At 33.9% G+C, this 72,089-nt stretch overlaps 1 protein-coding gene, 4 long non-coding RNA genes and 2 pseudogenes across 9 annotated transcripts; 4 read left to right on the top strand and 3 right to left on the bottom strand.

The window, feature by feature from the left end:
- Positions 1-12,115: 12,115 nt before the first annotated feature.
- On the top strand, positions 12,116-13,601 carry LOC136222010 (agmatine coumaroyltransferase-2-like). The gene has a single exon (XM_066009486.1). The coding sequence runs from the start codon at positions 12,176-12,178 to the stop codon at positions 13,466-13,468; it is 1,293 nt and encodes a 430-aa protein (XP_065865558.1). The 5' UTR covers positions 12,116-12,175; the 3' UTR covers positions 13,469-13,601.
- Positions 13,602-14,914: 1,313 nt separating this feature from the next.
- Positions 14,915-23,409, bottom strand: LOC136223484 (uncharacterized). The gene is made up of 2 exons (XR_010685978.1): positions 23,011-23,409; positions 14,915-15,697 (listed from the first exon to the last, which is right to left on the bottom strand). It is a non-coding gene; the product is annotated as an uncharacterized lncRNA (long non-coding RNA).
- Positions 23,410-34,865: 11,456 nt separating this feature from the next.
- On the top strand, positions 34,866-37,005 carry LOC136221581 (uncharacterized). 2 transcript variants are annotated; one of them, XR_010685185.1, is made up of 5 exons: positions 34,866-35,416; positions 35,488-35,579; positions 36,284-36,542; positions 36,646-36,747; positions 36,876-37,005. It is a non-coding gene; the product is annotated as an uncharacterized lncRNA (long non-coding RNA). The 2 variants fall into 2 exon arrangements; XR_010685184.1 differs by having other exon boundaries at positions 36,646-36,940.
- A 1,403-nt stretch (positions 37,006-38,408) lies between these two features.
- On the top strand, positions 38,409-39,567 carry LOC136224125 (agmatine hydroxycinnamoyltransferase 1-like; annotated as a pseudogene).
- Positions 39,568-50,834: 11,267 nt separating this feature from the next.
- Positions 50,835-53,365, bottom strand: LOC136222075 (large ribosomal subunit protein uL1y-like; annotated as a pseudogene).
- A 6,740-nt stretch (positions 53,366-60,105) lies between these two features.
- On the bottom strand, positions 60,106-60,952 carry LOC136222079 (uncharacterized). Its single transcript, XR_010685492.1, has 3 exons — positions 60,751-60,952; positions 60,591-60,668; positions 60,106-60,359 (listed from the first exon to the last, which is right to left on the bottom strand). It is a non-coding gene; the product is annotated as an uncharacterized lncRNA (long non-coding RNA).
- A 6,518-nt stretch (positions 60,953-67,470) lies between these two features.
- On the top strand, positions 67,471-70,668 carry LOC136222078 (uncharacterized). 4 transcript variants are annotated; one of them, XR_010685491.1, is made up of 9 exons: positions 67,471-67,701; positions 67,805-68,022; positions 68,479-68,532; positions 68,643-68,736; positions 68,816-68,925; positions 69,213-69,437; positions 70,077-70,244; positions 70,396-70,427; positions 70,523-70,668. It is a non-coding gene; the product is annotated as an uncharacterized lncRNA (long non-coding RNA). The 4 variants fall into 4 exon arrangements; XR_010685488.1 differs by having other exon boundaries at positions 70,350-70,427; XR_010685490.1 differs by having other exon boundaries at positions 70,074-70,244; positions 70,350-70,427.
- Positions 70,669-72,089: the final 1,421 nt, after the last annotated feature.

Raw genomic sequence — 72,089 nt, 5'->3', positions numbered from 1 at the left:
TAACCTCATGCTGAATAGACATAAACATTGCGTGGTTATACTGCGTAGATACAAATGTTGAGTAAATATCCTATGCTGAGTAGATAGACATATTGAGTCTTCATCTTATGCTGAGTAGATGCACATACTAAGTGCTCAAACGTATGCTGAGTTATTTAGAGATAGACAAAACATGGGCACTCAACATCACGAATGCTTCGAATTCTAGAAAAATTAAAAAGAAACCCACTCGCGTAAAATGAACCTACACGTGTAAACTCTGGCACCTTGGAAAGACGCACATTAATGGCAAATCCCATGCGCCGAAGATGTCATAAATGACAGAATCTTTGTCGGTTGAACGTCCCTAGGTAAAACGGCTAGTTAATGAATAAGGGCCGCCGTAAATCTATATAAAAAGTGGATGAATCCCCACTCTTCACTCTTTACGCTTGTAATCTCCTGCAATCGAACTTCTCTCTCTCCTTAAAACCTCAAAACCTTCAACAATGGCTTCCGGCAAAGACAAAACCCCTAAAACTCAAACCTCAAACAAACCCACTTAGGCTGACCACGTGGGTCCTTCGACGCAAATAGAAAGGAAAATGATCAAAGTACACAAAAAGGTCAACAATCTGGAGGTTCTAAAATGCAGATGGTTCTCTCCAGGATTCGTCACCTCTGAGAAGTCCTTTTGTGATTGGATCGAGAAGAACAAGTGGACTGGTCTCTTCTCTCTCTCGGGAACAACCTACCCTAGGTTAGTACGGGAATTCTACTCAAATCTATATGTTGATGAAGATGACTCTGATTATTTGGAGACCACGGTTAAAGGTCAGAAAATCATTGTCACCCCTGCATATCTAGCCACCTTACTAGATTTACCAGACGAAGGAATTGAGTTTAGAACAACAAAGGAGAAAGTGCCAAAAGACACGGCTGAGAAGCTCAAGGGGTTCTGTAAACCCAAGGATCATAAGGGTGAAATACCCAGCACCTATATGGGTAAAGAACAAAAGATGGTCCACTACATGCTGACCAACTTTATCTTCCCCAAACTCAGCTCAGCTTCATTCGCCTCCAACTTCGAGCAGTGCTTCATCTGGCACATGCTGAGCTACACTCCACTCAACCTTCCCGTCTTCCTAGTTGGAGCTCTTCAACGAGGTGGTAAGAAACTCCGCTTGGGATCTCTAATCATAAAAATTCTCGAAGACAAGCAGATCGAGACGAAAAATGAAACAAGTAGCTTGGGGAGTGAAATCACTGCAGTTCTGCTGGATGGACTGTTATACAATCAACCCTTGAAAGGATATGAAGGAGCTGGAGATGCTGAGGAAGATGAAGAAGCTGAGCAACCAGATGCTGAGCTTGAACATGAACCTGAAAAAGAAGTGGAGACTCATACTGAGTCCCCCAAGATAGCTCAGCCTGAGCAGAAGAAGAAGAAGAGGAAGGATCTTGAAACCTGCTCTAAAGACATCCATGCTGTCCCCAAAAAGGTGAGACTTGTGTCTCAGGAAAAAGCTAAAGCTGACAAGGCTAACAAGCAAGCCGAGTTAGCAGAGAAAAGAAAAAGGCAAGAAGAGCCTGAGGATGAAGAGGAAACTCCTGAATCCCCTTTAATGAAAAGGAAGAAGGGTAATTCCTTAAAACCAGTTGAAGCTGATCCGATAGATTGGATTGTATCCGCCCAAGGTCATGGAACTGACCTAGAAAAGGACACTGAGAAAGAAACTAAGCAAAGGGCTGAACAAGAGCAGGAAGCTGAGAAAGGAACTGAGCAACAAGTTGCAGATAAAACTCATGCTGAGGAAGAATTTAATACTGAGCAGGAAGAACCTACCAATGTTGAGAAATCTCAGGATGATGCTGAGCAGGGAGAAAGAGAAAGTGATGCTGTTGAGGGTCAAGTTGAGCAACTTGTAGAAGAGGAGACAGTTGCTACTGAGTCCAGTGAAGGTATTCAAGCTGATCCTTCACCGCCAAGAGCTGAGACACGGCGAAGACTCAAAAAGAAGGCACAAAAACAAATTGATCTCATGGACGACTTTCCTATTGATGACCTTGAAACTGACCTCCCTACAATCTAGTTCCAGTACTTCTCTAATGAGACTGAGTCACCACCGGAAAATCCTGTAGAAAAACAAGCCTCTGTTACTCAGGATGAGGAACAAGCCAAAAACCCTGACGATCCAATCCAAGCTACTCAAGGTGGCACACCCTCTGTTTCAACTTCACCTCCCCAAGCTGAGCAGACTAACTTGTCTAATCAAACTCCACCTCCAACACAACATCTTGATGACTCAGCTCATCCAATCAATCAAAGTCTAGGTACCAATCAAGGTACTCAATCTGGCAGAGAGCCAACTCCTCCACCACCATCAAACTCAGTACCAGCCTCTGAGTCTAATGCTGCTAAATTTGCATACTTGAATACTACTGAATCTGGCCGACGTGTCATTGCTTCTGCTCAGTCCTTGCTTCAAGATTTCAATACTACTCAAGCTGATGCACACCAATCCACTCAAGCTGAGTCTTCTCAACTTTCAGGTATTACTCAGCTTCTAAATGAACTCCGAGGCCTTAAGGATCTGGTCAGTATTATTACTACGGTTCAAACTCAGCAACCCAATCAAGGCCAGATAGCCAAACTGACTGAACTGATGCTGACAATGGCAACCCATATGAATTCGCTTGAAGGCAAAATTCACCAACTGTCAGAAGTCAATCCAGGGTATGCCACTTCCACTGAGCTTCAAAGCTATTTTACCAAGTTAACTGAAGAACTGACCAAGACGAGTGCACCTGGAAATGCTGAGTTTGCCACCTCTGCCGAACTTCAACAATGCTTTACCAAGCTGAATGCTGAGCTGACCAATACACGTGAATTGGTATCTTCTACTTCTCAGTGCACCATCGACCAATTAAGTGAAGCTGTGAGTCTCCTCAATGTCAACAAAGTCCAGATGGATGTTGATCCAGTTTCCAACAGTGAACTTCTGAGCTTTTCACAGGCCATTATGAAAGCCATGCGCATCAACAATGCCCAGCGGATGTTCTATGATTCTGCCTTGCTCAAAATGTACCATCAATCGTTTGGTCAGATCACCGCCTCGCTTACCTGGCTAAGCAAATCCCATGAATGCCTACTCAGCATGATCAGCAGCTCCCTCAGGGTTCCTCGGCATGTCCAGGATGATAGTGTTCCTGTAATTGATGGTTTGGGTGAAAGTACTAAACGACTTCAGCGCTATTCTCACTACCTCTCCAATGCCGCTCGCAATGAAACTTTTCTCTACAAACCCGATGATGGCAAAACGGGGGAGAACATTCAAGAGGGAACTCAGCCTACAGTTGGTGCGTCTGGGAGCAAAGATAAAGGGAAGGGAGTATATCAACCTGACCATCAAGCTCAGGTCAAGTTGAAGAAAAAGAAGTAGAACTAGCTTCGTCACTATCTAGGACTTAGCTTTATATCCTGTCTTTGAATGTATGTGTTTTAAAAGGTCAATATATGATAAGCATTAATTTTCTTCCTGACCTGACTAATAAAATTTGAACAAACAAATCAAGAAGTTAAACACACTCAGTATGCATTAACACCAAAACAACTTATGCAATAAACTGAAAGACAACATACTTCTAATATTGTTGAAAAACTGACTTAAATCTAAACAAGCTCAAATCTAAAACTAAGTCAGTATACACAAATGTCTTAAGACTAATTCAATTAGATCTTGGAAGGTTTAGAATTAAGTTAAGACAATATGTGCAACCCTTACGGGGGAGTAATGTTAAAAATAAATCAATCATGGGGCAACTTATAACTGAGTTCCGTAATTATGTATTTTGCCAACATCAAAATGGGGGAGTTTGTTGAAACACCTTTCCACAAGATTTTGATTTGACAAAATCATCCATGATTAAGAGGCAATTAAATTTAAATGCCTTGATTTAATTATACTAATGTGTTTGTTCAATATTGAGTGCAAAATATATATAAAGTAAAGACAGGACAAAAGTCAGCACAAGCAAAGCTGAGTGGAACGGAAGCAAAGCTGAGTGGAACAGAACTCAGCATGAAAGAATGGAAGCCGAACGGAGTAGAAATCTGTATCAGAAGTTTTAGTCCAAGATGCCAGAACGAAGCTGACTAAAACAAAAGACGTCTTCAGAAGCTGTTAAACAGAACGGAGCTGACCAAGAAGGAACTCAGCTCAGAAGTTGAACATCCAAAGATAAAGCTGAGTGACAGTCAGGACAGCATGAAGGATCCGTTCACTAAAGGACAAAGTCTGCCAATCTTCTGCACCAATAATTGGAACCTCGAAGATACACAAAAGACTAATTCCAAGAGACATGGGTCATTGGATTATTGGTAAAAGACAACTGGCACAAAAAGACAAGCCAGACGCAAGAAGACAAACCTGACGCCTGAAGAAAACAGAGAAAGGGAATGGCGGAGCAGTCTGAAGCTGACCAGAAATTGTTCCCCAAAAGAGCCGTTTTGGTGTTAACGGTAACAACAATTCAAACGATCCAAATCTACAATCTCCTTCTATAAAAGGACAATGAAGAACCTTGGATCAAAAACTGAAGCATCAAGAGAAAAATACAAAGAGAGAAAATCTTGAAAGCACTCAAATACAAAAAGATCTTACACCAATTTTTCTATTCTCTGTGTAAATGCTAGATTGATTGTTGTGTACTCATCTAAAGTGTTCTTTAGCATAAAAAGAACAAGTTTGTGATCAATAGGAATATTGAGAGTGTTAAGCTGAGTGCTTGGTTGTAAGCATTCAGTGGTAGAGAAATCTAGGTGCTGGGTTGTAGCACTTAGTAGGAGTTGAGTAGACGAATAGAGGAAAGTACTCTTGCATATTCAACTGCCTTGTAATTGGTTTGTGCTCTACCGTTAAAGAGCTCAATATTGGATTCAAAAAGCCCGGAGGACTCTGGGGACTGGACGTAGGCAGAGAGGCCGAACCAGGATAAGTGATACTGAGTAATATCTGAACTCTCTCTTATATTGCATGTGTTGTTTGCTATATTTACTCAGTATATATATATTGCCTAAGCTGACATTGAGTAAATAAGTGTTGCTGAGTTAGAATCTGACCTCCAAGAGTGTCAAATTTCAACTCACAAGAAAACAACTTTAGTCAACATCTGACTAAAGCTGTCTTGAAACATATCTCACCAAGCTGACCAAAAGCTGAGTTAATAAACTCTCAAAATAATTTCCAGTCAACTTAATTAAAACACGAAAAAGTTATATTAGTTCCTAACCCCCCCTTGGAACTAATTACCAGGGACCAACAACCCAGACCTTTAACATTTGATCCTTTGTCAAATGAGGAATCCCTAGCCGATGCCAACGACTGTCTAGAGGAAGATAGTCTCAATGCACTCCTCACAATCATGACATATAAATAACTAGTGTCATGATACCATAATAAAAGGATTTGACCGTGAAAATTTAGCATCGGTGCCTTAGTACTGTGGGACGCCATGACATCCCAACCACCACTGGCTAAAAGGAAACTCGGGCAAAATTGGGAAGGGCCATATAGTGTTATCGTGGACCTACATAATGGGGCTTACAAGCTGTCTTACCTCACTGGCAAACAACTCAATAATTCATGAAATGTACAAATCGGTAGGAAATATTATCAATAATATTTTTTTGCCTAACAAAGGCTTTACTTTTTGTCATTTCGCACAATGCCTCAATGTAGTTTCTCACAAATTCATAATAGGTAGCCACATCATTATCCCTATGAGAAAGCGGCGGCCAAGTCCCCGCAAGCCTAGCAGTACGCACTACCAAAGGATAGCGCACCCATAGGAAATTTAAGCCTAAAGTTTCCTAAAACGGAAACTCCAAAACAACCACCATTCACTCAAAGCCTCTCAATGGGTAAAAAAATATCGAACACACATCATAATATTGCTAAACGCATATCATAATATTATTAAACGCACATCATCATATTACAATAGCATCTCATTCAACGACGTAATTACAAAAATCATTTCGATAATAATTCCACATTATACAAAATCTGGATAGGGAATCACCTCATCATCCATCAGAAGCTTATACATATCTCTCCAATACTTATATTTGTCGGTGTTATGTCCATTCTGTCCATGGTACAAGCAAGCCTTGCCTTCATGAGTAACGACATGATTAATGTTAGATGGGATACAACCAATAAGCCCACGATAATAGAATTCCTTGAAAACAACACTTCGCAAGATCTTCCGATCAATGAACCATGGCCCATCAGGTTTACTTGGAGAGGCATGTCGTCCATTTTGATGACCTGACAACGTCAAGCCTTTAGGAATCTTAGCGAAGCGAGTTTCCTCGTGGAGACCCAACACGTCCATACTTACATGTGACATGCACGACCCTGAGGTTTTTTCGGTCGAGGACCATCCGCTAGCGACTCCTTCATAAGAACCCGTACAAGAATCCCCACCTCGTATAACAACATGAGCTCCCCTAGCAACTTGATTCCTCAGTGCATCTGTGCCCCCAAACCTCTTTGCAAAACACTCCTTAACAACTTGCACACATGATCTCTCTAGAGAGGTTGCAATGTGGTACACATAAGGGTGCGACATCTCAAAGATAGCCTTTAGAACCTTAAGTACCTTGGCGGGCTTTAGTATATCTCTCAACAATAATCTCACAAGAGCCTAAATTATCACATAATCAGAAAATAGGCAAAGTCATATAAGCAACAATACTCAAACAAGCTAAAACGAACATTGATTTATACTCAACAAAACAATCACCATCAACACACAAAAAATAATCATAAGTCAAATTGATCATCATTGTCGGTTGAAGAAATCCAATAAAAGATTCTGATAGAATATAATCATGAAGATGAAGTACAGACAAAATCCTAACTGAAGATGAAGAAGTACGCTTAGGCACCTATTACAACCTACAGCCTAACAAAGGCATCAATTAGCAAACATATATACAACAAATCAAGGCAAGTTCTTTACGAATGCCACTGCCTTTCTATGGGCTTCAACATTATACACATCCAGTCCCAACAAGCACCAACAAAAATTCAACAAAAAAGGTCATTGTGATACTTACCACTCCGTGCACGGTAGTTGAGTCTTTCAGAGTTGAACCAATTTTCAATAATGATTAATGGAGCACTCACGCACTAGTCATGAATCTCATTATTTTCACTCCACATTTGCGTTATGTTATCACTCATCAGTAGAAGATTAAATAAATATATACACACGTGAAAAAAATTAATTTTTATTATCACGTGTTATGCACCAGATCAAAAATACATGTATATATTTTTTTGAAGTTATTTTTTTTTTTGCACACGTGTACACATGTCATTGAGGTGGTAACATGATGCATGTGTGAAGTGAAAATAATGAGATTCTAGACTACATATAGTATAATTGTAATTATGGATAAAAGTGATTCAACGTACAAATGTTATAATTGTACCATTATAACGTTATGGATAAATTAGTTTCTAATAAGGACGACTCTTGGTCTAGCTTTTATACTCTATTTCTTATAAGTTATATATAAATTTAAATTTAATAAATATAAAATTTTAATTAATTTTTACTAGATAGGAACCAAATAAAGATCAAAACTTTTGGACAATTTGTAAAGAATGAAATAATTAGCAATTATATTATTGTTAAGGTAAAGCATAAAAAACTCTGTGATTTGACCTTTTTGCAAATGCAATCTTGTAGTTTAGAATCTGCAAAATATGGGGAAATGCAGTTTGTAAACTCAGACATATTAAAAATTGCTATTCTAAACTATTTCACCGAAAGAAAACGATTTGGAGAAATTAAAAAGTCTGAATTTACAACCCCATATATAAGGCCTGAGTTTACAAATCAACTAAACGATAAGTTTTTTTTTTACTGAAAAATTGACTCCAAGATCTTTTAACTGCCCAAACCATAGACATCTGTTTGTAAGTGTTTAAATTGCGAGACTAGTTTATTTTTATATATATTTCACCCTTATTGTTAGGACTTAAAAGAGAAGTTGTAAAATAAATTTTGGAAAGGCCTAATACACCACCAACTCCCCGAACTTGTCCATAATAGTAGATTGGCTTCCTGAACTTTGCAAGTGTCTCACCAGCTCCTTAAACTTGCTTATTTCATATCACCAACTCCCTAAACTTGCTTATTTCATATCACCAACTCCCTAAACTTGTCCATCAAAATTTATTAGCTCTCTGAACTTTGCAAATGTCTCACCAACTCCCTAAACTTGCTTATTCCATAACAACTAAATACAAAAATCATAATACTAATTTGGATTAAGGTGCAAAAATACCTCTAACGTTTTGGGTCAGGAGTAATTTACCACTAACGTCTAAAATGGTGTAATTTTACCCCTAACATTAGTAGCCAAGAGCACATTTATAAATTTGGTGAATTTTTTGAATTTTTTTTTGTCCAATTCGTACAAAAGCCAGTATTTTTTTTTTCACATCCCAACATATGTTTGGAATTTGTTACTGATAAAATGACGCATGTGTGAAGTGTAGATGACAAGATTCATGACCGAGAAGACAGTTTGATGAATTATTTTTCAAATTAACCCAATTTATCAATGTTAGGGGTAAAATTGCTCTTGACTTCCAACGTTAGGTGTAAAATTGCACCATTTTAGACGTTAGGGGTAAAATTACTCCTGATCCAAAACGTTAGGGGTATTTTTGCACTTTAATTCGAGTTGGTATTATGGTTTTTGTATTTAGTTGTTACAGAATAAGCAAGTTTAGGGAGTTGGTGAGACACTTGCAAAGTTCAGGGAGCTAATCAATTTTTATGGACAAGTTTAGGGAGCTGGTGATATGAAAGAAGCAAGTTTAGAGAGCCGATGAGAAACTTGCAAAGTTCAGGGAGCCAATCTACTATTATAGACAAGTTCAAGGAGCTAATGATGTATTAAGCCTTTTGAAAACGCTCTAGTGTGCTATTATTGTCTAATTAGGGAACGAACTACAGTGATCCGGGCAGCCTTCGGGGGTTCTCGTAGCCTTCGGATATCGTCTCTGCGCGGGGAGCGGTCCCTGTGAACACTCCGACGATCAAGACAGTTAGATGTTCGATATGATTACTAAAGGAAATAATCGAAGAGCTTAGAGGTATCCGATTGAATAGTGAGTGAGAATGTGTCTTTACCTTTCCTATGTTGGGGGTATTTATAGTGAGTTGTGGTGGTCTTATGGGCCTCCTTAGGCTTTGCTTCTAATGGGCCTAGGTCCAATAGGCATTGTGATGATATTCCGAATCATTGTCTATTTCCGATTCTATTTAAACATGTTACATACTAAGTTTCTATGTAATTACTGTTAAATTGAAATAATAAATAATTGTTATTTATAAATAAAAAATTTAATAATTAAGATATCAATAATTATTTTAATTAAAATAAATGAGACTTTTTTCTCCAAATATGAGGCCTCTTTCATTGGAGGCCCTAAGCCGGCTCCAAAAAAGCTTTTAATATTGAATGTATTTTCTACACCTTATTCCATAAAACCTTTTTAACTTAAAAAAAATTGCCAACGTTTTTTTAAGTTAATTTTTAAAATATTCCAACAAATTATAAAAAATATCGTCAAGTAGCAATAAAAGGAGATACAAATACAAAAATATGGTTAAATTTTAAAATACGAAAACATGTGTTAAAAGGTCTCACTAGAAAATATTGTAATAGATTACCTTTTTTGCACTATTGCCTCGAAAGCTCGACAACTAGATTTGATCTCAAAAAAAGCTAATGAAGGGATGTCAACTAATAAAATATAGCACGTGGGACGTCAACCAATAAATTATAAAGTGTTATTATTACATATAGTTATAACGCGTGGGATGCCAACCAACAAAATATTAACACTATTATAATTAATTAATTATATATTTTTTACTTATAACTGCTAAACTGAATTTTTTTAAGTGTTTTATCATAAAATTTTAAAACTCCATTTAAAAATTTAATAGAGTTTTCTGATGACCAGTGGATGTTCCAACCACCCGACTTCATCTGGATATATCCCAGCCAACATTAGTTGTTGCGAAAAATCAAGTACCGACCTCACTCCTAAAAAAGGATGAGCATGTCCATGGAAACAACAACGATAAATATGTTTTAATTGCTTACAATAAACAAGTGGGACTTGTAAATATAATAACAAGTTGTAAAATAATGACGTATCATATTATAAGGACTCGTTTGGTTTATTTGTTGTTTGCTGTTGGAAAAGCAAAGATTTCATGTTTTTGGAAAAGCTACTTTTCATGTATAAAAGACAAACCATAGTTTTTCAACCAAACACCTAAAACTCTGAATTTTAATATAAAAAAGCAAATAGGATGTGAAAATAAAGTAAATAAACACCCTTTAATATTATCATAATATTCTTATTGGATCGTAAGTGTAAATTGACACTATCGAATAATTAATAATAATAATAATAATAATGACGACAATGATAAGAATTATTATTATTGTATGTTTACTATTATTATTATCAAATTGAATTAATATAACCTGTAAAATGCGGTTGTGGTTTTTTATAAGTGATGTGGAAAATTATAAATATATTACGGCAGGGAATGAAAGATTATAATATACATCTGTTCCACCATATCATTTACACGCCATATCAATATAGTTGAATGTCAAAAAATAAGATATTAATACTGTGTAATTAATTAATTATATATGTTTTAGTTTTTTTTACAAGTGCTCAACTGAATTGGTCAAGTGTTTTATCCTAAAAATTTAAAATTTTATATAAAAATTTAATAGAATTTTTCGATGACAAGTGGATGTTTGAACCACCCGACTTTATCTAGATCCATCCAAGCCAACATTAAAAACACGTCTTGCAAAAAACTCAAGTACCAATCCAACTCCTAAAAAAGGATGAGTCTGTCAACAATGAAAAATCATGGAAATATATTATATCAATAATGGGAATACTTTTTCAACAAAAATGCAATAATTTTAATAATATCAACCACTTTCTAAAAGAAGAAAAATACTACGATTTCAAATCGCTACATTTTAATAATACCAACCACTTTCCAAAAGAACAAAAATGCTTGTTTCTAATTATTAATTTTTTAAATGAATTTTTTTAGAGATTTAGTGTTGTAAAAATTTTTAATCAGAAGAGAAACCATTTAAAGAATCTTTGACGACTCCACATCAAGTAACAAGATAAATTATATAAAAAATAGACCAAAGAAGTTAAAATGTTTTTTCCCATATATAATATTGAGAAAATTAAAACAAAAAGCCTTATAGTTTCTCCCTTTGACCTTCTAAGGATTATGATTTTTTTTTATGATAAAATCACAGGTTTAGTTTTATTGTTGAAGTCATGAATTTTTTTTGTATCACTTTTGAAATTAATAATATGGCGAAAGAGATTTTTGTCTGATCAATCTTTTTTAATGTAATTCAATAAACATTTTCATATAATATTAGGGTTAATTCCAAATGAAACCCCATGTATTTACTATGTTTTGCAGATGGAAGAATGCGTTCTTTTTTTTTTGTCAAAACGAGGACTATGTTTATCGACATTTGCAAATCGAGGACTTTTGAGTTGACATTGCCAAATTTGGCCGTTAACGATCTCAAAATTAAAATTTTCAAGAATTAAAGTTGTTTAGTATCACATTTACTATGGAACCACATTTTTTATTTTTCAAAACCATCATTTTTAAGTTTTTTCTCTTTAAACATTAACGTTCTCTTTTCTCATCAAACAACACATAAATGACATCAAAACTAAAAAGTTGAAGAATTAAAGTTGCTTAAAATATCATTAAATTCTTAAAAATTTTCATTTTGAGATCATCAACGGTCAAATTTGGCAATGTGACCCTGAAAGTCCTCGATTTACAAATGTTGATAAGCACAATCCTCGTTTTGAAAATTAAAATATCATGAACCTCTATCTGCACACAAAAAAAAAGTAACCACATAGATTTCTTTTAGAATTAACCCTATAATATATTAATAAAAAATGTATAATATATATATGGACATATGCCTAGAGTATTTTATCTTCTAAAGAATATATGCCTAGAGTATTTTATCTTCTAAAGAATATTTGCTTTACAAAGCTCTTTCTTTATAAAAATGAAGGTTAGAATCAATAGCATAAGAAGCATCAAGCCAATTTACAAAGGCATTACTCCTTCAACTTCACAATCTATTCCTTTAAGTGTCTTTGATAAAGTCACTTACAATACTCAAATAGCAGTAATTTATGCCTATTGTTCTCCCACTCCACCCAATAAAGCCATTGAGATTGGCCTCCAAAGAGCTTTGTCTGAATATAGAGAATTAGCTGGAAGATTAGGAGAAAATGAGAAAGGAGATCTTCACATTCTTCTCAATGATAAAGGGATGAAATTCGTCGAAGCAACGCTCGATAGCACGCTGGATGAAGTCATGCCATTGGAGGCATCTCCGGCCTTGCTTAACTTTCACCCGAGTTTGAAAGACGTGGAAGAGTTTATTCAAGTTCAGCTCACAAGGTTCACTTGTGGTTCATTGGCAATTGGTTTCACGTTTCATCATTTAGTTGTTGATGGTCATTCTATTAGTAATTTTTTGATTAATTGGGGTAAAGCGAGTCGCGGACTCAATATTGATCCACTTCTGATTCATGATCGTACCGTTTTTAAACCTCGAACGCCTCCGAGTTTCGATTTTCAGCATAGAGGAGTAGAGTTTAAGAGCGAAATACCGACCAAACATGGGATTGATTTAATATTTGAAGATGATATTATTGTTCATAAAGTTCACTTTACATTTGAGTTTATTTCCAAACTGAAAGCAAGAGCTTCGGTATCATTATTAGAGAACAAATCATATAGCACATTTGAAAGCTTAGTTGCTCATCTATGGCGAACGATAACGAAGGCTCGTGGACTTTGCGAGTTCGAGAAAACTCATGTGAGAATTTCGGTGAATGGTAGGATGAGAATGAATCCGAAAATACCTAATGAATACTTTGGGAATTTGGTGCTTTGGGCCTTTCCTACGGCTAAGGTTAAAGATCTTGTGCACAAACCGGTGTCATATGCAGCTAAGTTAATTCATGATGCGATTGTAAATGTGAACGATAGTTATTTCAAATCGTTCATTGACTTTGCTACTCATAAGGAAAATCTTGTGCCTACCGCGGAGATGAACAAGTCGGTTTTATGCCCTAATTTGGAAGTTGATAGTTGGTTAAGGTTTCCATTTTACGATGCAGATTTTGGAGAAGGAAGTCCGGTTTTGTTTATGCCATCTTATTTTCCGACAGAGGGAATGATGTTCCTTCTTCCTTCGTCCTTTAGAGATAAAAGCATCGACGTTTTCGTTCCTCTTTTTCGTGACAATTTAGATGTTTTCAAACAAATTATATATTCACTTAATTAAGATTAACTTATCATAAATATTTATCTAATTAAACTAGTTAATCATAATGATATTACTAGATATAAGTGTTTTCCAAGCTTGTTTTGTAATGTCAGTTTTCATATGAGAAATAAAATTATTATCCTTGTTTACAGTTGTTGCATCATATGAGTGGCCACCGGTGTTAAAAAGTGTAAAGTTTAGTGGTCATACCGTTAAGAATTGAAGTTCAGTAGCCACAATGTTAAAATGGGTAAAGTTCAGTGGCCATGAGTGTAATTTACCCATCTTACCTTACTAGCGAATAACTCAATAATTCGTGGAATGTACAAACTGTTAGGAAATATTATCAATAATATTTTTTTGCTTAACAAAGGCTTTACTTTTTGTCATTTCGCAAGCATCCGCAACGCCTCAATGTAGTTTCTCCGAAACTCACAATCGATAGCCACATCATCCTCCCCATGAGAAAGCGACGACCAAGTCCCCGTAAGTCTAGGAGTGCGCACCACCAAAGGATAGTGCACCGATAGGAAATTTAAGCTTGGAGTTCCCTAAAATAGAGACTCCAAAACCACCATTCACTCAAAACCTCTCAATAAGTAAAAGAATATCGAACACACATCATAATATTGTTAAACGCATATCATAATATTGTTAAACGCACAACATCATATTACAGCAGTGTCTCTTTCGATGACGCAATTAGTAAAATCATTTCGATAATAATTCCATATTATACAAAACATATCTCTCCAATACTTACATTTGTTGGTGGTATGTCCATTCTGTCCATAGTACAAGCAAGCCTTGCCCTCATGAGTAACGACATGATCAATGTCAGGTGGGATACTACCAATAAGCCCGTGGTGATAGAATTTCTTGAAAACAACACTCCGCAACCTCTTTTGATCAATGAACCTTGGCCCATCAGGTTTATTCGTCTCATAGGAGTTTCTTCACCCAGGTTGGATGTTATTGCATTACACTTCCCACGTGGAGACCCAACATGTCCATACTTACATATGACATGCACGACCCCGAGTCTTTCTCGGTCGAAGACCATCCGCTAGCGACTCCTTCATAAGAACCCGTACAAGAATCCCCACCTCGTAGTACAACATGAGCTCCCCTAGCAACTTGATTCCTCAGTCCATTTGAGCCCCCAAACCTCTTTACAAAACACTCCTTAACAATTTGTACACATGGTCTCCCCAGAGAGCTCACAATACGGTACACATAAGGGTGCGACATTGCAAAGATAGCCTTTAAACCTTAAGTACCTTGGTGGACTCCAGTATATCTCTCAACGACAATCTCACAAGAGCCTAAATTATCAGAAAATAGGCAAAGGCATATAAGCAACAATATTCAAACAAGCTAAAACGAACATCTTTTTATACTCAACAAAACAATCATCATCAACACACAAAAATAATCACAAGTCAAATTGATCATCATTATCAATTGAAGAAATCCAATAAAAGATTCAGCATAGAATATAATCATAAAGATTCGTACATCACATCAAAATACAGACAAAATCCTGACTAAAGCTGAAGAAGTACGCTTAGGCACCTATTACAACCTACGACCTAACAAAGGCATCAATTAGCAAACATATATACAACAAATCAAGGCAAGTTCTTTATGAACGCCACTGCCTTTCTACGGGCTTCAACATCATACACATCCAGTCCCAACACAAGATGCTTGGGCATAACGAACCCTAAACGGTGCATCTAATATCAGCACCTGATCTAATCAGATTAGCTTCGACTCTCGTTCAACAATGATTGTCTTCGGGTCATCACTCTTTTTTTTGCTGCCTTGCAAGCCTGGTGAACAATCTCCAATTCCTTCTCCTTTTCTTCCATCTTCGAGTGGACCTTAGCCATAACGTTTCCCATGATCATCTTCTCATAATTGGCCGGAGCATTTAGCTGCACATACTCCTTAAACCTGAATTTCTTCTCTTTTTAGGCCTGCAGGAAAGTGAACCACAAAGATCCATCCATCTGCAGCAGGTCCTCCCCCATTGCCCCCAACTTTGCAGCATTGTCCTCCACTTCTTGGCGAAGGGTTTTCTCTGTAGCATGTGCAACATCCAACTCAACCGCTCTTTTCTAAGCCTCTTCATGCAGCCGGTGTATCTCCACTGCCATCTTGGTATTTTTATGATCATAGAGTCTCCGACTCTTGCATTTCCCCGCGATACAAGGCGTACGCCCGATTGATGTCTGCAATAAGCTGCAAGAATTCACAAGTATAAACCAACAAGCACCAACAAAAATTCAACAAAAGGTCATTATGATACTTACCACTCCGTGCACGGTAGTTGAGTCTTTCAGAGTTGAACCAATTTTCAATAATTATTAATGGAGCACTCACGCACTAGTCATGAATCTCGTTATTTTCACTCCACATTTGCGTTATGTTATCACTCATCAGTAGAAGATTAAATAAATGTATACACACTTGAAAAAAATTAATTTTTTTTATCTCGTGTTATGCACCAGATAAAAAATACATGTATATATTTTTGGGAAAAATATAAAAATAAACCTTGTGGCTACACATGTTTTCGATCGGCACCCTTGTAGTTTAAAAGTTTACAAAATGGTACATTGAGGTTCATTCCGTTAGCAAACACATACCAAATTGACTAACTGTGTTAAAAGTTAAAGGAAAAATAGTTAATTTGGTCCTTATATTTATTTATTTTATAAATTAACCCACTTATTATTTAATTATCACAAAAACCCTAAAATAAAAAATAAAAATCAATTATACCATCTTTTTCATCTCTTTAATTTCTCACTTTTTTCTTCTTTCTCTCTCTTCTCTCTATAATCAATTGAACATAAGAAAACGTACTGTTTAATCAAATCTTGTCAATGGATTATTTGCACACATGTCTGTGAAGGAACAAGTGCGAGCTATTCAAGAGGCATCGGTTATTATTGGTGCTTATGGTGCAGGTCTAACTCACATAGTATCTGCAACTCCAAAAACTATAATTTTAGAGGTCGTTAGCAGCTTCTTTAGGCGTCCGCATTTTCGATTCATTGCTGAGTGGAAAGAGTTGAATTATCATGCTATTTATCTTGATGGATCATACACTAATCCAGCAGTTGTGATTGAAAAGCTTAACAAGATAATGAAAAGCCTAAGTGACAGAATCTTCCCTGCCACAATCAACTTGGGGGTCTGCTTGTTTTTGCTCTATCAGTTCATCTCATCTCAAATTTATATCATGCTACTGGTCAGGTGCTTTTTCTTTTTGGATGCCAGATTGTTCTTAGCATGAAATTTGATGCAAATATAGATTTTAGAGAGAGAAAATTTAAGAGAGACAGAGAGAAAAAGAAGAAAAAAAAGGGTAATTAATTTATTTGTTCCTATATTTTGATAAAACACACTGTTTAGTTCTATATTTTCAAAAACACACGGTAAAGTCCCTAACTTTTTCTCAGTGAACTGTTTAGTCCGTAACGTTTTTCTCAATGAACTGTTTAGTCCCTGCCGTTAGACTCTCATGAAGATTCTGTTAGTCAATTTGGATTTGCGTTCTTTTTTTCCTTTATTTTTCCTTTCCTTTAAACTCTAATGCATCTGAAATCAATTTTGAGTGTTCTTCTTCTTGATTTTCTTCTTAATCGTTCAAATTCGTAATCATTGGGTCTGTTCTTTTTCTTGTTCTCCATACAAATAGCTTCTTCTTCTAAATTGGATTTCCTCTTCTGAAGTTTGAAGGTAAATAGTAAAGAGTAATTTCGTCATTTCCGAAGTCATAAACGGTAAAAAATCTAACAAACAAATGGAAGGACTAAACAGTTCACTGAGAAAAAGGTTAGGGACCTTACCATGTGTTTTTGAAAATACAGGGACTAAACAGTGTGTTTTATCAAAATATAAGGACTAATAAATTAATTACCCAAAAAAAAAGAAACCAAAGAGATGAGGAAGATGATATAATTGATTTTTATTTTTTATTTTGAAGTTTTTTTGGTGATAATTAGATAATAAGGGGGGTTAATTTATAAAATAAATAAATATAAGGACCAAATTAACTCTTTTCCTTCTGACTTTTAATACTGTTAGTCAATTTGATACGTGTTTGCTAACGGAATGAACCTCAAGGTACCATTTTGTAAACTTTTAAACCACAAGGGTGCCAATCGAAAACAGGTGTAACTACAATGTTTATTTTTGTACTTTTCCCTATATTTTTTTTTGACGTTATTTATTCTTTTTGCACGTGGATACACATGTCATTGATGTGATATTGATGAGTGATAACATGATGCATGTGTGAAGTGAAAATAACGAGATTATGGACTACATAGAGTATAATTGTAATTATGGATAAAAGTGGTTCAACTTCCAAATGTTTATAATTGTACCATTATAACGTTATGGATAAAATTTCTCTAGCTTCTAATAGAGACGACTCCAGTATTATAAAGGCTTTTGGCCTAGCTTTTATACTCTATTTCTTATAAGTTATATATAAATATAAATTTAAATTTAATAAATATAAAATTTTAATTAAATTGTACTGGATCCAGAAGAATAAAATAAATATCAGAACTTTTGGACAATTTGTAGAGAACGAAGTAAATAACAGTTATATTATTGTTAAGGTAAAGTATAAAAAAAACCATGTGGTTTGACTTTTTTACAAATGCAATTTCGTGGTTTAGAACCTGCAAATATGGGGCAATGGAATTTGTGCAGTTTGTAAACTCAAACATTGATAAGTCCGAAATTTACTTGTTTTGAGTATGCATTTTACTTTGATTGTTCGTTTGTTTTGTGTGTTTTATTGTTGTTTTTGGTAAGATTTTACTTCTATGTTCTATGTTTTATGTTTTCGTGTTAGGAGTTGATACTTGGTGATTCGGGATGATAGGAGCACATTCGGATGAAAAACATACGGAAAACCAGCTTTGGAATAGTTTTAGACAGAATCTCGGGCGAGACAATGACAGTCTCGGGTGTGAATTTCTCCCCAAGATTTCCAGACAGAATCTCCGGTGAGATGAAACAGTCTTGGGCGCGACCTGCCTTATTTCTTCAGCTTTTGGCGAAACAACGCAACCTTTCACCGAACCAACACACCATTCCTCTTATGGACGTGTCACACCCGACCCTAGACGACCTCAATCGGCATCGGGCATGAAATAGAAAGATCATAATTAATACTTAAGAGTCTCCAAACTATCCAACACCATTATATTACAATTGAACTATCAAAATTTTAACCATAATTCTCACAATAAGCAGCCAACTTCCAACCCGCCTAAACGGTCGGTAACCTTTTCTATATCCTGTACTTTCTCACCTAAAAACATTAAAACATTTAAAAACGTGAGACAAAAATCTCAGTAAGAAACTATCAGCTATAAAAACCAACTTTATTTAACATAGCTACATATATACCTTTATAAAGGGATTTAATCAAAACCTTATAAAATATACTCAAAACGTAAGTTCATAATATAGTCAAAGTAGTAAACCAAAACCATAAAAATATATAATCTTGTATCCATTCTTGAGTTCAAAACCTTATAAACTATTGTAATCAAATAAGTGTTTTATCAAACCAACTCGTATTTAATCAAACGTAAAACCTTATATCAAAATCAATTATAACTGAAAACATAATTCAAATGAACTTAAAACATTGTATCCATCCTCGAGTTTCTCCCCTTAAGTATCAACCCATAACCACATATATAATCGAGACGTCTCTTAACATTGCCTATCCCATATGGTCTTACCCAACACTTCTTTGCCATACCCAATAGGTCTTCAGACTGTGTACACATGCCATATCCCTCACTAAACATGGTCTTCAAATATAAAACCACCGATCCGGATAACTCTCGATGGATATAAAATCATAAAATCGTAACGTATTCAAATTTCCTTTCACAATCAAATTCCAAACTATTTCATAACCATAAATCATGTGGCTTCAATTAGCCCTTTTGTATCATAAAAATCATATTTGGACTTCAATCCAAAATAATAACAACAATAACCGCAACATATTTCTCAATCCAAAAACAATTCGTAAGAAATCATCAAATTCATTTTGTTTAATATAGATATATTTTGAAACCAAAACATATATGTATATATGTAAATCAAACAAATTAAGCCTTAAATCAACATAATCAAGTAAAATCTGAAATTCACATAGAAGCATAATCATTAGCTTCATTTGAACCGTAATTTCACAATAAAAAGCAAAATCAGGAAAAACCCAAATTTTACAAAATTTCTGCATAACCTTAAAATATCAATTTCTGAAAATTCTTTGATTATATATATATATATATATATATATATATATATATATATATATAAAACTCAAAATATAGTGGATAGTTACTTACCTTGATCACTAATTGAACAAAATACACCCGATCGATAAGCCGCTAAATTCTGTCTAAGACGTTTCCCTCCAAACACCGCCGAAACTCAAAAACTCTTCGATTAGGACTTAGATCTATACATAAGGATGCTATGTTTCTAATTTCGAGTGATTCGGACGGTCGAATCTCCGTAAATCGAAGAAACGGTGGAGAAACGGTTCAGAGAAAACTGATGAATTTATCAGGAATAGAAAAAGAAAAAAAGAAACCCAGAGATGATTGTCGAATTCTGTAGAATTTGGAATATATATACAAATTTGTCAAATATCACATTTGATCCTTCATCTTTTTATAATCTTTTAAAAATTATCATAAACTTTTAATTTACACATAAAACCATCGAATTAACTCCAAAATTTTCCTATAGCACCAAATTAACTTCACACACCCAATAATTATAATATATACTAATATCAAAATATAAATTTTAGAAATTTAGACACGGATGTGACAGGACGTGTCTATTTGCTTGAAGCCTATAAATAGAGTGATTCTCCAGCATTTAAAGATATGTAGAGAGAATCAAAAAGAGAAATTATCTCAGTTCATGTAATGCATCAAAGTTGATCGAAAGACAACTTATCACAAAGAAACAATGAGAAGTACAAATCGAAGTTGCCCCGAGGATTGACAACCCTTTCGAATGAGAGTAAAAGGATTCACAACCCCGAACCCTTCTTTGTTGAAGTTATTCGATTATATCGTTCTTGTTAAACTCATTTATCCAAGTATCTTATTTGAACCATTTGATTAATATAGTTCCTATTTTTCTTACATGACTTCTATTTAAAGTTTATTCTAGCGAAAGCCTTTAAGTTTATTTTCATGGTGTTTATCTTATTCAATTAACGTAAAGAAATTTAGTGATTGAAGAAGATAAACTTTGATAATCAACTTACACAAATTCAGTTTCAATTCCGATCATTACGATAGTTCGAATAGTTGGATTTGATATTGTTCTTGGTTAAGTTTCTTAATTTTAAATTGAGAGACTGGATTAGGATCGATTATTGTTTTAAGAAATTGATTAATTAGATCGATTATTATTTAACTTAGATGACAAGTTTAAAGTTGTAAGTTTGTTGATGCATGAAAATGTAACTAGATAATAAGTTTAATATTAGAGTAACTTAGATTTATATTTATTTTACAAAACCAAAATTCATCATTCGATTTTACTATAGACTTAAGAGAAAACGAATCTTTAATAAAAACAAGTTTTATATATCAACAACTAAGCAAGTTCATCGTGGGATCGATATCTTTTATTACTACAAGCGAAACCGTGCACTTGCGGAATTCGCCTAACAAACATTTCGTTAAAAATTGTTATTCTAAACTATTTCAAACCGAAAGAAAATGATTTGGAGAAATTGTCACACCCGAACCTAAAATACATCGGATAAGATGGCGAGACAAATAACAGGGACTTGTGAGTCTAAAGTACGATTCTAATTTCTAAGAACACAATCCTTAACTTTTAAAATGAACGATTATCAAATTTATCACCATTAAAATTACCTAATAATTCATTAGGGTGAGACATGTACCTCAGGTATAACGATCTATAACTAATTTCATTCTCTTTGATCTATATTTACCAATCTACTCTTGAAAGCAAATGCATTCATCAATAACATTAAATCTATATTTCTATCACTTAATTTCTACACTACACAAACAAATGACTTTAAAATTCTAATTAACTCTTGACACGAAATTTAATCTAACCATTTAATTTAATTTACCTAATTGGCTTGGACTTGATAATTTTATCAAGCTTCCTACGTATCCCGAATCATCTCTTAATTTTTAATTCAGGAATCAAAGCCACGTAGTTCTATCGAGTTTTAAATAATCTAATATGCTAGGTTTCTTATATTCAACTTAGTTTCATTATTACATCAATAAAATATTTTAATTCATGGTAGAAGTAGAAAACTATTTCTAGTAGGATCATCCTCTCATTCAACACATTCCCATCTATCTTGAGATAAGCAACCTATTAGTTCTAGCTTATTTCTATTTTCTTCGAGTAATGTAAACTTGATGACTTTCAATTTATATTTATCAATTCTTAAACGGTACAGAAATGGCTCTACTTCTCATTCCTTTTGTTCACAAATTTTAACTTTTAGAATTCTCATAATTGGCACTGGATACCTTATGTCAACTCCTTTAAGTATAAGCATTTTCCCAAGCTTATTTCTCCAAGTTCTCTAAAGCTTCCTTCTCATACCAGTTTCAGCTTTTCCAGATTTTCAATTAACAGTTATGTCTACGACCTACTTCTGTCGTATTGAAATATCTCTGTGACGTATTTAAACAAGCTTCTATTTTCATCAAATTATATAGTATGATTATCTTGTGGTATTACGTTTATTTTATTCATATTATTTATTTATGAATTTCATGAATTAGCCAAACTTATTTTACCAGACAAAACAAACTAACACGTTTAAAACGTCTTTTTTTGCCAAATCAATCCAACTCAAGGTCTAAAACAACCTCTTCACCAAAGAATCTAACTTAAACATCTAAGAAGACTCTTTTTACCAAATGAATCACTGAAGCCTAATATGATTTTTTTTTATCAAATGGACTAATATGATTTTTTATCAAAAATAAGTCAAATCTGATATGATTTTTATCAAGTTCTGTCATACGGAAAAACTCAAATCTAAAACGAGTTTTACCAAACGGAATAACTCACTTCTAAACCGATTTTTACCAAGTTTTATCATATAGAATAACTCAAATCTAAAATGATTTCTATCAAATGAAACCAAGTTAAACGACATATACGGTAACAAATCATTTTTATCAATTTTAACTAAAGGAAGAAAACAACCATTGGAAAACAATAGAATCCACATCTATCTCTAATTTGCAGATAAAATCTCAACTAGCTCAAATCTGAAGAATAAATTTTAAAAAAAACCACTTTAGGAGGTCATCTTCCTCCTTCCTATTTTAATCTGAACCCCAAACTGAACAGCCACAAACCTGCTCTCTTAACTCAAGAATTCAGAATAATAACATATTATGCAACTGTAAGCAAAGATCTTAGAAAAGAAGAAATCATATATAGAAACACACAAACAGAGACGATTTTACCTTTGAAAATCATATTGCATTTTCAAATTGGACCATTAGGGGCTCCAAGAAAAACCAACCGTCACCAGATACTAGTGAAAGAACTCGGACCTCCACCAACCACCACCAACAACACAGATCGGAACAGGTGGTTCCACTTTCCAAAAGAGCCGCCAAATGACCTTAAACTCTTCTTCTGCTATTTGATGAGTCGGAAGATCGCAACCCCACTTCAGAAACCTTTTCCTTCTCCATCTTAAATATCAATTCTCCCTGAATTCATCTATTTCTAATCAAATAATAGAGAAAGAGCGAGAGAATAGAGATGAGTGAGGAAGCAGTATCGATGAGAGAGAGAGAGAGCGAGGCGAGGAAGAAGAGGAAAATCGATCCTTCTAGAGAGAATGCTCTCTTTCTGTATATATACCTAGACTACTTTTTAAGTTATTCCCTAATTTGCTAAAGGGTGTTGTTAAACATAGTCTCCATTTCCCACCTCTAGCCTCGTGAAAGGATAAAAATACCCTTAGAGCTTTTGGGGTGGGAAATGGAGGATTTTTTCCTCTCCCGGCACGCGGGCGTGAGGTAATCACGCCTCACCATAAGGTGAGGCGTGAGGCTATCATGCCTCACCATAGGTGCAGACGTGATAGCTTCACGCCCGCGTGGCTGGGTATTAAAAATTGTGGAATTTAAGGGTGTTGTTATTAACTCGGATTAACCTTTTACAAATACAAATTACGGAATTTAACTCGGATTAACCTTTTACAAATAAAAATTAACAACATAAATATTAAAACTGTCACACCCGACCCTAGACGACCTTAATCGGCATCGGACGTGAAATAGAAAGATCATGATCAACATTTAATAGTCTTCAAACATCATAAATATCACTTTTCTAGATATTCCTCTTAAATGTATATTAATTTCATATTCCTATTACATTAAAACCTCAACATATTTACCAACTTCATCATATTACAATTAAATACTGAAGTTCTAACCATAAATCTAACAATAAGTAGCCAACTTCCAAACCTCGCCTAATCGGTCGGTAACCTTCTCTATATTCTGTACTTTCTCACCTAAAAACATTAAAACATTTAAAAACGTGAGACAAAAATCTCAGTAAGGAATTATCAACTATAAAAACCAACTTTACTTAACATAGCTACATATATACATTTATAAAGGGATTTAATCAAAACCTTATAAAATATACTCAAAACTTAAGTTTATAATATAATCATCAAAACCTTATAAAACATTCTCAAAGACACGGACATGACAAAAACAAATTAATAAACATAAAATAGTATATATAATCTCAAAAGTGTTAAAATGTGAGGCTATATAATAAGTTCTAGTAGATAAAAATATATATCAGTTCGCCCGGTGTCACGCTTCCATAAACTCATCCATCTCGCTCCTAATAAGTGGAGCCTCCTCACCAGTTCGGCCGGCAGCCGATCGCTGGGTGATACGCCACATCCAGCTAACCCACTACAAATAAATAAATAAATATTAAAAAACAAACACATGTAAACTAATATTAAATAATAATAAACTTACATATTCGTTGTTGGAACGAGCAAGCTGGACCGGTCCATCCTGTGGGGCATGAAGGAGATGAGGATGTGAATATCGCATGTACCAGTCCATGTAAGCAGCATCACAAGCAGTGGGATCGTATCCAACTGGTCGGCATCTCCTCCGATCAATGCCCCGAGCCGATGGAAATCTCCGCCATGTATTGTCAACTGTGACAGAGGAATGCGTGAGCCTGTATGATAAAGACTTCCATGGTCGTATTGCTCTATCATGTCTAATACGCTCAGCCGGGATAGGCTGAGTATATCCGACCTGACGTAAGGCTCGATCCGGCATATACGGCTCGACCTGACGTAAGGCTCGATCCTGAACATGGTGGATGTGAGGTGAGACAACCCAGTCCTCTCGACCATATCCCACAACTGTAAAATGATACATATACAATTAACAAATTTTTTTGAGGTTTAGGGTTAAAAATAATAATTAAAATAATTTTGACAAACTAATTATTCTTGTCACGTCCGTATCTAAAAATTATTCGATATAGATTTTGGAGTATTAATTAATTATGATTTGAAATATACTATTGGATTTAATTTAATGTATTTAAGTGTAAATTAAAAGTTATAGGTAAATTTTATAAAATAAATAAACTAAAAGGACCAAAATCATTATTCTTTCAACTAGACATCATACATATAATTTATTATATATGAAAACTTTGTATTTGAACATTGAATTTCATGTGATGTAAAAAAATAAAAATAAAAATAAATAAATAAACAAAACGTGGCATGAAATTAATGTATATTAAAACCACATGTCATTAATTTAGTTAGTCTATGTACATATGTCAACATTAAAATATAGGCCACATTTATTTAGTTTTTTTCAAAAAAAAAAAAAAAAAAAATATATAAAACATCCTATCTATCTATCTATATATATATATATATATATATATTAGATAGGAAGATGTTTTAATTGTTTTAATAGTTTTTACAAATTTTGGGTTAAGGAGTTATTGAGGAAAAATGTTTTTTTGGCTCACAACGGAGTACACCGATTAATTTTCGGTGACTGATGATGACGTTTAGGATCATCAGTAAACGGATCACATCGATTAATTTTTGGTGACCCACAAACGACATTTCGGTAACTGTATTTTAGATTTAATTATTTTAAAATGTTATAAGTATGATTTTGAGTAAGTTAGATTCCGTTTCGTTAAAGTATAACATGTTTACGAGTAGTGATTTATCAAGTCTATATTTTACTTATAAAAATATAAAATTTAGAAAGATGTCCTTTAGATTTATCGAAGTGAAAGTTCGATCGGTATTAAGGCTTTTAGCAGCGCCACGAGTTTAGAAATATATCGGTCCAAATTAACAACGTCGGTTTAAATTACTATCTTAGATATAGACCAATAAAAATAGTTGATTATTTTATATTGTATTAATATAAAATTTGTACAAGCGTTATTAATATAAAATTTGTATAGATAGATTCTTAGCAGTATCACGAGTCTAACTGAACCTTAAGTCGGAATTAACGATAGTCTAACTGAACCTTAAGTCGGAATTAACGATACCGTTTAGTGTTACGCGTTACAATTTTGGTGACAAACATAAATAGTCTCACATGGTGACAAACATAAATAGTTTCATAAAAGTGTGTGGTTTAAAATTTAGTTTTATATAATAATTAAGTGAGTGTAATTTGTCGAATTAAAATAAGAAGGACTAATACCGATATTTGTCAATTAGAGTCAGTATAAAGTTAAATATAAAATTAGTACAATAATTTGAATATAAAGTTAGTTCAAACAGATTTAAGACAATATAATGAGTCTAACAATATATTCGGTCTAAATTAACTATACCGGTTTAGTATTACATGAACTATTCCGGTGATAATGGCAAATAAAAATAGTCCGATAAAAATGTATGAAAATAGCCCGATAAAGTGTTGGTATAAGTTTTATTTAAGTCTATTTTTATAATATTTGAGTGATTTTAATTCTCGAAATTGATGCAATCGTCAACTTATGATTTTTATGAAAATATATGATTTAAATTATTTACTTTTGATTTTAATTGTAAAATGATTAAATTGAAATATAATTTTATACTCGTGGTATTTATCTGAAAATCGGATTGAGAAAACCGTTGCGGTTGTTATTGTTATTATTTATGTGATTTGGATTGAAGTCCAAATATGATTTTTATGTTGCGATATTTTGAAAGATAGAAAAATGGTTTTGTCCATCTAGGATTGTCCGAGGTAGGAGTTGTATTTGTAAGACCATACCTAAGGGCGATATGGCCAGAGTGCACGGCTGGTAGTCCTAACGTTAGGCAAGGCGAGATATGAATGAGATATCTTGATTATTGATATGATAAGCTACACGAGTGGAATTAGAGGATGGACACACACGCAAATTTTGTATTACGTTTTGATAATGTTTGATGATTTGAATTATAATGTTTTACGTTTGTTTGATTACGAGTTGATTTGTTAAAGCGATTTATTTGATTACGAGTTGGTTTGTAAACGATTTATTTGATTATGAGTTGGGTTGTTAAAGCGGTTTATTCGATTTGATTCGTTTTGATAAAACGTTGTTCGATTTGATTCGTTTTGATAAAACGTTGTTCGATTTGGTTCGTTTTGATAAAACGTTATTCGATTTAATTCGTTTTGATAAAGTGATTTATATATATTAAATTATATAATAATAAAATGAAATATACAATTAAGTTATTAGCGAATCAATCAACATGTCAATAAGTTAAAATGAGTTCATAAGTTAAGACAACTACCTAATTAAGGGAACTACCTAAAATAGGTAGAACTACGTGGCTTTGATTCCCGATTTAAAAGATTAAAAGATGGTCGGGATACGTAGGAAGCTCGATAGAATTATCGAGTCCAAGCCAAATAAATAAATAAAACTTTAGGTAGTCTAAATAAATTTTTATCTAATAGAAAATCGGTTCGACTTTCAGGCTGTTAGGCGTTTGTTATCCTATTTTCTTTTCATGCCCGATGCCGTTTTGGGTCGGGTGTGACAATTCTTACCTTAGGTGTCGCACCACGTAACCACACTCCCAAATTCTGGCATGCTAATGATCTGTTGCAGCATGTTAGAAACGATCGAAGCTCCCCTCCCAGCATCCGTGAGGCAACATGTCCTAGAAAACTAGGAATCACGGAACCATCAATGGGGCCACCATCCACCGGCCTAGAAACAATCCAGCTGTGGTCCTCACTAGCTTTGGAACGTTTGCCGGTCCCTGAAATTTTAAATAATACTAAAATTAAAAATACTATACTCAAATTAAAAATACTATACTAACAATTAAAAATACTACACTAAAATTATAAATACTATACTAAAAATTATAATAATACTAAAATTAAAAACACTATACTCAAATTAAAAATACTATACTCAAATTAAAAATATTATACTAAAAATTATAATAATACTAAAATTAAAAATACTATACTAAAATTAAAAATACTATACTAAAAATTAAAAGTACATGTACTCGCAAAGCGACCACCTCTGCGTTGTCTGCCCTGGGTCGACTGCTCATCGCCATCCTCACCCTCACGATCACCACCAGATACCGGTCGTCGCTATACTTCGGCTACCTCCTAGAAATACTCATCCACAACATCAACATCAGGATCTCGGTCATCAGAATAATCCGCCGCCGCCTCCGCTCCCCGAATCTCGGGCTGATCCAATACAGCCTGCTCAATCGAACCCCTCCGTACCTGCTGCGTCGCAGTCCCTCTCCGCCTATGACCTGATACATCAATACCACGCTATCTCGTATGTCGTGGTGTATCCTCCTCCTCGTCCATATCTAAACGACGAGCTGATGACGGAATAGATTTTCCCGCGATAGTAGACCGCTCCGTCTACACATAAAAATTTAAACAAAATTAAATTAAAAACAAATATGATTTACAACAACTACATTTACCTATACAATTTACAACAATTAAATTAGAAAAGAATATAATTTACAACATAAACATTTAACTAAAATTAAGTTGAACAAAATTAAATTTACAACAACTAAATTTAACTATAATTAAACAAAATAAAATTTACATATATACAAATTAAATTAACAATTATTAAAATAACAATTATAACATATAAATTATAATCAAATTAATGGAAACAAATAATAAACAATTAAATTCAATTATATTTATTTAAAAAATAAAAAAGCCTCAAATTGCACTCGGGCGTATGAACATCACGCCCGACCTATGGTGCGGGCGTTTGAACATCACGCCGCACCTATGGTGCGAGCATGATGCTATCACGCCCGCACCATAGGTCGGGCGTGATGTTCAAACGCCCGCACCATAGGTCGGGCGTGATGTTCATACGCCCGAGTGCGATTCCGGCAATTTCTCAAAAACCCTCACAAATTTAAAAATGAAGCACAAATCAACAAAATAAAGCCGTAAATCGTACCATTTTTGCTTTCTCTTTACCGCTCCTGTCACGATCCATGGTTTGGTTGAGAAATTAGTCCGGATTTGATCCAATAGAGTTTAGGATGTTTGAGAGGTTTTTTTTTGAAAATTTATCTAAAGGGTATTTCTGTCTATTCACATGGCTATAGATAGGAAATGGTGGCTTGGTTTAGTAATTCACTTTACTAAAATATGCACTTGGATCCCTAGTGTTATAATTCCTCCCTTAATTTCCTTTAACATTTCAATTTAACTCCAATCTTTTAATTTTTTTTATAGTAATTCCAATCTTCTAATTCGAGTAATTTTTCTTTAATTCACTCCTTTATTTTCGTCCTTATTTTCATTTTATTAAAAACCCAAAAATTAAGCGATTAATTGTTCAATATTCATCGATGAACCGAAAATTCATCAAACTCAGATAATTAATCGGTTTCCAAATTGGACTTTTATTTATTAATTTGATCACATAAATTTCTCATTTAACAAAAATCTCGATTTTTGTTACAATTGCATGTAAAATTATAAGCTAATTAAACCAAAGGTGTTATCTCGGGTCTATAATAAAAATAATTTCAAATAATGAATTCAAAATGTTATAACCTAATATCAAATGATAACAAATAGGAAATTTTGGATATGAACGTGACAGAAATTAAAAATTCTGAATTTACAACCCCATATATAAGGTCTGAGTTTACAAATCAACTAAACGACAAGTTTTTTTTGGATCAAAACATTGACTCCAAAATCTTTTAACTGCCCAAACCATAGATATCTGTTTGTATTGTGAGACTGTGTTTGTAAATCGGGTACCACAAGTTTTTTTTTTTATATATTTCATCTTTATTGTTAGGACTTAAAAAGAGAAGTTGTGAAATAAATTTTGAAAACTCTCTGGTGTGCTATTATGGTCTATTTCCTTAAACATGTTACATGCTAAGTTTCTATGCGATTACTATTAAATTGAAATAGGAAATAATAATTATTTATAGATAAAAAATTTAATAATTAAGATATTTATAATTATTTTAATTAAAATAAATGGGACTTTTTTTTAATAAGAAGTCTCTCTAAATATGAGGCCTCTTTCATTGAAGGCTGCTTCAAAGAGTGCCAAAATTTAACACATTATTCTAAAATATAATATTTTATTAATTTAATAATCCACATCACTCCTGACAACTTTTATTTCAAAATGCTTCATAGTAAGCAACTTTAAAAGTTGTCACAATGACCCCATAAACCATTACTTAATATATAATTTATTTAAGGGTAATTAATTTATTAGTCCCTATATTTTGACAAAACAAACTGTTTAGTCCCTGTATTTTCAAAAATAAATGGTAAGGTCCCTAACCTTTTTCTCAGTGAACTGTTTAGTCCTTCCGTCTGTTTGTTAGATTTTTTTACCGTTTATGACTTCAAAAATGACTAAATTACCCTTTACTATTTACATTCAAATTTCAGAAGAGGAAATTCAATTTAGAAGAAGAAGTTATTTATATGGAGAACAAGAAAAAGAACAGACACAATGCTTACGAATTTGAACGATTAAGAAGAAAATCAACAAAAAGAACACTCAAAGTTGATTTCAGATGCTTTAGAGTTTAAAGGAAAAGAAAATAAAGGAAAAGAAGAACGCAAATCCAAATTGGCTAACAGAATCTTCATGAGAGTCTGACGGCAAGGACTAAACAGTTCACCGAGAAAAACGTTAGGGACTAAACAGTTCACCGAGAAAAACGTTAGGGACTTTACCGTGTGTTTTTAAAAATACAGGGACTAAACAATGTGTTTTGTCAAAATATAAGGACTAATAAATTAATTACCCTTTATTTAATTATAAATAGGGTAAATAAATTATTAGTCCCCTAATTTTTACCTAACACACTGTTTAGTCCCCCTATTTTGAAAAACATATTTTAAGGTCCGTATCTTTTACCAATATTAACCTTGTGGTCCTTTTATCTATTTTTTTGTATATTATTAACCGAATATATCTCAACTTTTAGGACAACCACAGTACAATACAAGTTGACCATGTTACTCTGTTATTTTATATATGTCTATTTATGCTAAAATATAACGGTTACAAGTAAAAAACTAGACAAAATGACCAAAGGGTTAATATTGGCAAAAGATAGAGACCTTAAAATGCGTTTTTCAAAATAGTAGGACTAAACAGTGTGTTAGGTAAAAACTAGGGGACTAATAAATTATTTATCCTTATAAATATTGTCAATCAATAGTGAAATGAGAGAGAGCCATAAAAAGTGCACCAATGTATTCAAGTAAACTATTTTTTTATATTAAAAAAAGTTTGGCAACCTTCATTGGCACCCACCATCACTCCAATAGTAGACACCTTTTAAAAGTTGTCAAACCCAATACCACATCAGCTGACGCTCTTTTAGGCACCCTCTATTGGAGATGCTCTAAGCGGGCTCTCCAAAAGCCTCTAGTAGTGAATGTATTTTCTACACCTTATTCCATAAACCCTTTTTAACTTTAAAAAAAATGCCAATGTTTTTTTTAAATGGTAGCTAATTTTAAAATATTCCAACAAATAGAAAAATATCGTCAAGTAGCAATAAAAGCCGATACAAATACAAAAATGTGGTTAAATTTTAAAATATAAAAGCACATGTTAAAAGGTATCACTAAAAAGTATCGTAATATACCACTTTTTTGCACTATAGCTTCGAAAGCTCGACAACTAGATTTGATCTTAAAGAAAGCTAATGAAAGATATGTGAACTAATAAAATATAGCACGTGGGACGTCAACCAATAAATTATATAGTGTTAATATTATATATAATTATAACGCGTGCCAACAAAATATTAACACTATTATAATTAATTAATTATATATTTACTTAATTATAACTGCTAAACTGAATTTTTTTAAGTGTTTTATCATAAAATTTTAAAACTCCATATAAAAATTTAATAGAGTTTTCTGATGACCAATGGATGTTCCTGTCAGAGATAAATATAAGATATATGATTAGACCTTAACTATAAGTTCGAGCTTTTAGTTCAATCGGCTCCATGACATGGTATCAGAGCCAGTGTGACCAAGTGGTCCTGGGTTCGATTCCTGGCAGCCCTATTTGTTGAGTTATTTCCAGGATATGGTAATATGGACCTGTGTTGTCACGCTTCAAGCCCAAGTGTGCTTTCGCGTGTGGGGGTGTGTCAGCTATTAATATGAAGTTGACCTTTAACTATCAGCTCGAGCTTTTGGTTCAAACGGTTCCATGACATGGTATCAGAGCCTCTAGGAGCAAACGGTCGAGGGTTCGAGTCCTGGCAACCTCATTAATCTGTGGAATTAAAACACATGGCGGGATGGGCATGTGTTGTGCACGCTGCAAGCCCAATGGGCATTTGCGTGTGGGAGTGTGTCAGAGATAAATATAAGATATATGATTGGACCTTAACTATAAATTCGAGCTTTTAGTTCAATCGGTTCCATGACAGTTCCAACCACCCGACTTCATCTAGTTGCTGCGAAAACTGCGAAAAATCAAGTACCGATCTCACTCCTAAAAAAGGATGAGCATGTCCATGGAAACAATAACGATAAATATGTTTTAAAATAATGACGTATCATATTATAAGGACTCGTTTGGTTTATCTGTTGTTTGCTGTTGAAAAAGCAAAGAGTCCATGCTTTTGGAATATGTATAAAAGGCAAACTGTAGTTTGTTATCCAAACACCTAAAACTTTGAATTTTAATATGAAAAAGCAAATAGAATATAAAAATAGAGTAAATAAACATCTCTTAATATTATCATAATATTCTTATTGGATCTTAAGTGTAAATTGACACTATCGAATAATTAATAATAATTATTATTTTATAAAAGATAATAATAATAATAATAATAATAATGATAAGAATTATTATTATTGTATGATTACTATTATTATTATTATCAAGTTGAATATAATACATTATTTGTTCCTGTAAAATGCGGTTGCGGTTTTTTTTATAAGTGATGTGGAAAATTATAAATATATTATGACAAGGAATGAGAGATTATACTATACGTTTGTCGCAAAATGTCATCTGTACGCTAGCCCAATAATTCAATAGCACGTGGAACATCAACTACAAAAATATTAACACTGTGTGATTAATTAATTATATATTTTTTAGTCAATTATAAGTGCTCAACTAAATTTGTTAAGTGTTTTATCCTAAAAATTTAAAACTCCATATAAAAATCTAATAAAGTTCTTCGGTGATCAGTGGATGTTCAAACCACACGACTTCATTTATATCCGTCCTAAAACACGTCCTGCAAAAAATGAAGTACTGATCCAAGTCCTTAAAAAGGATGAGCATGTTGATAGAAATAATGATAAGAAAAATGTTTTACTTGCTCGCAATAAACAAGTGGAACGTGTAAATATGATGATGTGTCATATTATTAATATTATCACAATACTCTTATTGAATTGAAACACTATCAAATCATTAACAATAATTATTTTCCTACAGAAAAAGATAATAATAATAATAAGTATTATTATTATTATTATCATTATATTATTACTATTATTATTGTTATTATCAAATAAAATATAATACATTATTTTTTTCAAGTAAAATGCGGTTGCATTTTTGTAAAAGTGATATGGAAAATTATAGGTATATTAGTAGGGAATGATAGATTGTACTATATATACGGTGCCCATATACATACGGTGTCCATATCATCTGTATGTTGGACTAATAATTTAATAGCACATGAGGCGTCAACCAATAAGATATTAACATTGAGTTAATTAATTAATTATATATTTTTTAGTTAATTATTTATATAAAATTCTTGATTCTAAAATATAAACCCTAGATTTTAAAAAATAAATCTTAGACTCTAATTTATAAATCTTAAATGGTAAAATATATGACGTGACATCAAATTATTAGTTCCGTGCACAGTCACTACAAGAAAAACTGCTATCACCGACACAATCCGCCGACAAATGTTTTTGTGTAGGAATCACCGACGGAACACCGATAAAATATATGTGTCGGAATTCACCTACACAATGACCTACACATCCTTAGAATGTGTAGGTAATTTTTGGGAGAATTTGTCCGGATCCATTTACCAACACTTTTAGTAGGTGATTCTTATTATCGATGATGTCACCGACATATTAAATTAGTCACCGACAATTAAATTTGTAGGAGCCTAAATTATGTGATAAATATATATATATATATATATATATATATATATATATATATATATATATATATATATATATATTTAACATGAATAAAAATAAAAAAAATAATAGTATATATAGTGGCTTTTACTCTTAACCCTAATTCCCTCGTCTCCATCGATTACAACAGATACCCAAATCTCCCCATACCTAAATCTCTTCTCTACTTCACCAACGCCGATTCTCCTAGACGAAGTTCCTCTTGCTCGCTTCACACCTGTCTATTGCGATGGAGATCCCTACCAAGAGATCCACCTCCATAGCCATCTTTCTTGCTGCTTTTGGTGCTTTCTCATATAGGATGTATGATGTATCAAGTGGGTAAGGGAAACCAGATCTGCAGGTACCATTTCATCATTTTTAATTTTTTAGGATTGTGCCCTGCAGTATGTTCTTTTCTCCATTTTATTGGTTTATCTTGATGGTTTTAGCATTTGGATTTCGATTAAGCTTTGAATCGTTCTTTATCTAATTTGCCTTTGGTTTTCGGACACATATTCTCGCTTGCTGTTATTATTGTTTTTGTTGTGGAGGTAATTTGCTTTTTATTTAGTCTGCGTTTTTTTACTGTCCTTAAATTTGTTTGAATTACTTTGTTGTGAACTGTTTTTGTTAGGATGTGTGATTTTGCTTTTGAATTTCTGTTTGTATGTGATTGTGTTTTATTAGTGTTTTGCTTGATTTCAGGAAAAGCTATATTCTTATTTTGGACAACTCCATGGCAATGTAGATAAGCCCTCTTCATAATCTTCTGGCTACTTCAGAGATTCATGATAAGAGTAAAAAAATTAGTACAATGGAGGAATTGAAATCTCTCAATTCTTATTTGGGAAAACCCAATCAGATTAGAAATTAATCATGTCTTATATACTTAATCATCTCACTTGTAACTTAAGTTTGATGTGGAATTTTCTTGTGTCTTCAGGTGCAAACTCAAAAAATTATGACTCTTATAATTTGGATGACCAGCTGAAGAAGAAAATTCAGCTTCAATGTATAATGATCCTCCAGTGAAAAGTTTCATCAAGTTGAAAAAACAGAATGTAAATGGCAGCTCAAGTAGTTCACAAACCTTAGACCAAAACGACGAAACATCTCTACTTAATATGTGGTAATCTTATTTTTAACGATGAATTCTGAAATGAAGTTGTGCAACTCTGGATGTCTGAATTTTGGTTGCAGAGGTCTTTTGGTAGATAAACGATTTGATCCTTGTTGGAGAATGGTGGATATATTAGTGACACCCCTGTTTCTGGTACAAGATTCAAAATTGGGTTTGTCATACTATCCTTTAATCTAATTTTTTCATCATTTGAACAATAGAAGCATTGGTTTTCTACATTCATATTACTTGTATAATCATAATCTCCTTTGTGCATTCAATCAAAGTTTATTCTAAATATGCATTATTCAAACTTGTTATCTATTTAATTAGCATGAATACCTTGAAAATATTATGCAGCACTCAGGAGTATTTAATGTGGTTTAGGATGTTGGTAACTTGTGACATTTGGGTAATCCTTTGATTCAAACGAGAAGCAAATGCTTTTTAAAATACTCTGGATTGATATATATACTACTTAGGAGAATATGTAAAATATGTAGCTCTCAAGATATGTTCTGTCAATATGAATATGTAATTTCTCATAGAGAATAAAATACTATGATAAGATAATTATATCGTTGTTGATCAACTTATTGATCCTGACTTCGAAACTGTAAGCATTATGCTGTTTTAGGACTAACATAGATTTATTGAAGCGAAGGCTATTATAGAGAATGTTTATAGGATACACATTGTCTCCTATAAGGTAATTTTCCGTTTCTAGCATAGTTGTGTGATAATCTTGCTTAGTTCGAGTTCATGTAGTAAATTTCTGCTCTTATTGTTGCAAAGGCTTCCCTACAATTTGCATCAGCAAATTTTCGAACTTTGGGCTGTTAATTGATTTCTATGTGCACATTTGTTGCATTGCAGGAATGAACAAGTGTAGCTTCGAGGCAAGAAGTCCGGTAAGCGTTCAGTCCTTGTCAGAATGTGAGCAAAAATTCATAGTGACCCCAAATTCAGTAACAGATGGAGCGTCACAAAGTCCTCTCGCTTGTACAATGGAAAATAACAGATTGGTAAAACCTATAGTCACGAATGGAGCTATATAGATGGTGAAGAATATGCTGGAAGATATACCATGCCTTTCAACAAAGGGAGATGGCAAAAATTATGAATCAGTTTAGAGGTAAAGGAAAAAGCTGGTCTTTCTTTGAATGCTTATTCATTAATGCAGGAACTGCTGCAAAAATTATGGACTAAAAAAGAAAACTTATTTTTTTTTCGAATAGCAATTAGGACCTTGGTTGAGCAATGTTGACAGCTTCAACGATGATGTGAAGCTTCAACGATTATACGAAGCATATCGGGTTCATGGGATGGATTTAGAGAAGGTAAATTGAGGAGTTTCGATAAGATATCACTCCTTGGGGTGCTATATCATAAAGTTTTATATTGAACTTATTCTAAACGAAGTTAACTTTTATTAACCATCTGATTTCTATTTCTCATTGATTTTCAGATTGCTGCTAAAGTGCCTAATGGATATATAGTTAATTATTCTATTGATCTTTTTTTTATTAGCTTATAGCATATATATGAAGTTCTACCAGATTTAATGCTATTTGTTTTTTATAGTTCATGAAAGCTTAGTTATTTGAATGAAGCCACTAAGGCAATTTCTTTTTGCATTAACTATTTTCAACGTGGGTAGTGGTAATGTAGCGCTTAAATTACTCCGGTTCCTGCACTTTTTGTGCATACGGGTTGCGAAGAAAAAAGGCAGCAAATCATATTTATAATTATTTAGTTATTTAAATAAATTTATCGCAAGTATGGTTTTAGTGTTGTAATTGCATTTCGTGCGGATACAGTTGCTTTTCCTATAACATTTTTTTTTATTTGTATCAAATTATTGGTTTTTGTATTTTTTTTGTAATATATATATACGAGTTTCCTTCAATCCAAATAAATAAATTAAAAAAAAATATAAAAATGATTAGAATATAATTTATAATTTCCGACCCAATTTCCGACCGATGTCTGTCGGTAAATTATTTTAAATTAATATTTAAAAAAAGAGATCACCGACATATATAGGTCGGTGATATTCTCGGAATTTCCGACACAAGTCACCTACTAAAAGCAGTCGGTATTTCCGACACAAATCACCGATTGAATAATGTGTCGGTGATTTTTTATGTCGGTAAAAAATCATCGGAACTGCTTACCTAGGAGGTCAACGCCAACACATCAATATCCGTCGGTCTTCCGTCGGTGATCCTGATCACCGACGCAAATTAGATAATCACCGACGGATATTTGCATCGGTGATAGCATTTTTTCTTGTAGTGAGTGACGTGTTGTGCCAAACGTATAGTATAATTTTTCAGAGAGAAGTCAAACTAAATGAAAAATTATGGAAATATATTATACCAATAATGGAAATACTTTTTCAACAAAATGATGCAACAATTTTAATAATACCAACCATTTTCCAAAAAAAGAAAAATACTAAGATTTCAAATAGCTACATTAAATATTTAATGTTGGTTTCTAACTATTAATTATTTTTTTGTAATGAAAACAGGTTCGAAGATCAAGGAAAGGTTATCTGAAATCAACTAGGTTGGTACTAGTTAAGAACCCCCCAGCCGAATGAAAGATTTTAGGCTTTTCAGAACTTCCCCGCAATCCTCAAACAACAAGTGTTGCAAAAAAAACTTTAATTAGGAGATGAACCACCTAAAGGATGTCTAACGAGTTTCGAACCAAGTAATCAGATAAATTATAAAATGATAGATCAAAGAAGTTAAAATGCTTTTTTCCATATATATAATGTCAACCTAAAAGTCCTCAATTTGCAAATGTCGACAAATACAGTCCTCGTTTTGATAAAAGAAAATATATCACAGTCCTTCATCTGCCAAAAAAAAAAAAAAGTGTAACCTCATGAGCTTCTTTTAAAATTAACCCTATAATATATTGATAAAAAAATTTATAATATATATATATATGGACATATGCCTTTGGCTTTTATATTGTGAAGTACAAAGATTTTTATCTTCTAAGGAATATTTGCTAACAAAGCTCTTTCAAATAAAAATGAAGGTTAGAATAGGTAGCATAAGAACCGTCAAGCCAATTTACAAAGGCATTACTCCTTCAACTTCACAATCTATTCCTTTAAATGTCTTTGATAAGGTCACTTACAACACTCAAATGGCAGTCATTTATGCCTATTGTTCTCCCACTCCACCTAATGAAGCCATTGAGCTTGGCCTCCAAAGAGCTTTGTCTCAATATATAGCATTAGCCGGAAGATTAGGAGAAAATGAGAAAGGAGATCTTCATATTCTTCTCAATGATAAAGGGGTGAAATTCGTTGAAGCAACGCTAGATAGCACGCTGAATGAAGTCATGCCATTGAAGCCATCTCCGGCCTTACTTAACCTTCACCCGAGCTTGAAAGATATGGAAGAGCTTAGTCAAGTTCAGCTCACAAGGTTCACTTGTGGTTCATTGGTGATTGGTTTCACACGTCATCATTTTGTTGCTGATGCTAATTCTAATTGCAATTTCTTGGTTGCTTAGGGAAGTGCTAGCCGCGGGTTGGACATTGATCCTCTTCCAATTTTTGATCGAACCATTTTTAGTCCTCGAAACCCTCCGGATTTCAAGTTTGAGCATAAAGGAGTAGAGTTTAAGAGCAAAACACCAATCAAAGATCATCTTAATTATATTGATGATCATATCAATGTGGATGATATCATTGTTCATAAATTTCACTTTACTTTGGACTTTATTTCCAAGTTGAAAGCAAAAGCTTCGGTGTTGTTAGAGAACAAATCATATAGCACGTTTGAAAGCTTAGTTGCTCATCTATGGCGAACGATAACGAAAGCTCGTGAACTTGGCGGGTTTGAGAAAACTCATGGGAAAATTTCGGTGAACGGTAGGATGAGAATGGATCCAAAAACACCTAATGAATACTTTAGAAATTTGGTGCTTTGGGCATTTCCAACGACTAAGGTTAAAGATCTTGTGTCTGAACCAATCTCGTATGTAGCTAAGGTAATTCATGATGCAAATTGTAAATATGAATGATAGTTATTTCAAATCTTTCATTGACTTTGCTTCCTATAAGGCAGAGAAGGAAGATCTTGCTCCTACTGCAAACGAGAATGAGTTAATTTTGTGCCCTAATCTAGAAGTTAATAGTTGGTTGAAGTTTCCATTTTACGACGTGGATTTCGGGGGAGGAAAGCCTTATTTATTTATGCCATCTTTTTTACCAATAGAGGGAGTGATATTTCTTCTTCCTTCATTTATTGGAGATGGAAGCATTGCTGTTTTTGTTCCTCTTTTCCATGATAATTTAGTTGCTTTCAAGCAAATTGTCTATTCATTGGATTAAGATATTTAGAGGAAGTTATAACTTCTCCCTTTGTAATGTCATTAAAATTATATGTGATTTGGTCAAATATAACAAATGATATGGAACAAATGGAAAAATAATTATAAGTAAGTCGTATTTTGCAAATAAAGTCATGTCTTTTTTTTTCCTCTTATTTTATGAGAAGAATTGTTAAAGTAGTGATTATAATGATGATAATTGTTGAAGTATTGATTTCTTTTAGAGATTTTATGATCTATTTTTTAAAATAGAGAAATTATTTAATGTAATATGTGCAACTCATTAAATTATTTATTCTTTTACTATTATTATATAATTTTTTTTTTTATAATACTAGTTCCTATATAGGATAGGAGATGGGTAGGTTCCAACTTGAGTCTAACTAAATATATCTTAAAATAAAAAAAATTACCTCGTATTTATAAATAATCGATTACTTTTATAACTAGTCAATATAATAAACAATAATTTTCATCTGGTCAGTGACTGACCAAATGAATTTGGTCAGCTACCATTAGATTAATAGTAGCTGACCAAATTCACTTGACCAATAATTGACCAGGTGAAAACCACTGTATAATAAAATACTTGATACATTTACATCACGTCTAATATTGGATCTCTGGAGCATGAAGTTTACTGAATATCTATTGATGATTGAATAATAGATGATCGGTATCAAATTAGAAAGCTTTTATATCACGTCTAATATTGGATCTCTGGAGCATGAAGTATCATCTTACATTTACATATTAGTACAAAACCACGTGCAATACATGACATCTCTTATAATTTTTTTAGTTTTTTTAATAGTATTTGCAAACTAAACTAAAGAAATATAAATAATTTAATGATATAATTATTTTATTTTTAAAAAAACTTTACTTTCAATCAGAATTGTCAATCTCGTCTTACTCTTAATTTTAGAGACTGCCGAATGTAATTGACTATAACATAAAATTGAACTTGAAAAAATATAAATCGTTAGTTTTTCTTAGACCAAGAAGCTTGAGATCATTAGTTGTAATGCTTATCCACATTTAAATTGAAAAATGAGAAAATTACAAAAATAAACCTTGTGATTTAAATCATTTTCAAACATAAACTATGCGGTTTAAAAGTTTACAAACTGCTACTTTGTGGTACATTCTGTTAGCAAATGCAGTCCAAATTGACTAACGGTGTTAAAAAAAAGTCAAAAGGTAAAGAGTTATTTTGATATGTATGTTTATTAATTTTATAAATTAACTCTCTAATTATCTACTTATCACAAACAAACCCCAAAACAAAAATAAAATATTATATTCGCCATCTTCTCCTTCTATCACATCTCTATTTAATTTATTTTCATTCTCTCTAAACACACTCACTCTCCCTCTCTATTTTCTCACTCCAAAAATACCTTTAAAAATAGAAATTGAGTTCAAAACTTGCTAGTACGTTTATGTTTTGAATTTAGATGGCTTTGAAGTTTTATCCTTTGGCACAATTACTGTGAGCAATCCATTCTCCACTTTAACCTTTATCTGATCCTAGAAGATAAGTACAGTGTAGATTCCATCTCCATTCCCGATTTGGATCGACAACGCACAATTCCAGATGGATATTTTGACATCATCATGGCGAATAGTTTCAATTCAGCCGAAGAATTCATTGATCGAACCCTTAAAAATGGGGGAATTGTGGCTTTTAATCTAAGGGAGAACAATTAATTGTTATTGAAGACGTCGGATAATTACAAGATAGTGTACTTGAGAAAATTCTACTGTCCTTATATAACGATGAAGAAAATACGAGGGAATTCAGAAGAAAGAGTGAGAGTGAGAGTGAGAGTGAGAGAAAGGAAGCTTCTAGGTTGGAAAAGTGAGGCAAGAAAGGCCGCTCTTGAAAAATTGGAAAATTATGTGGAAGATTATGTGGTGATGAAGGCGGAAGTAGAAATGGTGAAAGAGTAAAGCAATAAGAATGGTGGATGAACTATTTATGGAATGCAAGCCAAGAGGACATGGATATAGTCATGGTGAATTTCTTTATTTTGTCTTTATAACATCATAGTATTTCTAGAGAGAGAAAATAGAGAGAGGGAGTGAATGTGTTCAGAGAGAATGAAAATAAATTAAAGAGAGATGTGAGAGAAGGAGGAGATGGTGAATTTAATATTTTGCTTTTGTTTTGGGGTTTGTTTATGATAAATAGATAATAATGAGATTAATTTATAAAATACAATGAGAATCATTCCCCAAATTGCAAAACCCCCAATTGAGTGTTAGGGATTTTCTTCAATTTAGACTCTTGTGCAACGGTCCTTTCTCTCTCTTTTCCTTTTTGTTTCGAGAAGCTTCATGTCCTATGCAATACATTCACAATACATCATACCTCAGCACATTATTTCTTAATTTTTCCTTACCACCATTGGTGACTTAGCTTTCACAATCATTAGCAGTCACCTACACATTTACATTCTCTGTGCTGTAACCGTTTTCTTTTCTTTTCTTCTTTATAAGGATGTAATCTTTGCCATTTATGAATATTGAAAATCCTTGAAGTTTCAGGATATTTTCTTTCATTTATCTTTTGATCGTATCAGAGCATAATAAGCTCCGCTAAAGTTCATTTGAGCATCAATGGCTACTAACATGGCAGTTGGCAGTCCCTATAGTTGAAACACATTTCCACATGATTTTGATTTGATAAAATTATTTAAAGTATATTTAAATTTCCCATGATAAAATATTCCAACACATTAAAATTAAATGCTTTGATTTATTAATACTAATGTGTTTGTTCAATGTTGAGTTAATTGATTTATAAGAACCAAAATATTTAAAGTTCAAAGCCCAAAAGCCCACAAGAGAAAGTCAAAACCCAAGTCAACAGTCGAAAGCCACGCGGCCCATCAGAACAAATCCAAGCCTAGCAGCAAGAAGGATCGAGAAGCCTTCTCAACTGCTTCATTCCGAAGCTGCTGAGTCAAGCGACAAGCTAGTCAGGTCAGCAGCTGGCTTGAACAACTTGGAGACAAAGTATTTCCACTTAAGGAAATGTTCAAATGGAACAGAAAGCTGTCTGGAAGACTTTTCCCAAAATGTGGAGACACTCTGACGGGCCTGAGCAAAAGCAACTGATCCTGACGAAGACCGAAGATGCAACGTTCTTATTGGCTGAAGACGCTGAGCACCGACCGAGCAAAAGTGACAGGAAGTCGTTTCCCTCCAACGGTTATTTCGAAATTTGAAATGACCGGTGCCTCAGATGTCTCTATAAATAGGCCTCTCAAATACTTCACTCGACGCAGATCTTCATCAAGTCGAAATGCTGACCAAATATCAACTCGAAGTTCTGTCTTGAAAAGCAAAGCATATTCTTACACCAATTCCTATTTTTGTGTAAAAGTCTAGAGTGATTCATTCATCTAAAGTGTTCTTCATTTTGTTAGAACAAACACTTTATCATTTCTATAGATTAGAAAGGAGAAGCTGAGTTGCTCGGTTATAGCACTCAGCAGTAGATATAGTATTGAGTAGAAGAATAGAGGAAGGTACTCTTGTATACTCAGTGGTTATTGTAAACGGTTTGTGTTCTACCTTAAAAGAGCTCAGTAGAGGATTCTAAAAGCTCAGAAGGATTCCAGGGACTGGACGTAGATAAGGAGGCCGAACCAGGATAAGTCTGCTGAGTAACATATTTCTAACCCTTTACTCCTTTACATATTGCTTGATGTGTACTGCCTAGTAAAACGCTAAAAAGAACATACACTGAGTTGAGTGATCTGAGAGCTGAGTTCAGGAATAGACTTAAGTGCTATCTCCTCACTCATGATAGAAGCAGTTTTAGTCAGCAGTTGACTAAGCTTGCCTCTAACCTTACTCAGTATCGTTGTGCTAAAAGACTTAGTAAAAGTCTTTATTAAAAATATAAGTCAGCCTTACATGAACATTTTAAATAGTTCCTAACCCCCCCCCCTTGGAACTAACTTTGTCACGTTACACGGGACCAACACCTATCACCTCTCTGATACAGAAACACCAGCTCTTTCCTTAGTTTCTCATATACTAACAGGCCCAAACTACCATCAATGTTCACACACAGTGAAGGTGGCCTTAATGGCCAAAAAGAAGTTTTGTTTCGTGGATGGAACGACGTCGGCTTTCGATGATAACCTCCACTCCAACTGGGAAAGATGCAACACCATGGTAATATCATCGATCTTACATGTTGTTTCACAAACTATCGCATAGATTTTCATATGGTTAGACAAGGCATCAGACATTTGGCAAGATCTATATAACCGGTTCTCTCAAGGATATTCGTTAAGAATTTCAGAACTAAAGAGAGAACTACACAACCTTAAATAGGGAGGAGACAGAGTGAAAACCTGAAGATCTTGCATGATGAGCTTTCCAATTTAAGGTCTATGCCCAAGTGCAGCTGCAAGCCTGCCTGCAAATATGACGCCTTCAAGAACCTGAGAAACTAGCAAGACGCGGATCGGGTGATAACCTTTTTACAAGGATTAAATGACAGCTACTCTACAGTGTGTTCACAGATCCTTCTCATTGAGCCATTACCATCACTCAATCGAGTCTTTGCTTTATCCATTTAACATGAGAGACAACAAGGTCTGTCATAAAAAAACAACAACGAGCCAGAACCAGGAAGGTTTACCCTTTGCAAGTTTTATCAACACACAAGGCAAAAATCAAAGCAACAAAGGCAGTAGCAGAAACCATAACAACTTTCGCATGACCAACAACACAAGGAACCAGTTAGTATGCACTTTTTGTGGAGGCACAGGCCACATAGAAGAGATTTGCTACAAAAAAACACGGATATCCACCCAACTATGGAAATCGTGGCACGAACAACTACAAGAATTTCCAACCTAAAGCAAACTCCACAACAACTCAAAATCAATAAAGATGAGAAGTAGAATTTGGAGAAGAAGATAACACAGCTTACTATCATGGAAACACGGATCAATTCACACTCTCCAGGGACCAATATCAGAGGTTGATATCATTACTTCCTCAAGAACTTGGTTCCAATGCCTCCACATCAAAAAGCAGTGCAAATACTTTCATCACCAATGAAAACTCTAGTATAATTCTAAGCCCCTCTTTATAAATAAACCTGCAAAGTCATACTCGATAGTTGACACGGGTGTAACAAACCATATTGTGTGTGACAAGAGGTATTACAAGTCCTATACTGAGATTGAGAAGTGTAGTGTAAGTCTGCCTAATGGGGACATGGTAAATGTGTCGTAGATTGGTACAATTGAAATTAAGCTCAAGACTTGTTTTGCATAAAGTCTTATGTGTGCCTCAGTTCGAATATAATTTAATTTCAGGAAGTAAACTATTAGCCACGAGTCAAATATGCATGGTAGTAACGAGTCATTGTGCATACTACATGATCTTACAAAATGGGAGAAGATTGGCTTGGCTAGAGAGCATGGAGGGCTATACTATTTGGAGAAACCACTGCCTAGTTTTACTACTGTTTTATCTATTTCAAATAAGTCAAATATTTGGCATCTTAGATTTGGACACCCCTCTTCAAAGAGATTATCAAGTTTAGGTTTATTTTGTAATACTCCAGTTCCAATCAATGAAAAACCCTACGATGTTTGTCAAAGGGCCAAACAAAATAAGAAACCATTTGCATTAAGTGATAGCATAGCAAAACAGACATTTGAATTATTACACGTTGATATATGGGGGCCTATTAAGGAGTCTTTTATAGGAAAACACTATTTCCTAACTATATTGGATGCACCTGAGTAACATTAATGGATACTAAAGCAGAAGCAAGGCCAATGCTACAACAGTTTTGTAACTATGTGTTTAGGCGGTTTGATAAGAAAGTCAAAACCATTAGGCCGGACAATGGTCCAGAGTTCATTATGAGGGATTTTTATGCACAATTAGGGATAGTTCACCAGATCTCTTGCCCTAAAACTCCCTAGTAGAATGGTAGAGTAGAACAAAAACACCAAGACATAATGAACACCACAAGAGCTATCATGCTACAAAGTTCACTCCCTAAAGTTTTCTGGTCTGAGGCAGTGCTTCATTCATTATACTTACTTAATAGATTGCCATCCACTTCAATACAAAATAAGACACCCTATGGACAGTTGTATGGGAAAAAACCTGACTTGCAAAATTTGAGGGTGTTTGGCTGCCTCGTATATGCCTCAACACTTAATAGAAAGAAGAACAAGTTTACTGATAGGGTTGTCTGATGTATGTTCTTGGGTTACAAGACTGGGGTGAAAGGGTATAAATTACTAAATCTGGCAACTAACGCAATTTTCTTTTTCAGGCATGTTCATTTCTTTGAAGAGAGTTATCCGTATGCAGACATACAACATTCTACAGGCACACCTTTCTGTAGTGAAAGTGACCTAGATGCATTTTATGATGCATTACCAGCAGATGAAAGTGAACATCAGGAGGGTGTAGACATTCTGTAGGATCCACCTACTGTGATACCACATCATGATGTTGATATTGACTCAATTCAGCTTGACATAGGCCCACCCGACCACACACAAGACCATACCCTACACACAGAACAAGCACAACCTCCACCAACACGAAGACCAAACAGACACACCCATGCACCAACATATTTAAAGGACTACCATATAGCCCTCATCCAGGGCATCACTCCCCCAACACCACAAAATTCACCACATTCAATAACCAAGCACATATCTTACTCAAAATTGTCAGCCAACAAACAAGTTTTTTCAATTAATATCACATGCCACACAGAGCCCACCACATACAAACAAGCACAACAAGATGAAAATTAGAGGCAAGCTATGCATGAGGAGTTATTGGCCCTAGAATCAAATAAGACATGAGAGATAGTTGCATTACCAGCAGGGAAACAGGCCATTGGATGCAGGTGGGTGTACAAGTTGAAACATAAGGCATATGGCAGCATTACCAGGTTCAAGGCTCGATTGGTGGCAAAAGGCTTCACCCAACAAGAGGGAGTTCATTTTACTGCAACATTTGCACTTGTGGCCAAGTTTACAACCATTAGGGCTTTACTGGCTATTGCCACAATCAAACAATGGCACATACACCAATTGGATATCGACAATGCATACCTCCATGGATATTTAATTAAGGAGGTTTACATGTCTTTACCTCTAGGAACACAGGGCACTACTGCTCCTAATCAAGTTTGCCGACTTCACAAATCCTTGTATGGCCTGCGACAGGCGGGGAGGCAATGGAACTTGAAGCTGACCTATGTCATTAAAGCAATGGGTTTCACACAGTCTTCAGTTGATCCCTCTCTATTTACCAAACACATATCCCACAATTTCACTTCTCTCCTTATCTACATTGATGACATCATTGTAGCTGGTAATGACATAGCCTCAATTGCCTCGACCAAACAGCGTCTTGACGATTTGTTTAGCATCAAAGACCTTGGTGCTCTCCACTACTTCCTCGGTTCCAAGTTTGCTCGCAGCCACAAAAGCCTCTATATATCTCAGTGGAAGTATGTCCTTGAGCTCTTGAATGATACCAAATTCCTTGATTGTAAGCCAGTCTCTTCCCCTGCCTTACCTAATTTCAAACCCAACCCACAAGCCACGCCCCTCACCGATATAACCTCACATAGACAGTTGATTGGAAAACTGCTATACATCACTCACACTCGCCCAGAACTGTCATACATCATTAACTAATTATCCTAACATCGTAGCAATCCAACCACTGATGAACTTTTTCGAGCTCATCGTGTCCTCCGATACCTCAAAGGCACCATTGGTCTTGGTCTTCTCTTCCATGCGATAGGCAATCTACAATTACATGCCTTCTCTGATTCTGATTGTTTATCTTGCCCAAAAATCTTGACGCTCCTTGACTGGTTATGTGGTGTTTTTAGGCTCTTCCCTTATCTCTTGGCGCTCGAAGAAACAAAACACCGTTTCTCGATCTTGTTTTGAGGCTGAATATAGAGCCATGGCGTCTACATCCTTTGAACTGCATTGGCTTGTCAATCTTCTTCGTGATCTCACTGTACAGAACCAGTCTCCTGCTTTGCTCTTTTGTGATAACACTTCCGCCATGCACATTGCTCAGAACCCAGTGTTCCACGAATGAATAAAGCACATCGATATCGACTATCATGTCATTCTCGAACGAATTCAATCTGGCCTGATTCGTCTCATGCATATCTCCTCTGCTCTTCAGCTTGCTGAACTGTTCACCAAAGCTCATCACTCTCCTCAGCTGCACTTTTTGCTGTCCAAACTTGGCTTGATGAATCAATACCAAGTCCAATTTGAGAGTGGCTAACGAGAATCAATCCCCAAATTGCAAAACCCGTGCAACTGTCCTTTCTCTCTCTTTTCCTTTTTGTTTCCAAAAGCTTCATGTCATGTACAACACATTCACAATACGTCATACCTCATCAGATTATTCCTTAATTTGTCCTTACTACCATTAGTGACTCAGCCTTCCCAATCATTAGCAACCACCTACACATTTACATTCTCTGTGTTGTAACCGTTTTCTTTTCTTTTCTTCTTTATAAGGATGTAATCTCTACTATTTATGAATATTGAAAATCCTTAAAGTTTCAGGAAATTTTCCTTCGTTATAAAGATCAAAATAGTTATTTACCATTTGACTTTTGACTTTTTTTAACACCGTTAATCAGTTTGGTCTGCCTTTGCCAACGGAATGAACCAAAATGTACCACTTTGCAAACTTTTAAACCACATAGTTTATATTTGAAAATGACCCAAACCACAATGTTTATTTTTGTACTTTTCCCTTAAAAAAAATATAAAAAAACCCATATTTATTTAAATGTGGCAATTTCATCAACATCACCGGTATGTAAAAAGTCTAGTCTCATAAAGGATACCAAATATTTTTACACCATCTAGGAATAAACTTATTTAATCAGGTTTCTAAATGTGTATATAAAAACATATTTAATGCAAAAAATGATAAGAAAAATAAAAAATATATATAAAAATAAAGTCATTAGTAATAAGAGATGTAAAAAATACTGAATTGCTCTATGTTTCTAAAATTAGTGATTTATCAAAGCTCAATGAGAATTAACATTATCTTGATCATTTAATTTTTATATAAATTAATAAAATTAATAATTGACTTTTATTTTTAATCAATAAAAAAAGTAGAAAGCATCACCTCAATTTTACCACAGTTTTATCGTGTTACTATTTTAATATATAGAGAAAGAGCTTCCTAGAATTAATACGATAAGAAAATTGAGAATTTGAAATACAATTAGAGAGATTTTAGGAGATATTTAAAGGATTATTAAAGGATATTTATAAACGACATTTTAAGTATCCGTTTCTTATTAATTCCAGTCGAACTTACCATGAGTTCCAATGATTCAGTATGTCGAATGTTGCTTTTGGCTAAAGGGAAAGAATGTAATGAAACTACCGATTTGTGTTATGGTTATGTTGCACGGAAACTCCTAACCTTATTAGGAGTGTTTCCAAGTTTTGTATCTTTCAGAAATAGAAACATCCGCAATCCATTACGATATGTTACCAAATGTGTTTCTAATTTATAAAACCATGAGTTGCCATAATGCAAAGAGTACTAATTTCAGTTGATAATTCTGATCAAAGAATTTGATGAAATTTAATAGAGGATTCGTTCGGAGTCCTTTACTGGAGGAATTAATCAGTGGCGTACCCAGGAAATGAGATCTAGAGATACAATTGTAACATTCTCTAAAATGGATAGTCATAATCAACATGATTATATTATGGGTTCCGATATTTACAGTCCTAAGGGTTGTAAATAAAAACCCACAAATTCCTATTTTTAGGGCTAATTTAGTTTTCCAATACATAAAACTTGTTGATTCTTGCATATTTAAATACTTAAATGTATAGAGTCATTATATATTATTATATTTTCAATACAAATAAATGATTATTTTAGAATTAAGATTTTTTTTATTGAAAATATAAGAATAATTAATGCTTATATACAACCCTAAGGGTTGTATATATCATTTGCCTTATATTATACGATATAAATGAAGCAAAACGTAGTAATTGTATCAAATGAGTCGGGTCAAACAGATAAATCGTTATGTCATGTCAAAATTTGATAGCCGCTACACCTAAGATGGCGGAATGACTGACGAAACAAACACATTTCACCATTAGACAATTGAATAGAGTATTGGCCTCTAGCAGCTTTAGACAAACATGTAACATAAAAGTAAACAGTTTCCTCAAAAAAAACAAGGAAAACCAAGTTCATATATCTCCTAAAAAAAACTAGCACTATAAATGTACCTACTGGTTCTCACGTTCAAAAGACACGTTGTGGTTGATGAGAGTCGAATTCACCAAAAAATAAATACCTACTCTTGGAATTAGAAAACTGTAGTAAATGTGGAGTAGGGTCGAATCCACAGAGACTGATTGAATTAAAACTTTGTAGAATGAACAATGAAAAGTAAATTAGGGGGGGTTTGGTTTGTAGATTTCTGTGAATAAAATTAACTAGAAGTAATTAAACAAGGAAAACAATTCAACAGCAAGCAATGATATAAATAACTTAATATGAGGCGATTCCAGCTAGAGGTTAAATTCAAGTCTTGAATTTAACTAATTGATCATCAATCATACATAAAAGATATGTTTCACTCATTCAAATAAATTAGCTAGTTATTAAAAAGCATTAATAACCAAATCTCTTCTTACAGTTTAGATAATCAGGAAACGTTCACTAATTATCTCTAATCAATCAAACAGTTCTAAACAAGCTTTAGAATTTAATTTAATTGAAAGCATTAAAGTACAAAAAAAAAATGCTAACTCTACTCAACAATCACACAAGCGGGATTATTTAGAGCATATCAATCATCAATTCATAACATAAATTAAAAGCTTGTCCACAATTAATTATGTTATTGGCTACTTGTATCAGATGATTTAAACGATTACGTATTTAAACACCTAATTAGCAAACAATTACAAGTAAATAATCAAATCAATGATTCAATTAAATTATGCAATAGGAATAGAAACAGAATAGAGATTGATTACTTGAAATAGATGAAAAAGATGAAGTACAGAATGATCTCACAATTCCATTGTTCAAGACTTAAATCCTCTAGTTAGAAATTGGAGTCTAGTTCATCATGGAAGAGAGAATACACAAGAAAGATGAAGAAGCTTGAAGGAGAATCAATGTTTCTGGGAGCAAAAAGGTCGATGATGAAAAAGAGAATCATCCCTGATTCTCTGTTTGTCTTTTAAAACGTATCTTCCCACTTTTCCCACTCTTCCCACCTTTCCATCTTCCACGTTTTTCTCTCAGGAGAAAACTAAATAACTACCTATAAAATCTAATAAAATCCTATATAGAATTAAACTCCTACTAGGATTCTATATTATAAAATCCTAATAGAATTAAATCCTATAATAATGTCTTAACATATTTAAAACTAATAATAAAAATTACAAAGAGTAAAAATCTTAAAATAGAAGTCTTCTAAGCAAAACCCAACTCCCAAATTCGTACTGGTCCTTACCCATGGGCACGGGTTAGGACGAATCAGCTTTTTAGTGCATAATTTCCTTCTTCAGCATGGCCTAAGCCATGGGCATGCCTTAGGACTTGACTGCTTTCTCTGGTTTCACTTTAGGCTCTATAGAATCAGCATTTTAATCCTCAATTTGAATTGTATCTCCAAAAACACCTATAAAACACAAAACAAGGTAAACAAACACTAATAAAGTGAAACTAGCACTAAACTAAAGAGAATTAAGATATAAAGATGTACATAAATATGGACACATCAGTGGTGATCCCATTGAAGTCTTGAGGTTTAGGCACTTCACCTGATTTCCATAAGAAACAATAAAATCAATCCATAATTGAATAAAAAGCTAGCCATAAAGTAATTCAACACATAATCTGAAACAAGCATGGTCCGGTGATACTCACATTCTGCCAGTTCTTCTTAAGCAAGGAGACAAGGAAGTTGACGCACATTTGAACATTTTGGAGAACCTGCTTCTCCTCCATGCCACAGTTTCCCACAGCAACTCCAATACAAAGCACCTTCTTCAGTTGAAACTTAATAGTGGCTTTTATTTCATTTCGTTTAGACTCCAACGACTCTTGGTGGGTCACAAGAGTGGGGAACTTGCCTGTATTTATGCACAAGTCAGCAAAACATATATGAAAGAAAAAAAAAATTCAAATAATACCATCTATAAACTGACATGGTAAACGTTATTTCTAAAACATAGCCTTCAAATGAAAACAGACGCAAAACGCTACTAAAGAGGAGTGTCCGTGCTACATAGAATACAGTGTATTCACAAGAATGAATGCATAATACAGCTACTAAAACCTTGCCTGCCTTGTTGAGACCAGGGCCGAGAAGACGTGGAATCTGCTTGATAACAGATTCTGAAGCCAAAAAGGCATGGTACTGCTTAGCAAGTTTCTTAACAAGTTTCTTGTTCTTGTTGAGCTTCTTAAGTGCCTCAACATCCATCCATTGGAGACCAATTGATTCAGCCTGCCAAAAGAATTAATCAATTCAGTATATATTGCATTCAAAACCAAACACAGCAACACACTTAAACCTGACCACAATAATTTATTTGGTTTCTACGTAATAACCTTCCCTTAATTGCCTGATCATAAAAGAAATTCTTCGAACAGTGCAAAACAGAGGACATAGTAGCCATAGCATCTTAGATAGAAATGAAAAACCAACCCAAGTAAAGATAAAGTTGCAGATGACTAGATAATTTTGTAGAAATTTACAAAATAAATTGGTGATTTAACCAGACAAAGAAGAACACATAAGCAAAAAAAGGCAAGTAAAGAGAAACATTCTAGATAGCAATCAAAATATGCACCAACAAGAATCCAACTAATCTATGACTTTAACACACGGAAACTCGTGTTTCTGCATTTCGTGTCTGTTTCCGTTTCCGTGCATCATAGCTTTAACCTCGTATGAAAGACCTCACTCACAGCCACATACAGTCAGTCTAACAAGTATCATTCACATTCCTTTTTCCCCTATTATCTGCATTGTATTAAGATAATAACACATTTTGATTCAGAGCAAACACATTAACACAATTAATGTATTATACCTCCTCGACATGCTGAGCATCTCTCGAGAATGCAAATCTTCATATTAGGACGAGGAATGTGCGGCAATTTCACAGAGCCACTAAATCGCTTATCCTTTTGAGGATCGTAGTTCTTCAGCCCAATTTGTAGCTCTATTGTCTCTGTAAAATTGCGCTTCTTCTCCTTAGAAGCATTCATGATACTGGTGATTGCTTCTCTTAAGGCATCACTCTGAAGCTTACTGCATTCAGTATACGAAATTATACAAAGTTCAGAACACAAAATGCAAAAATCAAGTATACCACAGAAAACAGAAAATCGGATTGTACCTCATCGGACAGTTAGACGATTTCCGACTGCTAAAGAGCTGGAGAGAAGGGAGACGATGTCTACGGCGGAAGAAACTCTAAGACTAGCAGCTCAAATTTAGACTCATAAACCTTGTTAGGGTTAAATTGGGCTGGACTTTTCTTGGGCCTTCCATTTAAAATATAAAGGGTTGTTTACATAAAATTCATAATTATAATAATATTTATTATTTAATCAACACTGGTATTTTAATTAGTAATATATTAAAAATATAAGTTTTTATCTTGCAAATGTCAAATTCTGTAAGAGAGTTAGTTGGTGAAATGGCGTAAAAAAAAATGGTAACTGCCAAGGATTATTAGGATTGACATAATTCATAATTTTTTTTACAAACTTGTAAATAATTTTTAAAATGTGAATTTCTATGTAAATTCCCCAAATATAAATTATTAAATATGATATTGAGATATGAAGGGTTTTTAGAAAATAAGATTAAATAAAAGAGGAAATTTTCTGTTTTCTATGCTTATTTTGATTTTCATAAAGTAAGCTTTACTTTGTTTTTTCTACCATTGGATGAGCTTACTTTGTTGAAGTTCATCACCATCCAATGGTGGAAAAAACAAAGTAAGACTTACTTTGTTAAAAACAAAGTAAGCATAGCCTAACCCTTGAGATTACATTTGCATCTTATCCCTAATTCTATCATATACATGTATTTTATACGGAATAAATAATATTAATGGCTTGTTTGTTTCAGTTGTTCTTATTTATTGTGAGGATTAGGTTTCCGCAGTCTTCATGAATTCAATACGGCCTTACTTGCAAAGCAGGGATGTCGAATTTTACAAGATTCTGGCTCTTTGGTAGCAAGGATTCTCAAAGCCCGCTACTTTCCATCCTCATCATTTCTCCAAGCTGAACTCGGCCACAACCCCTCATACATTTGGCGCAGTATCCTAGCGGGTCGTGAGGTATTATCCAGAGGGTTACGTCAAAAAATTGGTAATGGGAGGTCCACGAGTATTTGGAACAGCCCGTGGTTACTAGTCAAATCCAACCTGACCCCATCACATGCTATTCTTATTGTTCTTCCAACAAGCATGGTTCGAGATTTGCTTCATCCAGATGGTAGCTGGAATCAGGGGCGGAGCTAGGGGGCGGGGAGGGTCAACCGACCCTCCGGTCCAGCCGGAAACCCCCTGAGAGGGGGTTTTAACCCTGGTTCCGCCAGGGAGCCGCCATGGCTGGAGCCCCTCCAGCCATGGCGGCGAAGAAGAAGAACTCTGTTCTTCTTCTTCGTTTAGGATGCTGATGATGGAAAGGGCATTTTAGTCCTTTCCATCTTTTATTTTTTTTAAACGTTTGATATCTAGGTTTAAAAAAAAATAAAAGATGGAAAGGGCTAAAATGCCATTTCCATCTTAAGGAAAGGCAAAAGAGTGCACAGCTCTATTTCGCACAAAAAAAAAAATAGAAAAAAGAGAGTTGTGCACAAAAAGGAGAAGGCTCCCATTATTTGGAAAATTTTCTAAATCACACCAATTCTTTTTCAAATTTCAATTGCTCAATCCAATTGTTATCTTCTCACTCAATTCAACATCTAATTTTCAAGTAAGTGTTTTATATTCATTCTTTACTTTATTTCTAGGTTTATGATTTCTAAATTAGGAATTACTAAATTAGGGATTATTCATATGTTGTTTACTTAGAGATTCTAATTTAGGGTGTTTAATTTATGATTTCTAAATTAGAAATTTCTAATTTAGGGTTTAATTTAGAAAATTTAATTTAGGGATTTCTAATTTAGGGTTTAATTTAGGAAATCTAATTTAGAGCTTTTATCGGTGTCGAAAATGAAGCAATTGTGCAAAATTTTCAGAACATAGCAACTCGGAGGGGTAAATTGCCACATGTTAGGCATTAATTTTCTTATTGTAAGTGCACATACTTTTTGCTTTCATTTTATGATATAGTTTGTTTATTATATTGTTCATTTTATTTTGACGAATATGTTGAAGTAGCATTTAAATTTTTTTTTTTTGTTCAGGGTGTAGCCCCCCCGACCTATAGGTACTGGCTCCGCCCCTGGCTGGAATGAACAACTGATTGATCTGTGCTTTAATTCGAGAGATCAGGTAAGCATTATCTCCATTCCGCGTAGAAATCTCAGTATTTAGGATGGGTGGTATTGGTACTATGATAAATCAGGTGAATATTTTGTCAAAAGCGGTTATAAGGTGCTCTGAGTCACAATGGATTCGAATGCCTCCCCGACAACTTTGATCGACTGGGATAGAATTTGAAAGTTAAAAGTTTCTCCAAAAGTCAGAAATTGCATCTAGCGATTATTTTCACAATGTTTACCAACCATGGCAAACTTAGGTAAAAAGCACAACACTCTCCCTAACCTATGTCCGATCTATCAGAGTAATGGGGAAGATGAAAATCATATTTTTCTGGAATGTTCATTTGCAAAAGAGATTTGGTCAATTTCTACGGTGATGATAGAATGAATAGAGTGGGAAAATTTTTGAATTGGTTTAAGCAATCCCTTGTCTCGACTTCGATGGGAAAAATGGCAGACATTGCTACTCTTGTATGGAAAATTTGGATGCATAGAAATTTAGTGGTTTGGGAAAAGAAAAGGCAACAGCCGAGTTTCTTGGTGACAACAGCCAAGACGGATGCGAGTGAATGGAGGTGAGCTCAGTTTAGGAAGGCAGACCAAATTTCTCACGGTCAGACAACTACTATACGATGGATACTGTCATTGGAAGGCTATTATGCCTGCAATGTTGACACTGGTGTGTTTAGGGAAGCAGGTTACTGTTCTACTAGGTTTATAATTCGAGATCATAATGGTGTTTGTCTATCAGCAGTTCATAAGGCTATTGAAGGTGTGTATGACCCTATCCTTGCCGAGGCGATTGCAGTCAAAGAGGCACTTTTCTGGAATAAATTCAAGGGTCTAACAAACATTGACATTAGGTCGGACTGCTTATCAGTTGTCCGAGCCATCCAACATCCTGATGTCTCACTATCATATATTGTTGATGTTGTTACTGAATGTGTTAGTTTGTTAAGAGATTTAGTTGTCCGAGCCATCCAACATCCTGATGTCTCACTATCATATATTGTTGATGTTGTTACTGAATGTGTTAGTTTGTTAAGAGATTTAGATAGATGTTTGATCTCATTTGTTAAGCGGTCAGCGAACTTTGTAGCTCATGTCTAGCAAGAGCGGTAAGTTCTGTGTCTGTCTGACCCACTCCCTTTTCTTAATAATGTTTTGTGTGACGATTTGATTCAATAAAGTTATTTGTTCCGAAAAAAATAGAAATTTAGGGAGCAATGAATTATTTACTTTTATAATATGATTTTTTTTTCTATGCTTAATTTAAGTAAGTCTTACTTTGTTTTTTCCACCATTGGATGGTGATGAATTTTGACAAAGTAAGTCATCCAATGGTAGAAAAAACAAAGTAAAGCTTACTTTGTCAAAATCAAAGTAAGCATAGAAGGCACCTATCAAATAAACATATAAATGTATCTTTATATTTTTCAAATAACACCAAAAATGGCATAATCTGATCCTTTCACTGGTCCCGGCCACCACTTGGAGTAATAAAATTTAATGTCGATGTTGCTATATTTAGTGATCTGGGCATGATGGGTTGCGGTTTTGTTGCCAGGGATAGCGAAGGAGTGGTGAAAGCTTGCTCCTCGTGTCTGATACCAGGAAGAACTGACAGTGCAGTTGCTGAGGCGATGGGGATCAGGGAAGCCTTATCGTGGATCAAGTTTCAACAGCTCAATGGGGTAATCATCGAAACTGATTCTCTCACAACAGTTAAAGCTTTCAATGAACCTAATGACGACTGTAGCGATTTAAATTGTGTGCTCTCTGATTGTAAGGCAATTGCCGATTATGTTGGGATTGATAGAATCTCGTTTGTTCCAAGGCAAGCAAATCGAGTGGCTCATAGCCTAGCCCGGACCGCTCGTTTTAACGCTAGCCCCTCATTCTGGCTAAATGCTCCTGATTCATGTAGAGCTTTAGTTATGGATGATGTTGTTCTATCTGTTTAATTATTTAATAAAGTACCATTCCGTTTCAAAAAAAACAAACTAAGCTTATTTAAAAAGGTAGAAAAAATTATTATTCTCTATTTCACTAATTCTATAGAAAATTAGAATATAGCATATTAAAATGGAATCGAAAATCGACAATAATATCATAATCAGATGACTTCTAACATTTATTTCACAATTTCTCTTTTAAAATTTAACAATAAGAATAAAGTATTGAAAAAAACCTTGTCGTGCCGGATTTGTAAATACAGTCTCACAATTTTAAAACTTGCAAATAGATGTCTCTATTGTTTGGGTAGTTAAAAGTTATTGGAGTCAATTTTTTAGTCCAAAAAATATTTGTGGTTTAGTTAATTTGTAAACGCAGGCCGTATGTATGGGTAATTTGTAAAGTCGGACTTTTTAATTCTCCAAATCGTTTTATTTTGGAAAAATAGTCACAATAACAATTTTTAACGGAATGTCTGAGTTTACAAATTGCATCACCCCATATTTGCAAGTTATAAACCACGAGACTACATTTGCAAAAAAAATCAAACTACATGGTTGTTTTTATATTTTACCTTAATAATAATATAGTTGTTAGAGGGCGAGCCTTGGCGCAACGGTAAAACGTTGTTGCCGTGTGACCTGAGGTCACGGGTTCGAGTCTTAGGAGCGGCCTCTTGCCAATTAAATTGGCAAGGGAAGGCTTGCCCCCAATACACCCTTGTGGTGGGACCCCTCCTCGGACCCTCGCTCAGCGGGGACGCGTAATGCGACCGGGCCACCCTTAATAATATAGTTGTTAACTGCTTCGTTATCTACAAATTGCCCCAAACTTTTAATCTTTATTTGGTTCTTTTTTATCTAATAAAAATTAATTAAATTTTATATTTATTAAATTTAAATTTATACATAACTTATAAGAAATAGAGTTTAAAAGTTAGACCTAAGACCTCCAACATACTGGAAATGCCTCTATTAGAAGTTAAGAGTAATTTTATCCATAATGTTACAATGGTAAAATTATCACGTTAGTAAGTTGAACCATTTTTATCCATAATTACAATTATACTTTATGCAGTTCAGAATCTCGTTATTTTCACTTCACACATGCATCATGTTATCACTCATCAGTATCAAAACAATTACACGTGTACACACGTGGAAAAAAATTAAAAAGTTCAAAAAAATAGGTACAACTATTTTTGATCTGGTGCATAACACGAGATAAAAATAATAATTTTTCTTTCACGTGTTTATACATTTATTTGATATACTACTGATGAGTGATAACATAACGCAAATATGGAGTGGAAATAATGAGATTCATGACTAGTGGGTAGAGTGCTCCATTAACAATTATTAAAAATTGGTTCAACTTTCAAACTTTAAGAGTAAAATTGCCCCAACTTATAAAACGTTGTGGATATAATTATCAACTAGTTTTTGGCCCGTGCGATGCACGGATTTATCTTTAAATATATAAATCTTAAAATTTTATTTATAATATTAAAATTTAACAAAAATGTTTTCTAAATTAAATATTATAATATATTAAATTAACTTGATTTTAACATCATTAAGATCTTTAACATATTGCTTATATATTACTTTTAATACTATTATCATATTAGTTGCTGTTTAATAAGTAAATTTTAATTTTACTTAGCATGTAAAATAACATATATAAAATAATTTATAATTCATAGGAAAAAAAATTAAGTTCAATTATAAGTAACAATTAAGAAAAATGATAGTGTTAAATATTTTACAAAACGTTAAAAAAATTATGCAATTGTTTTTAAATTAATTTTTAATAATTTTATTTTATAATATGTTATTTTTAATAATGTTTCTTTTCAAATTTACTATCAAAAAAAATTTCTTTTCAAATTAATTTTTTAAAATCTTTAATTAGTTTAATATAGGGAAAAATATAAAAATAAACATTGTGGTTAAAACTTATATCTGTTTTCGAACAATACTCACGTGGTTTAAAAGTTTGTAAAATGGTAATAAAGATGATTAATTTATAAAATAAATAAATATAAAGACCAAATTAACTCTTTTCCCTTTGACTTTTAAAACCATTAATCAATTTGGTATGTGTTTGCTAACGGAATAAAGTACATGATACCATTTTGCAAACTTTTAAACCACATAGGTGTTGTTCGAAAACAGATGTAACCACAAGGTTTATTTTTATACTTATCCCTTTAATATATTTAAACAAACTATAGCTATATAAAAGATTTTAGAACTCGGTCTAATTTTAAGAAAATAAAAAATATAATAAAGTTGAAATTGAACTAATCATTCTTATACATAACTAACTTTTAAAAAGTAAAAGAATTGAGGGATAGTTTTATGGAAATCTAGCAACAGAAATTTTTAAAATAAATTCAATTTAATATTATTTAAAACTTAATCTAATTTTAACAAAATAAAAAACGGAATAAAATTGAAATATAACTATCTCATTCCTATCCTCATCTAAAAAATAATTCTAGATAATTAAGTAAAAAAAAATGTATAAAGAAATCTAGCGATTGAAATTTAAAATAAACTCAACTCAATCTAATTTTAACCAAATAAAAAACTTAATAAAATTAAAATAAAACAAACGCATTCTTGTTTCAAAAGAAGAAAAAAAACTAACTCATTCTTATTCTGATCTAAAAAATAATAATTATAACCAACATTAAAAAGTAAATAAAAATTTCATCAAAAAAAAAGTAAATAAATTATATACTAATGAGTTATTTATGAACTTTGTAACCATCCATATATTGAATTTACTTCATTAAAAATAACCTTATAAACACCCATAATAAGATTAATTATTTTAGTAGAGATTTTCGAGGTGATAACAATATATATATATAATGCTCAAAAGTAGATAAAATAATCATTAATCAAACCCCAAAATATCCAACATCAACCACATATTCAACTTGATTAATCTTCTCCTTCTTAAAACAATAAACAGGAGCCTGCCACTTTTCAACCTCTAACACAGCTCCCACTTCAAAACTCATCACATGAGCAACCATTCCTGCCACACATTATAAAATCACAATTGCTTACTATTTAACTTTTGAATAATTTTAATAATCATAAACATAACTATAAAACACCCAAATGAACAGATACCAGATGATAAGAGCATCAATGGATCAGAGCTCATGGATGTCAATGAGAAAATCAAACTAATTAAAACCAAAAAGCTCCATTATAACTATAAATTTAATTATCAGTAATCATAAATTAAGAAAATGCATAATACCAGGTAATAAAGAAAGCTTGAGAATAAGCTGTGTAAGAAAACAAATTCTTGAAGAGATCTCCACTGATACACCTTGATCTTAAAAAAACAAATAATAGAGAAGAAAACATAAATGGTTGTATAAAAACTAAAATGAAACAATAATGATGGTTAATATTACCATGGTCTGCAGAAGATGAAGTTTCTAAGCATAAAGGCGACCCCTCAACCTATCAAAATTACAGACGAAATTGAATATTCAGTAATTCAGTAATATTTATTTGCCTTTTTCAAATAATCTCACTACAGGAACAACAATTGATCATGGAAAAAATGCAGAGAAACTAAGGAATTCAAGAATAAAAGAAAGACTTTGGGTTAGGCTAGGGTAAGAATGCTAGCGAGGGAGGTCCTTTTTATAGGAGCGTAGTGTGGGGATTTACAATAATAAGAGTTTCCATTGATTGAGGTTTTTTGGTCCGACAACTAATATTTTAGATGGCTAAGGTGTTTTTTGTGGTTATGAATTCTATCTCAGAGATAAATCTTAGAGCAGAGATGTTTTAATTAAGATTATTTTATCTAGAAAAAAGGATGGAGAGATTTTAGGAAAGATTTTGGCTCAAAGATTATCAATACATACGGTTTCATTGAGAGACAAAAGAAATATTACAATTATTATTTTTGTTTGCAACCTTAAAATTATTATTTTTAATTTGTAAAAAATGAGGAGCTGTTTTATAATATAGATATATATTATCAATCAACGAAATGTTTTCTAAATACAGATTATAAAGCATATTAAAAAAAATACAGATTATAAAACCATGCACCATTACAACCTTTTTTTATTATGATCATGACTTCTTTTTTTGTAAATAGATCATGACCATTTTAAAACCATTTGGTTATTCATTATATCTAAACCATTGATCAGTATTATTGAGAACACAAGAAGAACAATAAATAAAATAATAGAAGAGGAATCTATATACAATATAACATTTTAAAAACTCATGATAATGGAGAATATTAATGTTATTTTTAATTAGGGTTAATATTAATGTTAGTATTATCATGAACCATTCCATCAAAAGGAATATACTCTATATATAAAACGTGCAACAACTTCAAATAGGGAGATTGAGTCTAAATTATTAATATAAGAAGCAAAGCAAATAAAATAGATTGTTAATTAATTTGATAATATCCTAGAAAATTTGAAAACAGCAAAAACGAATTGTTGATTAATTTGATAATATCCTAGAAAATTTGAAAATAAAAAAATGAATTTAAAAAAGATAAATAAAAATATTAATTTTAATCGGTAAAAAATGATGGAGTGACACCTCAGCTTCATCGTTACTGTTTTATAATATATATAGATTATGAAATTATGGGTAAAATTACTCTTACTTGTCAACACTAAGATTACGGTGCCTTCTATGCTTACTTTGATATAGTGATATATGTGTTAAAACAGACAAATACATAGGCAAATATATGTATTAACCCTTTTTTATAACATTGAACATAATTAAGTGACAATAGAACGCGACATAAATGAAAAAGTGTGGTTAAATTTTTAAATATGGGCAAAAAAAAAAGTACAAAAATAAACCTTGTGCTTTGGATCATTTTCAAACATAAACTATGTGGTTTAAACATGGCAAAAAGGTACATTGATGTTCATTCCATCAGCAAACACATGCCAAATTAACTAACAATGTTAAAAAAAAGTTAAAAGTCAAAGAGAAAATAGTTAATTTTGTCCTTATATTTATTTGTTTTATAAATTAACCTCATTATTATCTAATTATCACAACAAAAACCCCAAAATAAAAAGTAAAAATCAAATAAGTCACCTTCTCCATTTCTCTTTAATTTCTTATTTTTCATCTTCTCTCTACCTTATCTAAGATCATTCTTTGCATTTGGGGTTTTCTTGGTGGAAGCTGCAGCCAACACCATTCATTTGACTAGTTGGGTTCTCTTTCATCACAACATCCATCCCTTGCAATATGTCACAAGGGATAGAATTAAGTTCCCCACATAAGTAGTGCTTCAACTTGCGAAGCTTAAGTTCAGACACTAACTTTATGGAGAGAGAAAAATTAATAAAGAGCACAGAGAAGAGAGAAAGAAAAAGAAAATTAAGAAATTATAGATAAATTGAGAAGATGACTTATTTGATTTTTATTTTGGGGTTTGTTTCTGATAATTAGATAATAAGGGAATTAATTTATAAAATAAATAAATATAAGGATAAAATTAACATTGTTAATCAATTTGGCATGTGTTTACTTACGGAATGAACCTTAATATATTTTTTTTTACCAATTTTTAATATGTTAGAAAATTGTCCAAACCACAAAGTTTATTTTTATTATTTTCCAAAAAATAAAATGTGTCTTCATATTGAAAAAAATAACATGAGAACTCTTATCAATGCAAAAACTAAACTATCTTTGACGTAGAAAAAACATTGATACTTTTTTTCTAAATGTGTAACTAAATTTTTAAAATTCTCAACAAACAATGAAATTTTCAAAAGCTCATCATAAATAAAATAAAGCTTAGTTGAATTTTAAATGCAAGGACAAAACTAAAAACGTCTTTAAATTAAAAAAAAAAGGGAAAATTACAAAACTGGGTCAAATGGGAGGCCCATTTACATATTTAACCTATTTACTAATCTTACTACATATCTAGACTGATTTTGTGTGACTTTCCCATAATACCCTCAATATTTACGCGTGGCTCGCTCTATCCCGTCTGACTTCGCATATTCGACCATATGTGAAGCCTGCGAAGCTGATGTTTGGATTTACTTAATGAATTTAGTTCGCATATGCGAAGCCTGCGAAGCTGAAGTTTGTTTTGCTTGATGAATTTAGTTCGCATATGCGAATGCTGGATATGACTTGAAGCTAATTCGCGAAGTGGTATATAACAAAAAATGGCAAACAACAATGGATTCTAACATTAAAATCATAACATTATCAAAATTTACAAGAAGATTGCCACAATAACAACATTCAAATCATAACATTATCAAAATTTACAACAAGATTGCCACAATAACAACATTCAAATCATAACATTATCAAAATTTACAACAAGATTGCCACAATGAACTCTCCTAACAAATCATTTCAAAGTGAACCTAACTAATCCGGTACCAATCTTGAAACGAATGAGTAATCTTGGTGGGCACCGTGAGACACATCCAACCCAAAAGGTCTGGACTTCCAGACCTTTTGGGATGGACGTGTCCCACGGTGCCCACCAAGATTACTCATTCGATTCAAGATTGGTACCGAATTAGTTAGGTCCACTTTGAAGATTGGCACCATGGGATGGACGTGTCCCATGGTGCACCCCAAGATTGACAAAACCTCTCCTAACCAACCACTTTAGGAGTGAATGTGTCAGTCTTGGGGAAGTTCATCCCTATACAGGAAGGAAAATCATCTCCTCTGCAGCCCAGTACGTCGCCTTCCAGAAAGGGATATTACGTATTCAACCATCTACAGAAAAAATTAATCGTGTTAGGCAGGGAAAAAGACGATTTTGGCTTCGCGAAATGAAGATTAGCGAAGCATGCGAATGTAAATGTGCAGGGTTTTACTTCGCATATCGATGCTTTCGCGAAGTATGCGAGGTCAGAAACGTGACTATCTACGTCGCATATCGATGCTTTCGCGAAGTTTGCGAGGTCTGAAACATGAGGATCTATTCGCAGACTTCGCGAACTAATAGATTCGCGAGGTAGATCCATACGTTTCAGACGCTTTCTCTTCGCATATCTTCGCAAAATCAACGATTAACGAAGTAGATCGTCACTTTCCAGGCTCGTTCTCTTCGCAAAGCTTAGCGAAACCATCGATTGCGAAGTGAATTCATGAAAAAAACGCAGAAAAAAACAAATACTTACATTTTTCGCCCCTTTCACCCCCAAAAGCGACAATAACAATATGATAATATGGGAAGAACGAAGGAAATAACGTAGAAAAACCATTTCTTTGATGGTAACAAGAAGAAAGAAACCAAGCAACGAACAGGAAGATGAAAAACCATGGCTTCGTTTTCTAGGGTTGAGAAGTTGCAGAATCAAGAGATGAAGAGATGAAAAAGAGAAATTCATTGTGATTTTGACTAAATGGTGCAGATTTCGTGCAATTTAAAGGAAGAAAGGAAGATCAAAAGTCTTGAAATCATTAATGCAGGAGCAACTTTTCGCATAACCAAGGAGATAGGAGGAGCGGCGGTTCGCGAGTGGTGGAAGTGGGAAGATTAGGGGTATTATGGGAAAGTCACACAAAATCAGTCTAGATATGTAGTAAGATTAGTAAATGGGTTAAATATGTAAATGGGCCTCCCATTTGACCCAGTTTTGTAATTTTCCCTTAAAAGAATTCAGGATATTTTTCTCGACACAAAATCTGCACCGATTTTAACTTTAAAATATATCGACACCTTTTTTTTTACAAATGTGTAGATGCATTTTTGAAAATGCCAACAAAAAACTATAAGCTTAATTAAGTGATTATTTTTTAAGCAAAGGCTGGGTTACAAGCTAAGATCGGAATGCAAAGAGACCAACTAGGTTGGCACTTCCACAAACCCAATAAAAAACCCCGACCCGAATTTTATTAAAAGGAGGAAAAAATACATGAGGAAAATTAAGAGAAACGAAATTGTTCTAAACAGTATATATCATCAGAAATAAATCTATTGCAAAAAGCTGGTGCAGAATTCCACCAAACAATATGATCCGTTGTGACTCTAAATTTAGCCAATGCATCAGCCGTTCTATTTCCTTCGCGAAAAATATGGGTAATATTTAGATCCATAGAAGAACAAGGTCGAAGACAAGCAATCCAATCATGTCGTAGTGCCCAAGGAACAACTAGAGAGCGCTTCCTAAACAAATTTACCACATAAACAGAATCGCATTCCACCCATATTTTGTGCCATCATTTTTCCCAAGCAATCTGAATTGCAAAATAACGGCTTTCAATTCGGAAATATGCGCAAAGGGGGTATCTACTCGAAACGCAAAACAACCCCGAGCAAATCCTCGAGTAGTGCGAAATACGCCCCCTGCACCCCCCATTCATGTATTAACATTTGTTGAACCATCTATGTTAACTTTGAGCCATCCTGGTGGAGGACGAACCCAAGTAACACTAACTATATTAGGAGCTCGAGGGGGTCTAAGAGGAATACGTAACTGCCTAAGAACACGAAGCTCATCAACACTGTTTCATATGACCTTTATTACCAATACCGCCTTCACGAATCATAATCCAAAGCCTATGAAGCAGAAGATGAATTGATGGTGTTTCATTCTCAAAAATCGCAATATTTCTAGTGTGCCACAGAATCCAAATCAAACTAACAACTCCAACTGACCATAACAAACCCACTTGAGAACTGAAGCTATGATTTAAAAAATTCAAAATAAGAGTAACTCGAGAATCTGTCAAAACAATATGTTTACAAAAAAGAGAGCCCAACGCTCGCCAAGCAACCTGAGAAAAAGAACAGTGAACCATAATATGTTCAATTGATTTTGAGGGCGCTTTGCATAAAATTCAATGGGAAACAATAGGCATGCCACGCTTCTGCAATTGGTCATGCGTGGCCAAGTAACCCAATAAAGTCCTCTAGCAAACGGTCGAACGAGAAGGAGGAACGACTTCAGACCAAATAAACTTGTGCCATTGAACCTTTGCTGCATTATTACCCAATGAAAAATAGAAATCCTTGACAGTAAAAGTACCTGAAGAAGAACCTATCCAGACGCAGAAGTCCTCATCATCACCGCCACGCTTAATCTCCATAATATGCTACTGTAAAACCTATGGAAGTTGCTGCAGATTTATCCATGAATCTCCATCGAGAAATTCCTCTACACAATTAAACCGGGCACGTTGATATTATGGGGTAGATTTAATTATTCACCTACCGAGGGCTTGATCCACAACTCACTCCAGAAATTCAGCTTTGAACTATTGCCAATCCACCAGTGAGATTGATCCCTAAGGATATAGTAGACCTCTCGGATTGATGGCCAAATCGAAGAATTCGAAATTGCAGCTTTTGGAAGCCCAGAACGTGCAAGAAACTTCCATTTTCAAAGAATTGAAACTAAAGAGTTTCCAGTAAGTAATTCCCATGCCATCTTGCCAAGAAGATCCTTATTAAACCGGAGTAAATCTTTTATGCCTAGACCTCCATTCTCAATTGGATTATAACAGACTTTCCACTGAACAGTAACAAGCTTCCTTGTGTCAATACAGCCAGCCCACATAAAATTCCTAATACAATTATTCATCCTTTTCAAAAGCGTCACTGGCCACTTGTAAATAATGAAGGAATGAATGAAAGCCCCTTTCAAAGTCGACTTGATCAAAGTTAACCGACCAGCAAATGAAAGAGAAGTTCCTTTCCATTTACTAAAATTAGCCAGGAACCTATCTGCAAGAGGCTGTAAATGACAACGCCTAGGAGCTCCGATAAAAAGTGGGACGCCAAGATAAGAAAAAGGCAACCCCTGCAGCCGGATGCCAATTAAATTCGCCAAAAAAGCAGCACATTGGGTTGAAGTATGCTTCACTAGTGGAAAAATGGTCATTTGCATCGGCCCTTATAAAGTACGATGCAAAAGGTCCATTTGCATCGGCCCTTTATTTAGGGCCGATGCAAATGTCATGATATTTAGCATTTGCATCGGCACTTAATAAGGACCGATGCAAATAATTGTATTATTTGCATCGGCCCTTTTGAAAGGGCCGATGCAAATATTATTTAAATTATTTGCATCAGCCCTTTAAGAGGGACCGATGCAAATAATTGATTATTTGCATCGGCCTTTTAAACGGGCCAATGCAAATATCAATTGAATCATTTGCATCGGTCCTTTATACGAGACCGATGCAAATGTGTTAAGTATAAATTTGGATTTTAGGGTTAGTGTTTCTGGTTTGCAGCCGCCTTGCATCTCTCTTCCATGGTTTCATTTTCCACCACTACCTCCCTCATACTATTCTCCCTACTCCTGTTCGTCTTCTGGCTTTCAGTTTCCTCCGGTCGACGGTGTTCTCCTTCGGCCATGGTGACTCCGGTAAGATAGAACTATTTGAGTTTGAGTTTGCACATCTAATGGAAATTTTGATTTCCAATTCTTTCTTATAATGTTGCTCATTCTCGCAACCTTTCTTTCTCAGATTACGTCTCTCTCTGTTCAAAGAATCCATTTTATGTAGTGGTTCGATTCTAGGGTTCCCTAAGCTAAATCTAGGTCAATTTTTGGTTTTGTCTAATTCTCAAAAAGAAGAGCCGGATTGCTTAAAAAGGCTCATGAACTTGCAATTCTTTGTGATTCTGAAGTTGCGGTTATTATCTTCTCCAACACTGGCAAGCTCTTTGAGTTCTGCAGTTCCGGGTATGCTATCCTATGCATTCCTTCTTCTTTTTTTATTTGTTGATTGCATGTGTTAACTTTATGGTTTCTTGGGCATTCTGGTAAATTTCTTTGTTTCTATCATTATACGCAACTAATTTCTGGGTTTTTTCTTTTTTCGAATATCATTGCATATGCTTTTTCTTTATTTCTTCATTTCTTTCATTTTTATTTTTTATTTTAAAAATCCCTTTGTATCAAATTCATTTCAACTTCAATTGGGTTTTTAGGCTCATTCTGGGTGTTTGGCTTTTTCTTTTACTGATATATATATTTGAATTTCTTAATTATTTTATTTGAAGCTCTCTCTACTATAGATGTTCTGTTTTTGTTTCACTTTGATGCAACCAAGGATGTGTTGAGTTGAAATGATTCCGTAGATTTTGTTAATTTTTTGTTTTTCTTCCATCTAACCAGTGTTTGTATTTTCATGTGCAGCTAGCTGGTTGGAAGCTGAAGGAGGAGTATTTACCCTCTGGTTGGCTATGCCTGGTAGCTTTTCTATGACACTCTTTAAATCTATGTATTGAATCACTGATTATATGTGCTTTTATGATGTCCAATGAAGCCAACAATAACGATGCATAATGTTTCTGGTTCAGGTTTGTGGTGCTTTTAATGAGCATGAGCTTCCAAAAAAAATCATAAAGCTTGCAAAAGATGCCTATACACCTGATCTCATTGCGACATCTGACTGTATGCTTCGTAAGAACATATTAAGTAGATGAACAAGTTTAAATAGTTAGAATATTAATTGGTTTTATCATTATTTCAGGAAAAATTGGATATGGAACTGTTAATGAGGCCTTGGCATACAAGTTACCATTTGTCTTTGTTCGAAGAGATTATTTCAATGAAGAACCTTTTCTAAGAAATATGCTTGAGGTGAAATTAATTTATTTGCTTGACAATATAGTTTTCTGTCTCCAGTGTATCCATTCTCTATCTCTTTATATTCACATGGTTTTGATATTGGGTAGATTCTCTCTCTCTCTCCCTCTCTTTATTTTATTTTCGAACAGTATTATCAGAGTGGTGTCTAGATGATTAGAAGAGATTTACTCACTGGACATTGGCAACCTTACCTTGAACGTGCAATTAGTTTGAAACCATGCTATGAGGGAGGCATTAACGGTGGTGAGGTATATCATTTCTTTTTTGCTTGACCACAGCTGATCGAGGTCATTCTTCTTTGAGGAAGGATGGTGTCAGCCCTGGGGACAAAGTCAGTGTGTCTCAGAGAAGAGGAGGTCTGTGTCGAGGCATGGCTCACCAGTTGGTGAAGTGAAGGGAAATGTTGGAAATAACTATGCTGGTGGAAGCTGGTTGAATTTGGAAATTAATTCGCGGAAAGGCGCTCAGTGTCGGTTGTTCGATGTCAGATTAGTGATTCTGAGGTAAAATTTTGGCTGCTTCCTCTTTTGTTAGTTCTAATTAGCAATGGCTTATGTTTTGCACTTGTGTGAACTTGTTTCCAATAAGATTTATTTGTGTTAAACAAGACAAAATTTTCATTTTTTTCATTAATTAGACAATCCAATCATTGCATTTTGAACGTTTTATTTCATTTATTTTCTTTAATTGATGTGTAAAAAGTGATAGGTAGGGTTTCAGCTCTTTAGATGCTTTTGCCATTAATCAAACTGGTTCATTAATTTAGAAAAACTTAAGACTTTTGTAAAAGTGGAATTGACTCATGTCATAATAGTGTTGTTTCTGTTGACAGAATTTTTTCAATGAGAAACTTTCATGTATCATATCATTCTTATAAAATTTCAAAATAAATTATTTCGACAAGGAGACAGTATCTTGGATTTTGATTGATGCTTTCCCGGAATTTGTAAATGCAACAGGATTTGCTGGGATTTGATGATACCAAATTGTATACTTGGGATGTATGTCTGTCTTTATTGATTATTTATGTGTATCGGATTGTTTTATATGCCTAATGGTCATGAACATTATATGTGCATATGTTTTCAATTGTTTCATCTCTGATTGGCATATGACGTATTTTGTTTTCCTGCAAATAGCAGAGTGATTTGGATCTTTATCAGAACTCAAGCAATGGTGGTTCTTCGAAGAGCTTCAGTGGCAGAAACAACCAAGTGGCATTAGCAAATAAGACACCTGTTTCAAATCACAAACCAGGACTTAGACGGTCTCTTAGCCAAAGAGATTTGAAGTATCAAGATGGTTATTCTGTAAGCATTATAATCTCTTCAAGCTATTTTAATTTGCAACTTCTTTATAATCCTTTATTTGAAGGGAAAAATAATACTAAGTAGCTTGAATATGAATGTTGACAGTAAGGCCTTATCCACTGACTTGCCTTATGTTCATATGTATCATGAGACCTCTATGTTCACGGTTCGTTTTATCATGAGGTATATCACTTTGACCTCTTTTGATAACTTTATATGTATAATAGCTGAGCTGCTTTACCTATTTATGACTTGCCACAATTGTGTTTTATCCATAGGTGAGATTGGTATGCAGCAAATGGGTTTGCAAGCACGCCTTATGATCATGCTCTGTCCAGGGGAGTATTTGTTATAATCTTGTCCAAGTATTATCATTTGAGAGTCCTACATTCAATCCAAATTATAGAGCTCCATTCAATCCAAATTATTTTTTTATTTTTTTAAATGACATTTGCATCGGCCGTTTAAAAGGGCCGATACAAATGAGACTGCATTTGCATCGGCCCTTTAAAAAATGTGATGCAAATTCTATATCATTTGCATCGGCCCTTTTAAAAATGTGATGCAAATGCTACATCATTTGCATCGGCCCTTTAAAGGGCCGACGCAAATGCTACAACCATTTGCATTGGCCAACGGTCGATGCAAATGTGATGCAAACACATTTGCATCGAGGGCTTTTGCATCGGCCAATGGCCGATGCAAATGGCCCTAAATGGCCGATGCAAATGGCCATTTTTCGACTAGTGCTTCCCAAAATACACAACCGACTTTTCCCAATTGACAATCTGCCTTGAAAAAAGACCATAAAAATCAAAAAGTTTTTTAATAGTGCACATATTTCGGACGGTAGCTTTGCCAAAAAGCAATATATCATCTGCGTATAACAAATGTGAAGGAAAATAAACCCCACGGGAAAACAACATATTATCAAACTCTCCACTTGCTTCTAATTTAGCGATCCAGCGAATAAAGAAATCCTCAGCAAGACCAAATAAAATAGGGGATAGAGGATCTCCTTGACGAACCCCAAATAAGCAAGAAAAATAGCCTCGAGAAAGGCCTCCAACAAGAATCGAGACTCGAGAGGAAGAAAGGATATTGAGGATCCAGTCTCTAAATGGTAATGAAAAACCGAAAGCCTCTAAGGCTGCAAGCAAAAAAACTCCAATCCAGCGTATCAAATTCTTTTCGAATGTCAATTTTCAAAGCCATATCACCGCCAAAACAGCGTCTAAAGAATTAATCCCTTCTGAAGCTGTAGAAATACAGTGGTCGATACTTCGATTTTTTATGAACTCGAACTGGTTTTCAGAAACAATGCGAAAAGCAATAACTGCAACTCTGTCTGCGAAAATTTTAGAAATAATTTTAAAACTAAAATTACTCATAACAATTGGTCAATACTGATCTACTCGACTGGCACCTTCGACTTTAGGAATTAAAACCATGAGATTAGAATTCATACCAGGAAGAATATGACCGTTGTTAAAAAATCTTATGACCATATTACATACATCAGGACCAACAATGTCCTAAAAAGTTTGAAAAAAAATGCCCGTGAAACCATCAGGCCTAGGAGTACTGTCTTTATCCATACTAAAAACTGAAATCCGAATTTCCTCATTTGAAGGGCATCTCACCAAATCAACATTTTCTTCTATAGTGACAGACATGGGCATAACATCCGCAACTACTCCTAAATCCACCGAAGTGCTACGACAAGTAAAAAGTTGAGAGAAATAATTCACCACATGTGAAGAGATAGCTTCCATTAAGATAGCAGCAACTCGATGGAAGAAAGACGTGTTTCGATCCCCATCTTTTAACCATTTAACCCTGCTC

This window comes from Euphorbia lathyris, chromosome 3, assembly GCF_963576675.1.
Source record: "Euphorbia lathyris chromosome 3, ddEupLath1.1, whole genome shotgun sequence".
NCBI classification, from domain to species: Eukaryota; Viridiplantae; Streptophyta; class Magnoliopsida; order Malpighiales; family Euphorbiaceae; genus Euphorbia; species Euphorbia lathyris.
Note: the sequence above shows the minus strand (reverse complement) of the source record. Positions and strands in the feature narration are given on the sequence as shown.

Bases quoted from the DNA above. Each gene is read 5' to 3' on its own strand.
- LOC136222010 (XM_066009486.1), top strand. From the start codon at position 12,176: ATGAAGGTTAGAATCAATAGCATAAGAAGCATCAAGCCAATTTACAAA.